This window comes from Bufo bufo, chromosome 2, assembly GCF_905171765.1.
Source record: "Bufo bufo chromosome 2, aBufBuf1.1, whole genome shotgun sequence".
NCBI classification, from domain to species: domain Eukaryota; kingdom Metazoa; phylum Chordata; class Amphibia; order Anura; family Bufonidae; genus Bufo; species Bufo bufo.
The window spans coordinates 573,958,488-574,030,576 of NC_053390.1; the positions used below are offsets into that span (position 1 = coordinate 573,958,488).

The 72,089-nt window shown below is 44.0% G+C and overlaps 1 protein-coding gene across 1 annotated transcript; it reads left to right on the forward strand.

Moving 5' to 3' along the window:
- Positions 1-16,728: 16,728 nt before the first annotated feature.
- Positions 16,729-51,507, forward strand: LOC120989841 (alcohol dehydrogenase 1-like). Its single transcript, XM_040418197.1, has 9 exons — positions 16,729-16,857; positions 18,477-18,578; positions 22,285-22,423; positions 27,614-27,701; positions 36,227-36,446; positions 37,533-37,793; positions 37,960-38,095; positions 42,760-42,898; positions 50,763-51,507. The coding sequence occupies exons 1-9, from the start codon at positions 16,840-16,842 to the stop codon at positions 50,785-50,787; spliced, it is 1,128 nt and encodes a 375-aa protein (XP_040274131.1). The 5' UTR covers positions 16,729-16,839; the 3' UTR covers positions 50,788-51,507.
- The last annotated feature ends 20,582 nt before the right edge of the window (positions 51,508-72,089 follow it).

Consider the following 72,089-nt stretch of genomic DNA (forward strand, 5'->3'; position numbering starts at 1 on the left):
CTACCAGATATAAGTGGTATGTTAAGTAGTACTATTCCTATCAGTTTAATCCCTGTTACGTCCCCTATCAGGGGACGTGTAGGGAATAGATTTTAAACAACCGCAAAGAGTTGTCAATAGTTGACACACTCATGACATAAATTGTATTCCTCTATGCGTCAATCTTGGTGTAGTGATGACTGTGCTCGTGCGCACGTTTGGGAGATTGCAGGCGATGGCGGTTTTTCAAAGCCTATGGTCGTGCTGAGGTAGTTCAGTGACAGTTAAGTGACCCAGAAAACAACGATTCTGCAGTGTGGGCCCATTGTTGGCCTAGTAGGCTTTAATGATCACCTTAGATGATCACAAAGAAAATTCATGTTTTTTCTATGCAAAATTATCCAGCCGATCACTTTGGGTCTGTTCACAATGAAGCAACGACCTTATCTCATCTGGGGTATGCCAACACTGCCATTGCCAACACACTCATTGAGGTGATCGCTTCATTGTGATACGCAAGCCCCTTCACCACAACAAGGTAACGATCACGAAGGGGAATTGACACATGTATGTGCCTTTTTTTTGTTTTTGCAGCCACAGTGCAGCACCAGAGGCCAGAAAAATTAGGCATGTACACATGCCTGAAAAATCAGGTATTGTTGCAGCCGCTGTTTTCCAGGCAGAAAGTGCACTAAAACATTTTGGCTTGAACCCTAGTTGGTGGCGGAGAAGTCACGCAAGTCATCCGGCATGCAGAGATAAAATACAGCAGCGTGTGGACCATTTTTAGCCCAAGGCATCTCATCTCATTACCAGGCCTTTTTTTGTCAAATGTATCGCCCAATGTCAGTCCCTTCGGGATCCATGCCTCATTCATCTTAATAAAGGTGAGGTAATCTAGACTTTTTTGACCTAGGCGACTTCTCTTCTCAGTGACAATACCTCCTGCTGCGCTGAAGGTCCTTTCTGACAGGACACTTGAAGCGGGGCAGGCCAGAAGTTCTATCACAAATTGGGATAGCTCAGGCCACAGGTCAAGCCTGCACACCCAGTAGTCAAGGGGTTCATCGCTCCTCAGAGTGTCGATATCTGCAGTTAAGGCGAGGTAGTCTGCTACCTGTCGGTCGAGTCGTTCTCTGAGGGTGGACCCCGAAGGGCTGTGGTGATGCGTAGGACTTAAAAAGCTCTGCATGTCCTCCATCAACAACATGTCTGTAAAGCGTCCTGTCCTTGCCGGCGTAGTCGTGGTAGGAGGAGGAATACTTTCACCTCTTCCCCTGTTACATTCCCGTTGTGCTGTGACATCACCCTTATACGCTGTGTAAAGCATACTTTTTAACTTGTTTTGGAACTGCTGCATCCTTTCCGACTTCCGGTAATTCTGTAGCATTTCAGGTACTTTCTGCTTATACCGGGGGTCTAGTAGTGTGGCCACCCAGTACAGGTCGTTCTCCTTCAGCCTTTTTATACGAGGGTCCCTCAACAGGCACGACAGCATGAAAGACCCCATTTGCACAAGGTTGGATGCCGAGCTACTCATGTCCCGTTCCTCATCCTCACTGATCTCACTGAAGGTCTGTTCTTCACCCCAGCCACGTACAACACCACGGGTACCAGATAGGTGACAAGGAGCACCCTGGGATGCCTGCTGTGGTTGGTCTTCCTCTTCCTCAAAGCCACATTTCTCCTCTGACTCCTCTTCCTCAGACTCCTCTTCCAGCATTGCCGCAGGTCCAGCAAGCGATGCTGATAAGGCTGTTTCTAGTGGTGATGGTGAACACAACTCTTCCTCTTCACGCTCATCTACGGCCTGATCCAGCACTCTTCGCAGGGCACGCTCCAGGAAGAAAACAAATGGGATGATGTTGCTGATGGTGCCTTCAGTGCGAATGACTAGGTTTCTCTCCTCCTCAAAAGGACGCATGAGCCTGTAGGCATTGCGCATGAGTGTCCAGTAACGTGGCAAAAAAATACCCAGCTCCGCAGAGGCTGTCCTAGCACCCCGGTCATACAAATAATCGTTGGTGGCTTTCTCTTGTTGGAGCAGGCGGTTGAACATTAGTAGTGTTGAATTCCAACGTGTCGGGCTGTCGCAAATCAAGCGCCTCACTGGCATGTTGTTTCGCCGCTGAATATGTGAAAAGTGCGCCATGGCCGTGTAGGAACGCCTGAAATGGCCACACACCTTCCTGGCCTGCTTGAGGATGTCCTGTAAGCCTGGGTACTTATGCACAAAGCGTTGTACGATCAGATTCAACACATGTGCCATGCACGGCACATGTGTCAACTTGCCCAAATTCAATGCCGCCAACAAATTGCTTTCGTTGTCACACACCACTTTGCCGATCTCCAGTTGGTGCGGGGTCAGCCACTGATCCACCTGTGCGTTCAGGGCGGACAGGAGTGCTGGTCCGGTGTGACTCTCTGCTTTCAGGCAAGTCAACCCCAAGACGGCGTGACCCTGTCTTATCCGGGATGTGGAATAGCCCCTGGGGAGCTGGGGGGGTGCAGTTGATGTGGAGCAAGACGCAGCAGCAGAAGAGGACTCAGCCGAGGAGGTTAGCGAAGAGGATGGAGTAGGAGGAGTAGAGGAGGTGGCAGCAGGCCTGCCTGCAAATCGTGGCGGTGTCACCAACTCCTCTGCAGAGCCACGCATTCCATGCTTGGCAGCCATCAGCAGGTTTACCCAATGCGCAGTTTACGTGATATACCTGCCCTGACTGTGATTTGCAGACCAGGCATCAGTGGTCCGATGGACCCTTGCCCCAACACTGTGTGCCAGACATGCCATGACTTCCTTTTCCACAATAGAGTACAGGTTGGGGATTGCCTTTTGTGAAAAGAAATTTCAGCTGGGTACCTTCCACTGCGGTGTCCCAATAGCTACAAATTTTTTGAAGGCCTCAGACTCCACCAGCTTGTATGGTAAAAGCTGGCAGGCTAAGAGTTCCGACAAGCGAGCTGTCAGACACCGGGCAAGGGGTGACTATGTGACATTGGCTTCTTACGCTCAAACATTTCCTTGACATGAAGAGGGCACTGGCTATTTGTTCAGTCCCACTAGCTCAACCAACATCCTACCCCCAACCCCACACCCTAACCAAGAAATAAACACACCACACCACTGCTTGGATTTAATCGGCCACAGCAGCCGTTTATTGAATACATACAAAATAAATAACATAAGTTAACCCCTGACGAGGGAGGTCCTAGAAGCCCCAATAACTCCATAAACACTGGAACACTTGCGTCTCCATCTTGCCCCCAGCCGTTGAACCCAGCTCGGAGGCAGCAACTGATGGAACGCGTAATTAGTTCCTACCAGCTCCTCAATGAGAGTCCAGCCCCTCCCGCGGGGCCCTCCCATCCTCAGGTACCACCATATTCCTCCACTTCAAGGACCTCCCCCGCCTCCACGACTGCCGCGACATATAACACAACAACGCTCTCCTCATTCCACCTCCACTAGGGTCGGGTGGGTGGGCGTTTGTCTCCCCTGGCCGCACTGACCTCACTTCCGCCTCCTTCCTCAGTCACTGCTCCGGCCACGCCCCCCGCCGTCCTGGCAACTCCCGCCTTACCTCTTACACCGTCCCCACAAACATCTTAACCCTTTCCTCACCAGTCCTTCACCGCCCGGCCTCTTCATGCGCGTCCTCCCCCACCGCTGCGCTCCAGTCCGGCCTGACTTGAAGAGGGCACTGGCTATTTGTTCAGTCCCACTAGCTCAACCAACATCCTACCCCCAACCCCACACCCTAACCAAGAAATAAACACACCACACCACTGCTTGGATTTAATCGGCCACAGCAGCCGTTTATTGAATACATACAAAATAAATAACATAAGTTAACCCCTGACGAGGGAGGTCCTAGAAGCCCCAATAACTCCATAAACACTGGAACACTTGCGTCTCCATCTTGCCCCCAGCCGTTGAACCCAGCTCGGAGGCAGCAACTGATGGAACGCGTAATTAGTTCCTACCAGCTCCTCAATGAGAGTCCAGCCCCTCCCGCGGGGCCCTCCCATCCTCAGGTACCACCATATTCCTCCACTTCAAGGACCTCCCCCGCCTCCAAGAACGCGCAGCTTGACAACCTCAACCCTGCGCGTCCCTCCACACCCGCAACGCAATTTCAACACCACTCTGGATCCCCAGAGCCCACAAATCCGTACCAACCGCATTCAGGTGCACTCCATCTGCTCTCCAAAATGCACCCTCGCCTTTCTCCAACACCTCATGCCGCACCACCACACCGCCATTCCTTGCCATAAACCGGCCAACTGCTCTGTTCACCTTAATCCGCGCCTTATTAAGGCTCTCCACTGACCTCGCACCTCTCCACACCTTCCGCGGCACAATGTCTGACCAAACTGTTACGATCCCCGGAAACAACGCCCAAATCCTGAGCAAGTCAAACTTGACGTCACGGACCAATTCCCTAAAAGGACGCTTACCCAAATCATTCCCCCCTACATGTAAAACTAACACATCCGGCGGGCGATCCAATCGCACGAAATGATGCACCTCCCGCAAAACTCCACCCCACAACATACCTCTAACCCCTAACCACCTGACCGTAGCGCACTCCGGACTAAAACCCAACTGTCGCCCACTCGGCCTTACATCTGCTCTGATCGCACCCCAGAACACATAGGAGTGCCCCAGGATCCATACCAAAGCCGCCTCCGTCCGACCTGTGAACACACAAAAAAGAACAAATTAACACCCACCTAACACCAACCGTACCACTACAATAACGCTGGCCTCACATATGATTTGAACCGCACCGACTCCCAACGCCCAATCCTCCTAATCACCTCCTCACTGGCGCCCCACCTGGCTGCCTCAGTTGCCGCGCCAATTCTGAACGAATGACCAGAATACTCCTTGACCGGCACGCCCAAAAGCTTCAAACATTTTTTAAAAACCGCCAGGAACTGAAACCTGGACAAAAAGGAGCCATCCTCATGCCTAAGGAAAGGCACCTCATTATGCGGTAGCCCCGCCCCGTAAGACCCTGCACACCGCACCGGACACATACTACAACCTGGTACCTGGAACAACGTAAAACGCTGCCCCCTGCCCTCCTGATCAGTTTTTGATCTCCGAATCCGGACATACACCCTATCCCCAGCTAACTCAACATCCTCACTCCTAAGTCCACCTGCTCTCCTCACACTGTCACACACCAACTCCCCCAAGCGAAAAGCACCGAAAAACGCCAAAGCAAATGCAGCCCTGAACAGCACTAACTCCCAATTGGAACTACAAACACAACTCAACCTCTCACCCATTTTCACCAGCAACTCGAAGGACACCGGCCTCCGATAATCCGGCACCCTGCCTGCTCCCCTACGCCACCCTTTCAACACCTGCCTAACCAAAAAACCCTTAGTCAAATCCGGCAACCCCCGCAACTTAAAGCCAAACGCTACCCCCGCAATCAAGTGGTTCACCTTTGACACCGACCACCCCTCACCCTTCAACTGTCCTAACAACATCAACAACCTCACATCACCATCCCCTACACCAGCCCCCCAGGACCCGTTCCAAGATTCCCAAGTCGCCCACGCCTTACCATACTCCCTCCAGGTACCCGGGCTCAACGAATCCCTCAACATCCCCATCACTTCTCCTCCAGGATCCCCCACAGCCACGGCGGACACTCCAGACCTTCCGGTTCCGCCTCTGGCGCAAGAAGCCGAAACCGCTCCCACTGTAAACGAGAAAGAGAATCCGCCACTGAATTAGACACACCAGCCACATGTTCTGCCACCAACCACATATTAATCGACAAACATCGCAATACCAGAAACTGTAACAGCCTAACCACCGGCGGGGAAGATGCGGACAAACTGTTGATAGCCTGAACCACCCCCAAATTGTCACAATGAAAACGCACCTTCCTGTTTTCAAATTTCTCACCCCACAACACCACCGCCATCACAATGGGAAAAAGTTCCAACAACGCCATGTTCCTCACCCAACCCCGAATTACCCACGAATCCGGCCATACCCCCGCACACCATTGTCCTTGGCAATAAGCCCCAAAACCCACTCCCCCCGACGCATCGGTGTACAACTCGAACTCCACACTATCACACAACTCCGCCATCACTAAAGACCTGCCATTGTACTGACCCAAAAACTCTGCCCACACCCTTAAATCCCCTTTCAACTCCTTGCGCAACCTGATAAAATGATACGGCGCTGACACCCCCGCCGTAGCAGCAGCCAGTCGTCTACAAAAAATTCTACCCATTGGCATAATTTGACAAGCGAAATTTAATTTACCCAACAATGACTGCAACTCCCTCAGCCTAATCTTCTCCCTGCCCAAGGCCCTATCAATCTCCAAACGCAAATCCACCAACTTATCCAGCGGAAGCCTGCACTCCATCCGCTCAGTATCTATGACAATCCCCAAAAAACACAACTCTGTCACCGGCCCAAACGTTTTCTCATGCGCTAATGGTACCCCAAAACGCGCAAAAACCGACTGCACCGTGTGCAGCAACAAAGAACACACCCGCGAATTCGCCGGCCCTAAACACAAAAAATCGTCTAAATAATGGATAACGGATGAACAACCTGAAACTTCCACCACTACCCATTCCAAAAACGAGCTGAAGGTCTCAAAATATGCACATGACAGAGAGCACCCCATCGGCAAACACCTATCCACGAAATATTCGCCATCCCAAAAACAACCCAACAAACCCATGCTCTCCACGTGTACCGGAAGCAACCGAAAGGCCGCCTCCACATCCACCTTAGCCATCAACGCCCCCTGCCCCAACCGCCTCACCCATCTTACAGCCGCATCAAAGGAGGTATATACCACCGAACAAAGTTCAGGATCTATACCATCATTGACCGACGCACCTTTTGGATAAGACAAATGATGAATGAGCCGAAACTTATTCGGCTCCTTCTTAGGCACCACACCTAACGGGGACACCCTCAAACCCAGAATCGGCGGCTCCTTGAAAGGACCCGCCATCCGCCCCAACTCCACTTCCTTCTTTAACTTTTCCGCCACAACCCCTGCGTGAACAAGCGCGGACCTGAGATTCTTAAGAACCGTAGGCCCCGCCGTAACCACTGATGGAATACGAAAGCCAAACCTAAAACCATCCCCCAACAACCCGGCTGCCACCCGATCCGGATATCTATCTAGGAACACCTGCATCTCTTCCACCCGCACCGGCGTCCGTCCCTTTTCCAGCACCATCACCCCCCCTATTCTTACCCCCTTTGAAGCAACGGTTAGCTCCATGGGCTCCCCCACACCCCGTGCACTCGTGCTTAAATTTGCACTTGGCACCAAATCTGCAACTTCCTTCGTTAAAAAGGAAGCACAACCCTTTTGCCGATGCTGCTGCCAACGCCCCGGGGGATGACCCCCCGGACTCCCCCCGAAAGGACTGCCCAGCCCTAGGAGGCGCCGTCACCCTCAACCACAACCCAATATCCTTATGATCCCACCGGATATCAGGCCTCACCGCCTTTCGCTGCCGGAACTGCTCGTCATACCGGAGCCAGCCCGCACCCCCATACACCCTATAAGCCTCCCCTATAGCGTCCTGGTAGCAAAAAAGCGCCGAACAGCATTCCGGCGCCCGTTCACCAATGACACTTGCTAATATGGCAAACGCCTGTAGCCAATTAGCAAAAGTACGTGGAATCAATCGATGCCTACGCTTATCCTCCTCCTCCTTTTTCCCATCATCCTTCTTACCCCTATCCAGGTTAAACCTTTCCAACGGGAGCAGCGAGAATATCTCCACATACTCCCCCTTCCAGATCTTTTCTCTCACTTCCTGCTTTAAATGAGCCCCCAGCGGCCCCTCAAAGCACACGTACACCTCACCCCGAGCCCTATCATCCAACCTTTGCCCCTCCTCCTCCCCCCCCGCTTGCGTCTCCACTGACACCGACCCTGCCCCTGCCGTACCAACCTGCGTCCCTGACCCTAGCCCCGGCACCACTCCCCACCCCGGCAAAGGAGACCCAGCGCCAGCACCCATACCTGACAACCAACCCGCCAATCCCCCCAAAAACTGCCCCAAACCTTTACCAAACTCACCCATGTTTTCACCCCCCCCCCCACCCGGGAAACCCTGAGCTAAAACAGATCCCCAACCAATCTCACCAGGCACCACGGGCGCTGTGACTCCCGCTGCCGTAGATCCTGACTCCCGCCGTAATGCCACTTCACCCTCAAAGCTCCTGGACGTCGACGGCTGCTCCTCCTGGACCATCTGCACGACCCTCTGCACCACGCTGGCTGGACGCCTGGACGAGACCGCAGCACCCACCACCGCAAGGGGATCTTCCTCCACGCTGCTGGAATCTTCTCTGGGCCTGCCCTGGAACTCCTCTCCCCTCAGAGCAGCCCGAGGAAGCCTGATACTATCTGACTGCCGAGTGGACCGCCCGCTTAAGGAAGGCCTGGGCCGGTCCACCGTCCCTGGTCCCGCATCCGAGTCGACTGCTGCAGGGAACGGGGGAAGGGGCGTCCCGCTCCTATCAGGGCCCCGCCGAGAATCGGGATTCCTCCCACGGCGAGAGCGGCTCGCAGGAGGCTGAGCGGCCGCTCTCCGCCGCCGAGGGTCCACAGGGGGGCTCCCTATTCGGCGCCGGGCCCGGGGGGTGATTTCAGGGCTTAGGCGTGCCGGCGGGATACTCCGCCGCAGCCGGGCAGCCCTAGCAATGGGGGTAGCCACCGGAGCAGGCGATACAATGCAGGCACCCACCTGCTCCTGTAGCCAGCCAGGCCCCCTCACCTCCGCTTCTCGCCTCAGCCTCTCCAGCATCTCCTCCACCGACATCCCTGGCGCCGACATCATGAGGCCCGTCCTGCACGTTTGTCTCCCCTGGCCGCACTGACCTCACTTCCGCCTCCTTCCTCAGTCACTGCTCCGGCCACGCCCCCCGCCGTCCTGGCAACTCCCGCCTTACCTCTTACACCGTCCCCACAAACATCTTAACCCTTTCCTCACCAGTCCTTCACCGCCCGGCCTCTTCATGCGCGTCCTCCCCCACCGCTGCGCTCCAGTCCGGCCTGACTGACACCTGACTGTGGGCAGATGAGCAGGAACTGCTGAAGGTGAGAGGCGGAGTGGCAGATGGTTGAGAGGGGGCAAGGAGGACAGCAGTGGTTGACGTGGCTGAAGATGCTGGACCGGGAGGAGGATTGCGGCTTTGAGTTTGTGTGCTGCTTGTACTCATGTGTTGATCCCATAGGCGTTTGTGATTTGAGATCATGTGCCTTCGCAATGCAGTTGTACCTAGGTGGGTGTTGGACTTCCCACGACTCAGTTTCTTTTGGCACAGGTTGCAAATGGCATCGCTGTTATCAGAGGCAGACACACAAAAAAAATGCCACACGGCTGAGCTTTGCAATGACGGCATTCTGGTGGTGGCAACAGCATGCGTTGATTGGCGTGCTGTCTGGCTGACCCCGGGTGCCGATACATGCTGTCTGACTGTGCCACTAGCTCCTTGCGACGACCTCCCCCTGCTTCCAACTCGTCTCCTCCTCCTCTCTGTCTCCCCATCTGAACTTTCCCCCTGTTCTTCTTCTCTTCGAGCGGGCACCCACGTGACATCCACGGACACATCGTCATCATCAACCGCTTCACTTGTATCTGACAACTCAGCAAAGGAAGCAGCAGCAGGTACAACATCATCATCATCACACCGTACGTCCATTTGTGTAATGCTGCCTGACTGAGACATATCCCTGTTATCTACATCCTCTGGCAATAATGGTTGTGCATCACTAATTTCTTCCAACTGATGTGTAAATAACTCCTCTGACAGATCAAGTGAAGCAGCTGTGGTGCTAGTGTTGGTGGTGGCGGCAGACGGGCGAGTGGTAACTTGAGAGGTGCCCGAAGCTGAGCTGGAGGAGGATGGTGCGTCAAGGTTCCGGGTGGAAGCTGTAGAAGATTGGGTGTCCTGTGTTAGCCAGTCAACTATGTCCTCAGAATTTTTCGAGTTCCGGGTACGTGGCCTCTGAACAATGGGCATTATTCTAGGGCCAAAGGAAGTCACAGGACCACGACCACGACGGCCCCTACGGGGTGGCCTGCCTCTGCCTGTCATTTTTTTCCGAATAGTTGTACTATGCGTGCAAGCTACTGTGACACCAGATATGAGTGGAACTGGTGGCACTGTGCACTGGCAGTAGTTGGCACGGTACACGCTGTAGGCCTGACACACATGCTTGCAGGCAACTAACTGCAATTATATTACAGTCAAAAAAGTTTTTTTTTTTTTTTTAAATGTAATCTACTGTGACACCAGATATGAGTGGCACTGGTGGCACTGTGCACTGGCAGTAGTTGGCACAGTACACGCTGTAGGCCTGACACACACGCTTGCAGGCAACTAACTGCAATTATATTGCAGTCAAAAAAGTTTATTTTTTAAAAAAATGTAATCTACTGTGCCACCAGATATGAGTGGCACTGGTGGCACTGGCAGTAGTTGGCACAGTACACGCTGTAAGCCTGACACACGCGCTTGCAGGCAACTAACTGCAATTAGGTTACAGTGAAAAAATATATATATTTTTTATGTAATCTACTGTAATACTAGATATGAGTGCTGGCACTGTGCACTGGCAGTAGTTGGCACAGTACACGCTGTAGGCCTGACACACACACTTGCAGGTAACTAACTGCAATTATATTACAGTCAAAAAAGGTGTTTTTTTTTTAAAATGTAATCTACTGTGACACCAGATATGAGTGGCACTGGTGGCACTGTGCACTGACAGTAGTTGGCACAGTACACGCTGTAGGCCTGACAGATACTCTTGCAGGCAACTAACTGCAATTAGGTTACAGTCAAAAAAAAAAAAAAATTTTTTAAATGTAATCTACTGTAATACCAGATATGAGTACTGGCACTGTGCACTGGCAGTAGTTGGCACAGTACACGCTGTAGGCCTGACACACGCGCTCGCAGGTAACTAAGGCCTCATGCACACGACCGTATTTTTTTGCGGTCCGCAAAACGGGGTTCCGTTTTCCCTTGATCCGTGACCGTTTTTTCGTCCGTGGGTCTTCCTTGATTTTTGGAGGATCCACGGACATGAAAAAAAAGTCGTTTTGGTGTCCGCCTGGCCGTGCGGAGCCAAACGGATCCATCCTGAATTACAATGCAAGTCAATGGGGACGGATCCGTTTGACGTTGACACAATATGGTGCCATTTCAAACGGATCCGTCCCAATTGACTTTCAATGTAAAGTCTGGAGTCCCTTTTATACCATCGGATCGGAGTTTTCTCCAATCCGATGGTATATTTTAACTTAAAGCGTCCCCATCACCATGGGAACGCCTCTATGTTAGAATATACTGTCGGATATGAGTTAGATCGTGAAACCTCATTTCCGACAGTATATTCTAACACAGAGGCGTTCCCATGGTGATGGGGACGCTTCTAGTTAGAATATACTACAAACTGTGTACATGACTGCCCCCTGCTGCCTAGCAGCATCCGATCTCTTACAGGGGGCCGTGATCAGCACAATTAACCCCTCAAGTGCCGCACCTGAAGGGGTTAATTGTACTATCATATCCCCCTGTAAGAGATCAGGGCTGCCAGGCAGCAGGGGGCAGCCCCCCCCCCCCCCTCCCCAGTTTGAATATCATTGATAGCCAGTGCGGCCCCCCCCCTTCCTCCCTCTATTGTAATAATTCGTTGGTGGCACAGTGTGCGCCCCCCCGCCCCCCCCCCCCTTCCTCCCTCTATTGTAATAAATCGTTGGTGGCACAGTGTGCGCCCCCCATCGGCCCCCCCTCCCTCTATAGCATTAACAACATTGGTGGCCAGTGTGCGGCCTCCCATCTCTCTCCCCCCCCCCCCCGATCATTGGTGGCAGCGGGTTACTAGCAATAGTACAATAGTAAAAGATTCATACTTACCTGGGAGCTGCGATGTTCGTGTCCGGCCGGGAGCTCCTCCTACTGGTGAGTGACAGTTCATTTAGCAATGCGCCGCACAGACCTGAGGCTGTCACTTACTAGTAGGTGGAGCTCCCGGCCGGACACGAACATCGCAGCAGCAGGTAAGTATGAATCTTCTACTATTGTACTATTGCTAAGTAACCATGGCAACCAGGACTGTAGTAGCGTCCTGGTTGCCATGGTTACCGATCGGAGCCCCAGCGATTAAACTGGGACTCCGATCGGAACTCCGCTGCCACCAATGATGGGGGGGGGGGAGATGGGAGGCCGCACACTGGCCACCAATGTTGTTAATGCTATAGAGGGAGGGGGGGCCGATGGGGGGCGCACACTGTGCCACCAACGAATTATTACAATAGAGGGAGGGAGGGGGGGGCGCACACTGTGCCACCAACAAATTATTACAATAGAGGGAGGGGGGGGCCGCACTGGCCACCAACCTATTATTACAATAGAGGGGGGGGGGGCCGCACTGGCTATCAATGATATTCAAACTGGGGAGGGGGGGGGTCTGCCCCCTGCTGCCTGGCAGCCCTGATCTCTTACAGGGGGATATGATAGTACAATTAACCCTTTCAGGTGCCGCACCTGAAGGGGTTAATTGTGCTGATCACGGCCCCCTGTAAGAGATCGGGTGCTGCCAGGCAGCAGAGGGCAGTCTTGTACACAGTTTGTAGTGTATTCTAACTAGAAGCGTCCCCATCACCATGGGAACGCTTCTGTGTTAGAATATACTGTCGGTTCTGAGTTTTCACGAAGTGAAAACTCAGCTTTGAAAAAGCTTTATGCAGACGGATCTTCGGATCCGTCTGTATAAAAACTAACCTACGGCCACGGATCACGGACACGGATGCCAATCTTGTGTGCATCCGTGTTCTTTCACGGACCCATTGACTTGAATGGGTCCGTGAACCGTTGGCCGTGAAAAAAATAGGACAGGTCATATTTTTTTCACGGCCAGGAAACACGGATCACGGATGCGGCTGCAAAACGGTGCATTTTCTGATTTTTCCACGGACCCATTGAAAGTCAATGGGTCCGAGAAAAAAAACGGAAAACGGCACAACGGCCACGGGTGCACACAACGGTCGTGTGCATGAGGCCTAACTGCAATTATATTACAGTCAAAAAATTATTATTATTTTTTTTATGTAATCTACTGTGACACCAGATATGAGTGGCACTGGTGGCACTGTACACTGGCAGTAGTTGGCACAGTACACGCTGTAGGCCTGACACACACGCTTTCAGGCAACTAACTGCAATTAGGTTACAGTGAAAAAAGTTAATTTTTAAACATTTTTTTATCTACTGTAATACCAGATATGAGTGCTGGCACTGTGCACTGGCAGTAGTTGGCACAGTACATGCTGTAGGCCTGACACACACGCTTGTAGGCAACTAACTGCAATTAGATTACAGTGAAAAATGTTTTTTTTTTTTAAATGCAAGCTACTGTGACACCAGATATGAGTGGTGGCACTGGGCAAGTGGGCACAGTATACGCTGTGGGCCTGACACACACGCTGGCAGGCAACTGCAATTAGATTACAGATTACAGAAAAAAAAGCAGACTGATGTACTAGCCCTAAAAAGGGCTTTTTGGGGTGCTGTCAGGACGCTGTCCTTACAGCAGATCAGATGAGTCTTTCAGGACTGGAGTGGACACTGAATACACTGGCCTAGCTAACGATTTCCCTATTAAATCAGCAGCAGCTGCACTGTCCCTCCTCTCACTAACACTGCAGCTTCCGAATGAATCTAAGATGGATGCTGTCCTTGCATTTTGCTAGGAGGTGGGAGGGTCTGGGAGGGAGGGTATGCTGATTGGCTGGAATGTGTCTGCTGACTGTGAGATCAAAATGTACACAAATGCCTCATTTAGCATGTAGCATGGAGGTGGTACACATGCGCTATTCAGTGCTGTCTCCTGCAGAAATGCAGGGATGAGATCATAGCATTAGCAGTGGATGTGCGATTCATTTCTTTTTTCTCCTATTATCTATTGTATAGAGATTCTGTCCCTGGATCAGCACTCCTTCCATTCGGCCAGGTGATTTTAATTAGCCTAGTATTCTGCAGCAGGGGTTAAATTAGCCTATCATGCTCTCAGTTGGAGTTCCTGTGAGCTTCAGAGGAGGTGAGCGGTGCGGTGCAGCACGGGGGCCATTGTGCTGTTTTTCTGCCTGGCTGGTTGGTGGGGCCCAGAGCTAGGTTTGGCACGGTCAAGCAGCAGGGGTGTTGTTTGGCTGCTGGGCCCCGCCGCCGGCCGGGATGGTGCCGCAGCGTCGGTGGTCGCCGGGCAGCGCCGCGCCAAATGTTAGGTTAGGACCCACTCATAGAGGCAACCTTGGCGTGGTGAGTGGGCTTATGCCTTTTGATCAAAATGTACACTAATGCCTCATTTAGCATGTAGCACAGGAGGTGGTACACATGCGCTATTCAGTGCTGTCTCCTGCAGAAATGCAGGGATGAGTTCATAGCATTAGCAGTGGATGTGCGATTCATTTCTTTTTTTCTCCCATTATCTATTGTACAGGGTCAAAGTTTGCTCAATGATGACAAATAGTGAGCGGACCGAACATCGCATATGTTCGCCCGCCGCGGCGAACGCGAACAAGCGATGTTCGCCGGCTTATAGTTTGGGACATCTCTATATATAACCTGTTTTTATTGCACTGCTGCCCTTTGCACTTCTGATTAGATGCAAACTGTATCTCGTTACCCAGTATTTATACATGTGTAATGACAATAAAGTTGAATCAAATCAATATGTCTGGTTTAATAGGGTTGATCATGCTGATAAATGCTCTTTAATATGTGTTAAGGTGTAGATTATTGTAGACATGGCCTTTATTTGGCACTATCCACTGTGTGATATTTATGCATTTTTAATACTTGTGTAGTATATCTATGTGTGTGATTTATGATGAAACCTATTCACTTATCTCTCTGGGATGACCTATAACAATTAGTATTATAGTATATGACTGCAAGAGATATATTTTGATGCACTGTTATCTATTTTCATTTGGTGTATATAATATAGTGGAAATTATTATCAGTTATCCCATTACTCTTAAGGCCTGTCAATTCTTTCTCAAATGGTGCTATGTGATGATGTGTTTATTTAGTTTAAATGATTTTTGTACATATACTAGGTATCAATTTGCCTCATTAGCAAAAGTTCTTCACTTGTAATGTCTGTCCCCACAGGTGAAGAAGCACCCACCTGCCTGCTGATTGACAGGACTGGACATCTCGTCGGCCCTAACGATCTGGAATCTGCGCCGCAAAGCAGGTGCAGAGGCTCAGCTCCTCTACTAGAGTAACAACTATACAGATGCCACTACCCGAAGAACTTTTGCTAATGAGATGAATTGATTTGTTACAATTGACAAATATTAGGGTTTGTAGTATTGGTGAGTGAACTTTATTATTATATTACTTAAATTATTATTTTATGTTATTTTTGTATAGAGCTTAATGCATAATTTTGAGCACATGTACACCCTTGTATTGTGATTTATTGAGGAGCTGCAATATTGGATACATTCAAAGTCGGCTGCACGGTTTGGTTTGACTTTACAAACATATATGATAACCTACTAGATAGCTGTAAGGTAGAAATAAGCAAATTTGCTGAAATTTGCATAGGCTCTCATTTTTCACCATCACCCTTGTAATTCAATTCGGGTATAAATCGAGTCTGTCTGAATGTAAAGTACTTTGCTTGCAAAAGTCTTTCTCTTTTTCTCTTTTTTTTTCTCTCTCCTTGATTCTCCTGAATTAAATCACTTAAAATTCAGATTCGATAGTGTCAGAAATTTTTAGAAACTTAAGGCCGAATTCAGAATTTTTATAATCCATTTGCTCACCTCTACTAAATAGGGAGCCGTTAATCTTAAAGGGATTCTGTCATGAGATTTGAGGCCTATAACCTAAACATATGGCCAGGTCCCTACTAATACCCTGAATCCGAAACAGACCTTATTAAATGTGCCTGTGGCTCTATTAGCACATAAAACAGGTTTTTATAACCTGTCATTCACCTACCTAAGGTGCCCAAGGGGACGTCGCTTCATACTGGGTGCTCGGCTGCAGCCATCTCCGTCTGGTGCCCAGCGCCGCCTTCCCAGTTGAAATCACCACCTTCCTCACCTCAGCTCCGCCTCCGCAATCGTCCGGTCCCTCAGGTTATGCCTAGTGTGCACGCGCAGAGGGACCGGACGATTGCGGTGGCAGGGCTGAGGTGAGGAAGGCGGCGCTGGGCACCAGACGGAGATGGCTGCAGCCGGGCACCCTGCATGATGAGACGTCCCCTTGGACACCTTAGGTAGGTGAATGACAGGTATTAAAAACCTGTTTTATGTGCTAATAGAGCCACAGGCACATTTTAATAAGGTCTGTTTCGGATTCAGGGTATTAGTAGGGACCTGACCATATGTTTAGGTTATAGGCCTCAAATCTCATGACAGAATCCCTTTAAGACCTTGTGTGACCTTACATGAGTTTTATTTTAACATGTTTTCTACTAGCACTGACTGTAAAAATATTTCATGTCAGTGAAAGCTACAACAAATGTTTTGAAGATACATATAATTGCACATATGATGGTTACTACATAAAAAGCAATGTGAATAAAGTTCACATATATGAGAAAGGAATATTCTTGTAAACATTAGTAAGCAGTTAGTAGATATTTGTCCTATCTACAAAAACATTCTATAACTGAGTCTATAAATGCTGCTTTCAGGGGAGGTGTCCTAGGCACGAGGAGGCAATGGGAGGAGGAATTTGGACCTTTTAGTAAATGAAAAATGTGAAAATGATTCACATTAACTGCTGGAAAGGTTTGTGGAAGGAAGTGTAATATGGCTACTGCTGGGAAAGTAAGTTGGAAGTGTTTAGATTTATAAATTATGACAAGACACTATCTGCTCACCTTTATATATCTGTTCATTTTTTTTGAATTAGTAGATGTGAGAATATTTCATGTTACATTTCTTGATGGTTTACATCTAAAATGTGTTTTTTTTTTTTTTTTTTTTTTTTTATATATATGCAACTGCTTCTCTAAGCCTACTTCCAGCTGATTGTATTAAATTAATTTGTAAAACTTAGCACTTTCCCATTAGCAGTCAGTACAGAAGACTAGGACTTTCCTAATTATGCAAGTGGAAAAAACGGACAATAGAACAGTCTATGCATTATTATTAATTGTTTTTTTAGATAACATTGTGGAATTATAACCAGAGATGGAAGCAGTCATACTGCTCTGCAGAACGCTTCAACCCCTGGCCAACAATTGTTCACTATTAGACCATTACAGCTTCTCTCTTTGTATTGGAAGTGTGTGGTAGTTTGGTTCCATGAGTTGAAACCACCACACACTTCCGATACAATCTATGAACATATCACAAGTGAGAATATGCATTGAAAAATACAGTATGTGCATTTTACAACCGATACATGTAAAATAAAAAAATAATGCGTTAGTCTGGTTTAAAAACATGTCACCATGTTACATATACAGCTCCTATGCACACCTAAGTGTCTCTTTAGTGAAAGATTATAATCCCAGTCTGAGATTTCATCCTTCAGCCGTACATTACTTCATTCCTTCAGCCTCCCTACTGTTATAAAAGGGCAGAATTTCTTTATATTCCAGCTTTATGAATCTTTTCAAAACTTAAGTAAACACTCCAGGCAAAATGTATACATTGTGTTATGCCTACTGGAAGTCCTAAAGGAACCCCGAAGAGAGAATCCCTGTGTCATGTTCCGTCTCCTATGACCCTCCTCTTGCTATAATACAGTGTACATATTGCTTACATAAATCTTTTAATTGGGTTATTTATGAAAATGAATGGGCATTGAGTTAATTTTCAAAGCTGAGCAATTCAATTTTTTTTTTCACAATTTCACATTACAAAAAGTAGAGACTGACTGAAGTATATAAATATGTACTGTAACACATTAATGTGCTGCCACCTGCTGACAACTTACCGAACAGCATTTTCTATCAACACTATTTTGCCTTTTTTTTTTTTTTTTAAATGTACTAATTACAATTTAAACTCACCACCACCTCCAGTGTATACCCCAGGAAAATTGTACTCATGCCCAGAATAATGCAGCAGACTCATAAAAATCTATAAATACATTTGTCTTATTGGTCATGAACATTTCCCGGTGTATACACCATAGATACACCACTAGAAGCCAAAACTGGGAATTACTCCAAATAGAGCTTATAGCTTTCAATTATGTTTACCGAATAAAAAATAAATAAACTAAAAAACAAAAACAAAACCTAATCTGGTGGTAGTGTTTTTTTTTTTTTTTTTTTGTTTTTTGTTTTTTTTCTACTCATTTGGTCCTGTACAAAATATGACTTATTTTACCATCCTACAATTAAACTGAAAATGGGGTGGATGGAGGGGAAGTAGATATTATCCTTGACTTCTGCAACTGAAGATGTTCAATTTTATTATTATTTCACATTCAGGTAATCAAATGTAAAGCTGCGGTGTGCTGGGCACCTAAACAACCGCTCAGCATAGAAGAGATTGAAGTTGCACCACCAAAGGCTCATGAAGTTCGCATAAAGGTGATATTTCTACTTGAAAACAACTTTATTATATTTATAAGATTTATTATAGCAAGTTACTTATAAAAGATATTCCAAATGTACAAGGTATGTGCAGAGGTTCTAATACTAAAATACTAGCAAAGTATCTTCTACTAAGAAATCTTAGTATTGTGCTGAATGCATAGGATAAGATTATAAGTCTAATAGATGGTGCCCTCTTTTTGAGGAGTGAATTATACTATATGGTTATGACTTTGCTGCCTAATCACCTGCAGCATCTATGGGGTTAATACACTCTGCCATACTTGAGTGAGGACGTGGTGGACGTTGCTCCAGAAAAGTGCCAAGTAGCTTAAAAACCACTTTTTACACATTGACCCCCTAAACACGTGTTGAGACACAATATACTATTTATTTACAGTTGGTCACCAAACCCCTGAAGACGTCAGGTCTCTGGCGAAATATGTCGGGGGGCAGACTGTAATCTAACTGTTTTAGCCAGTTAGCGTCTAGCCTAGCTTACGGCCAGGCAATGAGTATGAGCAAGTAGAGAGAGCCAGGAAGTGCACACACTGATCCAGGGTAGCAGACTGTGAATCAACAGCAGGCACCACACTATACACGGCTGATGCCGTGTGGAAACTGAGGAGTTAATCAGGTAGATCTCAGTGTAGAGCAGTGATCCAGCCAGCCACATTGCTATACTAGGCCATGTAAAGCGGCAGTGCAGACGCAGCTGAAAATTTTAACAAAGTTAGTACTAGGTAGGAATAATTGTAGGGATGTGAAATAAATGTTATATATTAAATACAAAATCACAACACGTGTCAACCTAGAGACAATCACTGGTCCTGGTGACCAACTGTAAATAAAAAGTAGCTTAAAAAGACGCAAATTATGGTACACATGTCATGCGCCATAATCGGAGACTTTTTTGCATCAGTATAGTGGCATAAAAACGATTAGTAAATGTCCTCCATTGTATCTGTGTGACCAAAAATCAGGGTGCATTTGCATTTGAAAGCTGTTGCTGTGAACCCACAACATGTGGTCAAAGGAGCTCTCAATTGAATTGAAACAGACCATTATTAGGCTGAAAAAAATCCATCAGAGAGATAACAGTTTTGGTAAAAAAAAAAAAAAAAAGGGCGAAATGGTGAGCTCAGGTGCTGAAAATGGCCTGGACATCCATGGAAGACAACTGTAGTGGATGATTGCAGAATTCATTCCATAGTGAAGAAACACCCCTTCACAACATCCACCCAAGTGAAGAACACTCTCCAGGAAGTGGCTGTATCAGTATCTAAGTATATCATAAAGAGAAGACCTCATGAGGGCAAATACAGATGTGTCACCACAAGGTGCAAACCATTAATCAGCCTCAAAAATAGAAAGGCCAGATTAGACTGCAACAAAAAACATTTTTTTTTTTTAAAGAAACCACCCCAGTTCTGGACAGATGAAATTAAATTTTGGACCGATGAAACTAAGCTCAACCTGTGATGGGAAGAAGAAAGTATGGAGAAGGCTTGGAAGGGCTTATGATCCAAAGCATACCACATCCTTTGTAAAACATGGTGGAGGCAGTGTGATGTCATGGGCATGCATGACTTCCAATGGCACTCGGTAACTAGTGTTTTTTTTTAATGATGATTGAGGACAGAAGCAGATGAAGATTTCTGAAGTGTAAAGGGATATATGTTCTGCCCAGATTCTACCAAATGCAGCAAGGTTGTTTAGATGGCCGAGTCACTCACCAGATCTCAACCTGATCGAGCATGCATTTCACTTGTTTAGGACAAAACTTAAGGCACAAAGACACACAAGCAACAACTAAAGACAGCTGCGGTAAAGGCCTGGCAAAGCATCACAAGGGAGGAAACCCAGTGTTTGGTGATGTCCATGGGTTCCAGACCAGACAGTCATTTCCTGCAACGGATTCTCTACAGAGTATTAAAAATAAACATTTTATTTATGGTAATGTTAATTTGTCCATTTACTTCTGAGCCCCTGAAGTGAGGAAGCTTTTGTAGAAAAATGGTTGCAATTCCTTAACGTTTCACAGGATATTTTGGTTCAACCCCTTGAATTAAAACTGAAAGTCTACACTTAAATTGCATCTCAGTTGTTTCATTTCAAATCCAATGTGGTGGCATCGGGAGTCATTTAGATTGTGTTCCTGTCCAAATACTGTATTTCTGGATCTAACTGTATATCATTTTAAAGCAACAATAACAAAATGAACATAGGTTAATTTTTCAGCAATGCAGAGTCATACAGTGAAGTCTGTGTACAGTTTACAACAGACCTAAATTCCTTGTCAAAACTATTTGGTCACACAATTAGTTTTTATGGAACATTGGCAATTCCCAAAGATTGTATTAGGGGACATCCATACAGGATGCATGTTGGGGTGGAACACAGACTTTACTGCAGATCTGTGGTAAAATCCAAGTGTTTCATGTGCATTTTGATGAGGACTTTGCTGTAGATTTCATCCTTTGCACTGCAACATATCCACCATGTGTGGATGTACCCTTAGGCCTCTTTCACACAGGCGTTGCGGGAAAATGTGCGGGTGCGTTGCGGGAACACCCGCGATTTTTCCGCGCGAGTGCAAAACATTGTAATGCGTTTTGCACTCGCGTGAGAAAAATCGTGCTTGTTTGGTACCCAAACCCGAACTTCTTCACAGAAGTTCGGGCTTGGGATCGGTGTTCTGTAGATTGTATTATTTTCCCTTATAACATGGTTATAAGGGAAAATAATAGCATTCTGAATACAGAATGCATAGTAAAACAGCGCTGGAGGGGTTAAAAAATAAAATAAAAAATCATTTAACTCTCCTTAATCCACTTGATCGCGTAGCCCGGCATCTCCGTCTGTCTCTTTTACTGAATAGGACCTGTGGTGAGCATTAATTATAGTTCAAGGACCTGTGATGACGTCACTCCGGTCATCACATGGTACGTCACATGATCTTTTACCATGGTAAAAGATCATGTGACGTACCATGTGATGACCGGAGTGACGTCATCACAGGTCCTTGAACTATAATTAATGCTCACCACAGGTCCTATTCAGTAAAAGAGACAGACGGAGATGCCGGGCTACGCGATCAAGTGGATTAAGGTGAGTTAAATGATTTTTTTTATTTTTTTTAACCCCTCCAGCGCTGTTTTACTATGCATTCTGTATTCAGAATGCTGTTATTTTCCCTTATAACCATGTTATAAGGGAAAATAATAATGATCGGGTCTCCATCCCGATCGTCTCCTAGCAACCGTGCGTGAAAATCGCACCGCATCCGCACTTGCTTGCGGATGCTTGCGATTTTCACGCAACCACATTGATTTCTATGGGGCCTGCGTTACGTGAAAAACGCACAAAGAGGAGCATGCTGCGATTTTCACGCAACGCAAAAGTGATGCGTGAAAATCACCGCTCGTGTGCACAGCCCCATAGAAATGAATGAGTCGGTATTCAGTGCGAGTGCAATGCGTTCACCTCCCGCATCGCATCCGCGCAGAATACTCGCTCGTGTGAAAGGGGCCTTAGGGTGCTATTGCACATTGCGCCCAAGCGACTATAACAACAGTTGGATTCCTGTTAATAGCTGTGCTGCACCTGCACTCGATGTGAAACTGCCTCTAGAACAGGATATCATGGCAATTAGTGGTAATCCACACGTGGTTAAGATGTAAAATCTAATATGTTCCTACAGATTGTGGCGACTGGAGTTTGTCGTTCAGATGATCATGTTATAAGTGGTGCTTTAGATGTGAAATTCCCTCTGATTCTGGGCCATGAAGCTGCTGGGATTGTAGAGAGTGTTGGTGAAGGAGTAACAGATCTGAAACCCGGTAAGGCTTATAATAATAATACAAATAATGGTAAAAAGTAAATTAATTGTCAAGGAAGTCTTTAAAAACGTACACCTTTGTGACAGATTTGTTTTATTGCTTCAAGTTACAGTAACTAAACTTTGACAAAAGATATCTTTCTTGAGCAGAGGGTTTGGGACCACTGTGTCAATCAACCAGTTTAATTTACACATAAGTAAATCCTAAGGGTGCTATCTTGGCAGTCCCTTTAAACCTTATACAGGCAACTGGATATTTCTGCAGGGGAGCCACTAGGCTGTTACCTCTTGGAATGGTTGACTGCTTACTAGAGATGAGCGAAGTTTTGAAGAATTTGATTCGGTAACTTCGCCGAATTAGCCAAGAAATTTGATTTGTTCCAAATTAATTAATCTCTGCAATATACATTGGAACATTGCTGTGGCAGGCCTTGGATCCTTCAGAGGGTCTGAGGCTGCCATAGCAACTGAATGGAACCCTAGATCTCAGCATGGGGAAGCCATTCGGGATACAGATAGCACAGAGCTCCCAGGAAAAGACCTCTCAGATGCCGTGATGAAACCTTCAGATGAAACCTTCTCCTTGCCTGTATTGTTTTTGCACTTTAATTCCTCCAGTAAACAAGCACACTAGTTTACTGCAGACCCTGACTCTCTGGACTTATTTTCCATTGGGGTTATTTTATCATTCCTTACGGCGAGCAGCAGTACGTGGTGACACCTTGACGATTTCCAGGGGACCTAGCATAGCCTTGATGCCACCCTAAACCTGGCCACTGCAGATGTAGGTAAGGGGTTAAAGTTACAGGCTCAAAGCTTAAAATGGTATTCTGGTTTCATAAAATTAATGATCTATCCTTAGGATAGGTCATCGATTTCAGATTGATGGAGGCCAGACTTTCTGCATCCCCATCGATCAACTGGGGGCTACAGTGCCAGTGCTAGTGGAAGAGGTGCATTCTCTTCAGTGTTTACCTGCACACTGTCTACATTATAGTGGAGGCACAGTGCAATTATAACTGTTCATCCCATTCAAGTAAACAGGAAAGGAAAGTGTACATGTAATTACACTGCACCACCACTACAATGTAGACAGAGTGCACATAAACATTGAAAAGGACATGGGAAGGTGTACAGTTGTGGCCAAAAGTTTTGAGAATTACATAAATATTGGAAATTGGAAAAGTTGCTGCTTAAGTTTTTATAATAGCAATTTGCATATCCTCCAGAATGTTATGAAGAGTGATCAGATGAATTGCATAGTCCTTCATTGCCATGAAAATTAACTTAATCCCAAAAAAACCTTTCCTCTGCATTTCATTGCTGTCATTAAAGGACCTGCTGAGATCATTTCAGTAATCGTCTTGTTAACTCAGGTGAGAATGTTGACGAGCACAAGGCTCGAGATCATTATGTCAGGCTGATTGGGTTAAAATGGCAGACTTGACATGTTAAAAGGAGGGTGATGCTTGAAGTCATTGTTCTTCCATTGTTAACCATGGTGACTTGCAAAGAAACGCGTGCAGCCATCATTGCATTGCATAAAAATGGCTTCACAGGCAAGGATATTGTGGCTACTAAGACTGCACCTCAATCAACAATTTATAGGATCATCAAGAACTTCAAGGAAAGAGGTTCAATTCTTGTTAAGAAGGCTTCAGGGCGTCCAAGAAAGTCCATCAAGCGCCAGGATCGTCTCCTAAAGAGGATTCAGCTGCGGGATCGGAGTGCCACCAGTGCAGAGCTTGCTCAGGAATGGCAGCAGGCAGGTGTGAGCGCATCTGCACGCACAGTGAGGCGAAGACTTTTGGAAGATGGCCTGGTGTCAAGAAGGGCAGCAAAGAAGCCACTTCTCTAAAAAAAAACATCAGGGACAGATTGATCTTCTGCAGAAAGTATGGTGAATGGACTGCTGAGGACTGGGGCAAAGTCATATTCTCCGATGAAGCCTCTTTCCGATTGTTTGGGACATCTGGAAAAAGGCTTGTCTGGAGAAGAAAAGGTGAGCGCTACCATCAGTCCTGTGTCATGCCAACAGTAAAGCATCCTGAGACCATTCATGTGTGGGGTTGCTTCTCATCACTATTTTGCCCAAAAACACAGCCATGAATAAAGAATGGTACCAAAACACCCTCCAACAGCAACTTCTTCCAACAATCCAACAACAGTTTGGTGAAGAACAATGCATTTTCCAGCACGATGGAGTACCGTGCCATAAGGAAAAAGTGATAACTAAGTGGCTCGGGGACCAAAACGTTGACATTTTGGGTCCATGGCCTGGAAACTCCCCAGATCTTAATCCCATTGAGAACTTGTGGTCAATCCTCAAGAGGCGGGTGGACAAACAAAAACACACTAATTCTGACAAACTCCAAGAAGTGATTATGAAAGAATGGGTTGCTATCAGTCAGGAATTGGCCCAGAAGTTGATTGAGAGCATGCCCAGTCGAGTTGCAGAGGTCCTGAAAAAGAAGGGCCAACACTGCAAATACTGACTCTTTGCATAAATGTCATGTAATTGTCGATAAAAGCTTTTGAAACTTATGAAGTGCGTGTAATTATATTTCACTACATCATAGAAACAACTGAAACAAAGATCTAAAAGCAGTTTAGCAGCAAACTTTGTGAAAACTAATATTTGTGTCATTCTCAAAACTTTTGGCCACGACTGTACATGTAATTGCACTGCAACATCACTACAATGTAGACACTGTGCAGGTAAACCATTTAAAAGGACAAAGTGCTTGCATGAGTGCAAGGGCCTGTCCAAACAGCTGATCAACGAGAGTCAGACCCCCAACGATCTGATATTGATGACCTATGCTAAGGATAGGTCATCAATATCCCAAAAGGGAATACTCATCACTGATCTCCTTTATAGTAAATGTTATGTTGCCATAGAGATCATGTATGGATCCAAATAACCAAGTTAAACAATATCTACTTTCGGTCTGTTAAGAATGGTGATAGCAGTGTGCACAGTTGCAAGAAAAGGTCAATAAACACTTTGCAATTACCTGGATTTGTTCACTGATTAGTATAAAATGTGATCTGATTATTATCGAAGTCACACTTAAGATGGATTTACACGACCGTTAATGTGAACTCTCATTCTTGATCATCTGCCCGTTATGTGGTGTCGATCACCTGATAAACAAGTGAGAACGCTCGTTAGTAGGGTGATCCTGTAGTGCGTGCAGGCATCAGTCATCATTCCTAGGCAGAAGATCGCTGTTTAGACTGATTCTGTATGGGGACCAAGCATATCTTTTATTGGGCACATTGAGTAAACATCCACAGTACAGGGAGAAAAAAAATTTGCTTCTCTAAGGGCTATATTACACCAACAGATTATTTGACAGATTTTCTAACCAATCATTGGTCAGATGGCCTTTTAGACACAGATCTTTTGTTATACACACCAACTATTGGTCTGATTGGACAGAAATTGGTCAGAAAATCTGTTGGCGTAATACATCCCTGAGATCGTATTGCCAAAAGGCGCTTTAGTTAAGAAGATAAGATTGGAAGTGTATATTTCACAGATGCTTTGCCCATTAAATACAGCCACAGAAAGCCTGGTTACTGAAGAATCTGTTCCCCTCAAGGAAAAATTGTTAATGTGGATCATGCCCCCTCCTCAAAAAAACAACAACAAAAAAACAACAACAAACCTTCAGAAGATATGTTGCACAAATGCATTAAAGGCTATGTACATCTTTGGGGGCAACTTAATTTTTTCTTTTATAAAAATGGTGTATATTTATAGATAATGACCCCCAGTATCAATAAATGGAAAAAAATCAAGAAGATTGCTTCTATCCCTTGCAGTGGCCATTGTAATAGAATCACTCCAACAACACCAAAAGCAATCTTGAAACTAAAGTGAAAGACCCCCAAAGGTAACAGCAAAAAAATCTCCAAAACACTCTACAAGCTACCAAAGGCTCTGTTTTTTTTAGGCCCACTATTACAAAAATGCTGAATAAGAATGGAAGGATGTTCATGGAAGAAAACCATACAGGAAGATTGTGCCATACAAAAAGAAAAACACAAGGCTCTGTCTGAATTTTCCCTGGAACCATTTGGATATTTCACAATGCTTCTGGGAAAATGTTCTATGGACTGATGACTCAAAAGCTTCCAAATGCACAGCACTATGTTTGGAGGAAAAAGAACACTCCAACTATGAGACAAGGTGAAGAGACATCATAGTGTAGGACGGCCAGGTCCTGGACACCTTTCAGAATTTGAGGGAACAATGAATTCTAATTTATATCAAAGCATTTTAAAGGGGGATGTAAGGGCAGCAATCCATGACCTCAAGCTATAAAGACATTTGGTGACGCAACAAGACAATGACCCAAAGTGAAAAAGTAGATCAACCAAACAATAGAGGATTTATTTTTTGGAGTGTCAAAATTTGAGTCCTCATCTTAATCCTTTTAAAATGCTGTGGCATGGACTGAAGGGGGCTGTGCACGCAAGCCATCGCTCCACAATGTTGTGCAAATCTTATTCTCAGCTATAGGAAACCTTCGATGGAGGCAACTGCTACTAAATGGGGATCCATAGGTAATTTAATGTAAGGGATCACTTTTCTTCCTGCACGGTGAATGTTTACTCAATGTGTTAAATAAAAGACATGAACAGTAAAACCTTTTTGTTTTTGATTGGTATACCATCGGTAAATAATGTTTGTCTTAATTTTGATATAATTAACAATCAAACCATATTTTGTTAATGAAGAAATCCAGGTAATTCCAAAGGGTTCACTTATATTATCTTGCAACTGTATATCAATACGGTTAATGGTCAAAATAACGGTTTTCATTTAAATCCTGATATAGATGATCTACTTGAATGTACAGTTAAAATTAATTTTGCTTACTAAACTGTAAATTTAAGAAGTTCTACGTTATCCCCTAGCCACAGAATAGGGGATAACTATTTTCTGGGGGTCAGACCTCTAGGACCCTCGCCGATCCCGAGAACGGAGGCCCTGTGCCCTCCATCTGTTGAAGTAGCAGGTTGAACATGTGTCGCTCTCAGGATCACTGGGGGTCCCAGAGGCTCGACCCCCTGCAATGAGTTATTCATCCCCTATCTTGTGAATAGGGGATAACTTCTAAACATGCCACAACCCCTTTAACAATACATTACATTAATTCTCATATCCCCTTTCTTACAGGAGACAAAGTCATCCCATTGTTTATGCCTCAGTGTAGAAAATGCAAATGTTGTGTAAGTTCCGACACAAATGTGTGCTGCAAAAATGAGTAAGTGTTTACTTAACTTGAGAACATATGAAATTTATTTTTTTAATGATTATTTTCATAATATATGTACAGTATGCCAACTTCTCTTTATGTAAGGAAGTTTTATAGATATTATGAAGGTAAGGTAGTTATGTAGTTATCGCCAGTGGCATAGCCATAGGGGTTGCAGAGGTAGCACTTGATTAAAGTTGGTGGAATCCCCTGAGCAAACAATCTGGTGGCAACCATAGCTTTATTTTTTTTAAGTAACCATACACTGCGTGCAGAATTATTAGGCAAATGAGTATTTTGACCACATCATCCTCTTTATGCATGTTGTCTTACTCCAAGCTGTATAGGCTCGAAAGCCTACTACCAATTAAGCATATTAGGTGATGTGCATCTCTGTAATGAGAAGGGGTGTGGTCTAATGACATCAACACCCTATATTAGGTGTGCATAATTATTAGGCAACTTCCTTTCCTTTGGCAAAATGGGTCAAAAGAAGGACTTGACAGGCTCAGAAAAGTCAAAAATAGTGAGATATCTTGCAGAGGGATGCAGCACTCTTAAAATTGTAAAGCTTCTGAAGCGTGATCATCGAACAATCAAGCGTTTCATTCAAAAAAGTCAACAGGGTCGCAAGAAGCGTGTGGAAAAACCAAGGCGCAAAATAACTGCCCATGAACTGAGAAAAGTCAAGCGTGCAGCTGCCAAGATGCCACTTGCCACCAGTTTGGCCATATTTCAGAGCTGCAACATCACTGGAGTGCCCAAAAGCACAAGGTGTGCAATACTCAGAGACATGGCCAAGGTAAGAAAGGCTGAAAGACGACCACCACTGAACAAGACACACAAGCTGAAACGTCAAGACTGGGCCAAGAAATATCTCAAGACTGATTTTTCTAAGGTTTTATGGACTGATGAAATGAGAGTGAGTCTTGATGGGCCAGATGGATGGGCCCGTGGCTGGATTGGTAAAGGGCAGAGAGCTCCAGTCCGACTCAGACGCCAGCAAGGTGGAGGTGGAGTACTGGTTTGGGCTGGTATCATCAAAGATGAGCTTGTGGGGCCTTTTCGGGTTGAGGATGGAGTCAAGCTCAACTCCCAGTCCTACTGCCAGTTTCTGGAAGACACCTTCTTCAAGCAGTGGTACAGGAAGAAGTCTGCATCCTTCAAGAAAAACATGATTTTCATGCAGGACAATGCTCCATCACACGCGTCCAAGTACTCCACAGCGTGGCTGGCAAGAAAGGGTATAAAAGAAGAAAATCTAATGACATGGCCTCCTTGTTCACCTGATCTGAACCCCATTGAGAACCTGTGGTCCATCATCAAATGTGAGATTTACAAGGAGGGAAAACAGTACACCTCTCTGAACAGTGTCTGGGAGGCTGTGGTTGCTGCTGCACGCAATGTTGATGGTGAACAGATCAAAACACTGACAGAATCCATGGATGGCAGCCTTTTGAGTGTCCTTGCAAAGAAAGGTGGCTATATTGGTCACTGATTTGTTTTTGTTTTTGAATGTCAGAAATGTATATTTGTGAATGTTGAGATGTTATATTGGTTTCACTGGTAAAAATAAATAATTGAAATGGGTATATATTTGTTTTTTGTTAAGTTGCCTAATAATTATGCACAGTAATAGTCACCTGCACACACAGATATCCCCCTAAAATAGCTAAAACTAAAAACTACTTCCAAAAATATTCAGCTTTGATATTAATGAGTTTTTTTGGGTTCATTGAGAACATGGTTGTTGTTCAATAATAAAATTAATCCTCAAAAATACAACTTGCCTAATAATTCTGCACTCCCTGTAGTTCACCAAAGGCCAAACTGAAAATATAGAAAACAAAGAATATGCATATAGTATTACTGATAGGAGTTTTAGGAATTCTGTGATCCAAAATGAAGTCTGCAGGCAAAACATTTACATTCCTGCACAGACTAGCCCCTAGACAAATCAGTACTATAAACCTTTTTTTTTTTTATGAACTTCTTGTCTGTGGTGGTGCAGAAGCACATCTCCCTTAAAGGGGTTGTCCCACGAAAAATATTCTAGAGTTTTCAAACAATCACCTGGATCTGAAAAGTTTTGTAATTGCATGTAATTAAAAATTTATTTTGTAGCTACTGAGTTATTCAATAAAATGTATCTGTATAGCACCTGCTTTTAGTTTTTTTTTTTCTTATTTCTTTGACCTGCTCACTGAGAAGGCCACACATGCTCAGTTTTATCCTTTAACTGCCTCCTGAGCTGTGATAGGGTGAGCATGGACACGCCCCCTTAGCTGCAGCAGGAAAGACCCTCCCCTTGAGCTGTCAGCTTGATATAAATCTAGCAGACAAATGAATGTGGAGATCTCTGGATCCATGTGAGGTGTACAAGGCTGGTTCTAGCTTTGTTGGACATAGATTGTCATGTACTATATGATGTCTGGTCATTCTTTACATTAGTCATGGGATAACTCCTTTAATAGAGAATAAGACAACCTGCTAGAGTGATAGCCCTGAGCCTAAGATGGCTGCAGCAATGCAGAAAGAAAAGGAAAAGCTAAATAGATTGACAGTGTGCTGCAGCAAGAAAGAGAGAAGATAAATGAGAGTTTATCTTGCTTAAAGTGAGCTTCACCTTTCAACCAACTTTGTATTAATCAATAGTACGGGGTGTGTACACAAGGAATTACACAATTTCTGGCAATTATTTGACTGGCATTTGTTACCAGTTTTCACCTGTTCATGCTGAACGTCTAGGCAGTTTTGGTGGGTGGAGACAAGCTCACATCAACTGCACACATAAATAAGAGGATAATCTTCTTCCTAAGGTTCTCACACTCACTCAGAAGCAGCCCCAAGACAAAGTCAGTTCAGAAAAGGGAAGATAGATGGAATCTGATAACTCTAGAACAAGGCATTTTTCTCAGATAAGATATATTACAAAGTTTCTCATAGTCACTTGTAATATTGATTTATGCAAAGTTGTCTGAAAAGTTAGGTACTGTTTAATTTAGAGAACTATGAAAAGAAATTAGTTGCTAGCTGTGCTGGGCCACTAAGAAAGCAGTGGGCCCTAAACAATTTGTAGAGAGAGCCTGCAAAGAGAGGTCCGTATTGATTTACACCAGCCAAGTAAGATAATGGAGTGCGGTTAATGACATGTGCATAACAGTAAGTCTAAGCGAGTTTGCCAGTGAAGGTGCCTTGAGAGACCTGGCAAAAAAAAGACCTGTTTGTGATATGAACTCCTATAATACTAAATCTGCGTGTGATTCATGGGAATCACACTGAGCCGATTAATTAAACCAAATTGAGGGCTAGCAGCCACAACCAACAGTATATATATAAGAGCACATTAATGGCCTGTTCTTAGTGTTTAAGTATTATGTCTATGGAAGTACTGTCGGAGCCTTATCAGTAAATATTTTGTTCATCCAAGAACTGTCTGCGACTGCTATTCCCGTGTGGGAGGAGAACAACTACACCCCATGTTATAGATGAACACTCAGCATTGGGTTGTTACACCCACACAAACTCAATTGGTCCAATGAAGTTGCAGCATGTGCAATGTCTTCTTTTACAGTTGTGTTCAAAATTATTCAACCCCCAATGCTGTAAAGGGTTTTAGGGAATTTAGTGTACATTTGTAATTGTGTTCAGAATGAAATCTTACAAGGACTTTTTAAAGAACCAAATGCAACTAAAATGACATCAATTGTTTTTGTAATACAGTATTAAATGGGTTTTTTTGTGATTTCTTCATTGACACAATTATTCAACCCCTTAAAGACTACCACTCTTAAGAACAGAGGTTCATTCAAGTGTTCTCGGTCAGGTATTGAAAACACTTGTGGATGTCAAGGAGCAGCAATCAAGCATAATAAGCACCAATTAGGCAGATTTAAAAGGACTGTGATACTCGGCTCCTTCTAGACATTTACTGGTGTGTTTACAAACATGGTGAAGTCAAGAGAATGGTCCAGGAAGACAAGAGAAGAGGTGATTTCTCTTCACAGGAAGGGCAATGGCTATAAGAAGATTGCAAAGATGTTAAACATACCAAGAGACACCATAGGAAGCATCATTTGCAAATTCAAGGCAAAGGGCACTGTTGAAACGCTACCTGGTCGTGGCAGAAAGAAGATGCTGACTTTGACTGCTGTGAGCTACCTGAAGCGCAAAGTGGAGAAAAGTCCCCGTGTGACTGCTAAGGAACTGAAAAAGGTTTTGTCAGATGTGGGTACTGAAGTTTCAGCTCAGACAATAAGGCGCACACTGCGTAATGAAGGCCTCCATGCCAGAACTCCCAGGCGCACCCCCTTGCTGTCTCCAAAGAATAAGAGTCGTCGACTGCAGTATGCCAAAAGTCATGTGGACAAACCACAAAAGTTTTGGGATAGTGTTCTGTGGACTGATGAAACAAAATTAAAACTGTGTGGGCCCATGGATCAACGCTATGTTTGGAGGAGGAAGAACAAGGCCTATGAAGAAAAGAACACCTTGCCTACTGTGAAGCATGGCGGGGGGTCAATCATGCTTTGGGGCTGTTTTGCTTCTACAGGTACAGGGAAGCTTCAGCGTGTGCAAGGTACCATGAATTCTCTTCAGTACCAGGAGATATTGGATGAAAATGTGATGCAGTCCGTCACAAACCTGAGGCTTGGGAGACGTTGGACCTTTCAACAGGACAATGATCCCAAGCATACCTCCAAGTCCACTAGAGCATGGTTGCAGATTAAAGGCTGGAACATTTTGAAGTGGCCATCGCAGTCACCAGACTTAAATCCGATTTGAGAACCTCTGGTGAGACTTAAAGAAAGCAGTTGCAGCGCACAAGCCTAAGAATGTGAGTGAACTGGAGGCTTTTGCCAATGAAGAATGGGCGAAGATACCCGTAGATCGCTGCAAGACACTTGTGTCAAGCTATGCTTCACGTTTAAAAGCTGTTATAACTGGAAAAGGATGTTGTACTAAGTACTAAGATTGAATGTCACTTGGGGGTTGAATAAAACTGATAATGATGTGAGCACAGAAAAGACATTTGTGGTTATTTCATTATAAATGTTATGTTATATTTGTCTGACTTACAAGTGCCTCTTTGATTTAATTGTAAACAAGATGACTGAAATGATCAAAATCAATGTCAAACTGGCCAAAACACTAAATTTCAGTGGGGGTTGAATAATTTTGAACACAACTGTAGGTGTCCAGCCTAACTGACCTGTTGGTGTCAGTCTGGTTAACTTTATCGCCCCTGATGACTACGCCACAGCCTCCCAACAGTATGCTGAGACAGAGCTGTTTAAGACTTTCTGGTGCCAACATGACATCCCATCATCATTACTGAGCACCAATGGATAGCTGCGATGACATTGATATGGGCTGTAGACATTGCGGCACCGCTATTGATGCCTGTAAAAGATGCTTATTTCCTCTCTGGCCTCCTTATACAACAATGCAGTTCTGGTAGAGACCCATACTTCCTTCTCAGGGTGGAGTTCTTGTAGCACACATTATAGGTGCTCTCCCTATATTTCAGCCCTGGCTCAGACTATAAATTAATTGTGATTCTTAACATACTGTAGTCTGCTTTTTTGTCTCAGGCTTAATGTGTGTATGTATATATATATATATATATATATATATATGTGTGTATGTATGTGTATGTATATATGTATGTTATATATATAATCTCAGCACCGTATCTAGAGAAAACAGGGGGGTGCAGCTGGCCCAGTTGGGATTAAGCAAACCCAATATATAAAAGTCGAAAAACGGGCAGCACTCCATAAAATAAAATTAGAAAAAAGTTTATTCACCCATGCAGGACATGCAACGTTTCGGCTCTATGCTGGAGCCTTCTTCAAGCCTCCAGCATAGAGCCGAAACATCGCATGTCCTGCATGGGTGAATAAACTTTTTTCTAATTAAATTTTATGGAGTGCTGCCCGTTTTTCGACATTAAAATTATACACACACACACACACACACACACACACACACACACACACACACACACACACACACACACACACACACACAATCACATATACACAATCCACTACCAATGATTGTCACTGCTTGAGAAAGATCCCAGGAAGCGGATCGAAACGTTGCGGGTCTGGTGAATAAAGCCTTTTCTACCTTTTTACGCCTTGGAGGTGCTGTGGAATTTTTTAGCTTATTCATTTGAGGTGGATCGCCTTCACAGCCGCTGGCACTCCGTCCATACCTCACAGACAGCTGTGCTGCCCACACCTTTCTAATATATATATATATATATATAATATATATATATATATATATATATATATATATATATATTAGAAAGGTGTGGGCAGCACAGCTGTCTGTGAGGTATGGACGGAGTGCCAGCGGCTGTGAAGGCGATCCACCTCAAATGAATAAGCTAAAAAATTCCACAGCACCTCCAAGGCGTAAAAAGGTAGAAAAGGCTTTATTCACCAGACCCGCAACGTTTCGATCCGCTTCCTGGGATCTTTCTCAAGCAGTGACAATCATTGGTAGTGCATTGTGTATGTATATATGTGTGTGTGTGTGTGTGTGTGTGTGTGTATATATATATATATATATATATATATATATATATATATATATATATATATATATACACAGCTTCACATAATTAAGCAATAATCATATCAATCACATTAATCAAAATAAATTTCACAAAATATCAGCGTAAAAACGTTATCTGTGACTTTTTACAATCTAATTTCATAATTTAATGCATAAATGACAGTGTAGTGATATGGGCACCATTGCCACATAATAAAACCATCATACAATCATGTATTCATACCTCATTGCCCTAATTGTAACTACAAACATCTGTGAATATCTTCATGATAAATAATATACAGGTGTACCTTAAAAACATATTGATGAGGCAGGTCCTAGAGCGGGCGATGGAAGCGGTCCACATGGATCTCAACATACTAGTCATTTCACTGCGCATGTCGCAGGACCTTTCAAAGCTTCCCGTTCACATGATCGCACATCTGATCACCTGATCGTGAATCCGGTCATGTGATCGGAACTCTAGCAAGGCGTCATGAGCTCCACCGTCCCGTGGAACGCACGCATCACCACAGGCGTCCTAGCAACCAATCGCACGAGATCATCTACTGGCATTTCTATCATAGGGCTATATCCAGTGGCACACAATGAAGTGCAGAGGCATCAGTCAGGTCACCGGCACTGTACAACTGGATCAGCACTGGACATGAGGGGTACATAATAGTGACATATTGGGCGGCAGTACCATAGTATTAATGTAGGGGTACAAAGTATGTATAGCGGTAGTACCGCAAGCGTCTGTTAATACACAGAGCAGTCAATATTATTCATTAACCCCCTAGTCTTACGAGGAGTACAACAAGTATGACACATGTTAATTACACATGACAACAAGTCAGAACACCACATCTGTCAGCGAGCCGCCATTCCTGGACGTCCAACATGACAGTGAAGGTTACATCCTCTAGATTGCGGGGGGGGGGGGGGGGGGGGGAAGTATTCATAATCAATACATAAAGCTACCAGTGTCACCGACCTCTCAAATACACGCTAATTCCTGATGTCCCACAGTCCGGACCCATGACTGAAGTCATACCAATCATGTGCACTAAACACTGAATAAAAGCCACAGTAATACTGTGTGTGATGAATCCCATGCGATTGATATAAAAGGTAAAGGCTATAAATACAACTCGCAGAGCCCAAATACGAGTGTAAATAAAAATTGTCATAATAAACAAAAGGCACCTAAATAACATATTACAGAATCACAGAGTATAAATGTATTCATGTAACAATTCAGTCACCATCTTAATCCAGTTGACCAACATTCCACCGCTCACTCCTCACAGAAGGGCCAATTCCTCATTGTGATTCTACAAAAAGTGAAAGACAAAGGTGAAAAACAATTAATAAAATCACCCTGTTGTTTAAACAAGGGGTACTAACAGACAGACTCCCATAAAGAAACAAAAAGCAAATCAAATAACCAAGTTTTTTAGTCTACATTTAACCCCTAAGACCTCAGGGGTGAAATGTAGACTATAAACCTTGGTTATTGTCCTGAGTGGGCTTTCTTTGATTTTGATTTGCTTTTTGTTCTATGTTAAGCAGACGTCATACAGTGGCATCCATCATCATAGAGTTCCATTGTAAAAAGATAAAAAAAAGTATACGTTTTTTAGTTTTTTTTTTTTTCTTTTTACTGGAATCTGAAGGATTGAAAAGCATAGTGTTCTGCTCTTTTGTGTCCTTTTTTTCCTAAATGTATTTTAAACGTAGGACATAAACGTGATGTGAACCCAGCCAAAATTTTAGTTAGAAGTTTATTACTTTTATTTTGTTACAGTTATTTACCTATACTTTCTAAATTGTCTAATTCTGTAAACAACCGTCCGTGTAATACTTTTTCTAGATGGAATTTAATGGGTAATTAATAGTGACAAGCACAATACAGAAGATAATAGCTCCCAGTTAACTGTTTCCTTCCATTTTTTAAACAGCATTGGGAAATTTAATGGAGTGCTATTGGACAACACCAGCAGATTTACCTGTAAGGGGAAACCTGTTCATAACTTTGTTAGTACCAGCACTTTTACCGAGTACACAGTGGTTGATGACATTGCTGTTGCTAAGATACACCAGGATGCACCGCTGGATAAGGTCTGCCTCATTGGCTGTGGATTCTCCACCGGATATGGCTCTGCTGTGAAGGCTGCTAAGGTAAGTGCTAGATTTAGTCCTTTTTATCTTCATTGTAGGTAAAGGTGCTGTCACGGACACTCCCGTGCCAGGAGATCATAGAGACTGGCAACACGTGGGTTAATCTGACTGGTTCCTTGTGGATCATTTGTGTCTGTGTTGTTTTGGTAATGACCACACCTCTTGCAGGTGTTGTTGGTTTGGTCATTTAATTTTCCCTATTCATTACTGCTTACCCCTTCTGGGGGTGCAGTTTATAGCATCAGTTTCTGGACTCTGGGCTAGCTGGTTGTTGGATCTCAGTTGAGCTCCTGGCGCTGCCTTTGCTCCACGAAAAGTTAAGTGTCGTCTTCCCTATTTGTATTTTGTTTGTTGTATTTCCCTGTTTTTTGGATCTAGGCCTGAGGGAGACTCCTGTTCATTCTTCTGGTGGAGGAATAGGTTGTCTCAAGTCCTGTCACTATACCAGGGCCCTACAGTGTGTGTTAGGGCTCTAGGTTCCTGCGTATGAAGTTTCCTACCATCGAGGTCAGTTTATACTGATAGTTAGTCAGGATTTGGATTAGGGTTGTTCTAGGAGGTGACCTTCTCCTCTACCCTAGTTTCCAAGCCTAGTTCCTGTCCCCTTTCCTCCTGTGCTCGATGTGGAGTTTCCCACAAACACCGCATCCTTGACAGGTGCCCTAGCTAATCAAAAATTGCAATGTGGTCATGAGAGCTTTAAACATAAAATAAATGATATTCACCTCCACCGATCCCTCACAGCAGCCCCTGGCCTGCAGGTAAGAGGAACTGCTAGTAAAGTAGAGCAAAGCTTATTAAACCATCTGACATTGGAGCTGATGTTTTAATGTGTGTTCCCAGCCCATATACAGCAAGTAATGTATAGTGACCAACCCCTATAACTGTGTATTTCAATGTTTTATTGCCTGCCCCTATTCATTGCATTTCCTAACATTCATTGTTACTGAAAGGTTATAGAAAATTCCCAATGTCATGGCTGACATCTCAAAGAGAGTTTTGTGAATTATTTGTTGCCTATATAATGTGTTCTATCCTTGTACCAGCAGTTACAGCAGTGGTTCTACAATTTTTTTTTTATTGTAGGTTAAACCCGGCTCTACCTGTGCAGTATTTGGTCTGGGAGGAGTGGGTTTGTCTGTGATTATTGGATGTAAAGTAGCTGGTGCTTCTAGGATTATAGCCGTTGATTTAAACAGTGACAAATTTGCAAAAGCCAAAGAATTTGGTGCCACTGATTTTGTCAACCCTAAAGATTATGACCGTCCTATCGATGAAGTGCTGACAGAGATGACTGAGGATGGAGTGGACTATGCTTTTGAGGTCATTGGAAACACTGGAGTCATGGTACGTTAAAGACTGAAACATTTGGAAATAAGTACATCATTATAAAATGTCACATTTTGGCCATCTCTCTTTGACAATTTGCGTCTTGAACCAATATTGTCTGCACTGTAACCAGATTGTCATATTTCTCAATGCTGACCTTTGTTTTATTGTGTCTTTCCATTAGACATCTGCTCTCAAATCCACTCACTTTGGCTATGGAAAAACTATGATTGTAGGTGTTGCTCCTTCAACCGCTACCATTTCCTTTGATCCAATGCTAGTTCTAACTGGACGTGTTCTGACTGGAGCTGTTTTTGGAGGTATTATATTCCATTCTGGAGCTCCTGTACTATACAATTTGTATGTAAAGACTGTGCATTTGTACTGTATTGTACAGCAGATCCTCCAAAGTGTGGAGTAATGTGTCACTAATGTTTGATTGCCAATTCAATGGACAACTGTAAAGCAGGTCATACACTAGATCATTTCTATTAATGGGTACACATCTGTCACTTTGCACAAATAATTGAACCTGACAAAATGTTCAAAACATCAGATTAAGTTTTTCACAGATATCTGCATTCACCAACAGTTATCTGAAATTCCTGGTGTATGGTCAACTAAACCTGAAATTACTAGAATGCACATGGGCTATCCCTCCTGTAAATGTTATATTCATTGTATAGACCATGAAAAATTAACTGTTTATCACTTTCATCCATTAAAGGAATATTACGGTATTGCAATTTTCAGTTGACAGAAAACAACACATTATCACTTACTAATATCTACTGTTTATCTGTAATGCCCCATTTTCCTACATTCCATTGTGGTTATGTGACGTTTTTCACTGTTTCTCGATGACATGATGTCTATATCTGAGGCTTGGTAAGGCTTGTAGGGTTCTGCCCTGCCCTGTAGATGTGATGTCAGCAATGATGCTGTGTCTTAGAGTAGGGTTTCTCCAGCAGGGCTTCCAGCAGGCTTGGATCCCGGGCTGCCATCAGAAAGTTTAGGGCTCCATCCCCTCCCCCATTTTTATTCACAATGTTTACCAATCACCATGAATAATATGACCATTATATTGTATGGATTATTATGACTACAAGCATACCAATTTTCTGTGATATTTAATTTTAAAAAAGTAAACCCATAAGGCATAAAAAAGTTGCAATTTTCTGCAAAGTTATTGTTACTAAAAAAATAGTAAAACAAAAACCGTTAAGGTTTTTGTAACATCCTTAGCATGAAATATCACAAAACAATATTTGGTATCCTTGTAATTATAATAAGGTGTACAATATAGTGAATGTATTATGTATATTAGTTGGTAGATGGTGCTATTTATTTCCTTTCATTTCAGTAATATACTATTCATTTAGTGTTATGACTATGCGGAAAATAAAATTTTAAGCATAGAAAATTCAACCATTCCAACAGAGAAGGTCAGTAGTTTTAAGGCTCATGCAGACGACCGTATGCCCTCCGAGACATACGGTCCTTGAGCGGGCCATAAGTCCCGAAGCGGCATACATCGTGTACACAGGAGCGCACAGCTTCATAGGTTACTATGATACTGTGCGCATCGGGCTGCCCGCGGGACTATTGTCCTGCACTATTATGAGTGAAGGACAATAGTCCCACGGGTGGCCCGATCCACACAGCATCATAGTAACCTATGATGCTGTGCGCTCCCATTCGCACAATGTATGCCGCTCTGGGACATATGGCCTGCTCAAGGACCGTATGTCTCGGAGGGCATACAGTCCTGTGCATGAGCCCTTATGGTAACTCTTCTTCCTGACATACAGAAGGTCAGGAGTTCAAATTCTGATGGAGGCTGGAAAACTGCATTAACAATGAACTATGTTAGAGTTACATTCACTTCTATTGTTTCATCTGATGTTAACAGTGTATATTAATGTGCACATCTATCTACCTTGCTTGAAGATGTACAAGCTCAGTTAGGCCTCTTTCACACGGGCGTTGCGGGAAAATGTGCGGGTGCGTTGCGGGAACACCCGCGATTTTTCTGCGCGAGTGCAAAACATTGTAATGCGTTTTGCACTCGCGTGAGAAAAATCACGCATGTTTGGTACCCAAACCCGAACTTCTTCACAGAAGTTCGGGCTTGGGTTAGGTGTTGTGTAGATTTTATTATTTTCCCTTATAACATGGTTATAAGGGAAAATAATAGCATTCTGAATACAGAATGCTTAGTAGGTGGTCAATTGAGGGTTAAAAAAATAATAATAATTAACTCACCTTCTCCTCTTGTTCGCGTAGTTCCTGGTCTCTTCTTTAATGATGAGCTGTGGGCTAAAGGACCTTCTGGTGACGTCAGATCACATGCTCCAATCACATGGTACATCACCGTGGTGATGGAGCATGTGATCTGACGTCACCACAGGTCCTAGCCGATAGTTAATCTTTTGAGAAGTAAAGAAGAGATGGGAACTACGTGAACAAGAGGAGAAGGCGAGTTAATTTATTTCTTTTTTTAACCTCAATTGATCACCTACTAAGCATTCTGTATTCAGAATGCTATTATTTTCCCTTATAACCATGTTATAAGGGAAAATAATACAGTGAATAGATTGTCACCTAGCAACCATGCGTGAAAATCGCACCGCATCCGCACTTGCTTGCGGATGCTTGCGATTTTCACACAACCCCATTCACTTCTATGGGGCCTGCGTTGCGTGAAAAACGCAGAATATAGAGCATGCTGCGATTTTCACGCAACGCATAAGTGATGCGTGAAAATCACCGCTCATCTGAACAGCCCAATAGAAATGAATGGGTCGGTATTCAGTGCGGGTGCAATGCGTTCAACTCACGCATCGCATTCGCGCGGAATACTCGCCCGTGTGAAAGGGGCCTTACTCTCCCCACTGTCAGATCCTCATTCATATGTCTGGCATAGTGAAATTCTGTTTACTGAACAGCAGCCCATACAAACTGCATTCTCGCTGCTTATCAGTGAAGTACTTTACCAGAGCCTAGACTGTAACACAACAATGTGCATGGAAGCTGAAAAAAAAACTGCTTTGTGAGCAAAGAAGTACTACTGAGGATTATATTTACAGCTGTCAGAGGGGGAAGGAGACTAACTAGGGAACTAACGGGGGACTAAACTGGTGGAGTTTTAGAATAGAACATAGAGTTTTGAGAGTTGTAGACAGAAAACAGAGACATGGGCCATATAATGTAGTTTAGCAGTTACCCACAAAAAAACTGATTAGCAGGGGGCTTAGGGGGACACAGGGAAGATAATAAAAATGTGAGCACGTCAATAGAAATTCTAATAAAACTATCTTCTTTATTTAGTCCATTTTAAAATGCAGATCCAAGCCATACAAAAGTGTACGCATTTCAGCAAACTACCTTAATTTGCCTTAAAAGGGGTTTTCTGGGATTTTTTAACTGATGACCTATATGATCGGTGGGTGTCCAACATCTGGGACCCCCACTGATCAGCTGTTTGAGAAGCCACTGGTGCTCGCAGTAGCACTGAAAGCTTTCTCTCTGTTCACCAAGCACAAGGCCATACATTGTAAAGCAATTCAGCCCCATTCACTTCAATTGAGCTTAGCTTCATATAAGCCATGTTACCACCGAACATGACTTCACATGGCCTAGACAAAGCTGTGAGAAGGCCATGCTACTACTGCAAGCGCAGTTGCCTTCTTAAACCGCTGGTCGACTAGTGTGTCCTGGGTGTCAATCAAATACTCTCATCCTAGCAGAGCAAAGAGTACTAGATTAACTGGGTGAGAGGCCTAAATCAGGATTTGGAGGGTTCTGTCTCTCCTTGGGGTTCTTACTCTCTCTGCAGTACTCTCTGTTCCACACTGATGAGGGGCAATCACCCCAAAACAGATGTCTGCAGATGAGGTGATGGCTTTTTTATTATCGAGGTCATGTCTCAAGGACTTGCTAAAGGGTCGAACATTGACTTACAGGATAACTGCCTTACATCTGGTGGCATTAGCGGCAAAGCTTGTTAAGAGCTAATTTGCATCCCGTTCTTCCCAGTATTCCAGAGGAGCATGTATGGCCTATAAGCTTTGTCATATCGATTAAGGCGCTCTCCTCAAGCAGAGATGGTACCCCCCAAATCCTGACTAAGGCTGGGTTCACACTTGAGCGTTTTACAGCGCGTTCAAACGCGCTGTAAAACGCTCAACGCATGAAAACCAATGCTTCCCTATGGCCCTGGTTCTCACTTGAGCGTTTTACAGCGCGTTTGAACGCGCTGAAAAACGCCCTACGCTCAAACAAGTTCTTGAGCTTCTTTGGGGCGTTTTGACGCGCGTTTGTGGCCATAGGACACTGCAGTCAATCACACAAACGCGCGTCAAACGCGCGTTTACTATTGCAAAAAACGCACATAAAAACGCGCGACAAAAACGCGCGTTAAGTGCGCATATCAAATACGCTCAGGTCTGAACCCAGCCTTAGGCCTTTCACCCACTTAAGCCAGTACTCTCTGCTCTGCACTGATAAGGGTTAATCGCCCTGAAACGGCTGTCTGCAGATGAGGTGCTGGCTTATTTATTATCCAAGTCGTGTCTCAAGGCGTAGCTAAAAGATTGAAACTGACTTGTAGGTTAGCTGCCTTACATCTAGTGGCATTAGAGGTAGAGCTTGTTAAGAACTCATTTGCATGCCTTTCTATCCTGGATCACTACTGTAACACTAGTCATATAATGAACACGTTTAGTTTAAAATAGTGTCAACTATTTTATGTGTGGATTTATTTGATAATCTCTTTAATTACTATAATCTATCAAATTGATATAATATTAAAACAGCAATGTAATGGAAAAGTAACGGGAAACAGGAAAGTAAAAATATTGGTTCATTTATGAATAGATATACTCCACTTTTGTGGCATATATCTGGCGCAGATTCTGTTGCACACCGGTCTTAATAAATGACCCTCATTATATTTAATGATAACTTCTGTTATTTGTGGCAGGATGGAACAGTAGAGATGATGTACCAAAACTTGTGTCTGATTATATGAATAAGAAGTTTAACTTTGATGGGCTGATAACACACACATTACCATTTCTGAAGATCAATGAAGGATTTGAACTTCTGCGTAAAGGAGAGAGGTAGGCTTTATGTCTTAAAATAATTCTAAATTATGAAGGTATATTTATCCACCCTACCCCTGACTAGTCTGTAACAAGTAATAAAGCATGTTCTGGATTGCAAGTGTCCCTTAGGCTGGTTTCACACGGGCGTTGCGGGAAAATGTGCGGGTGCGTTGCAGGAACACGCGCGATTCTTTCGCGCGAGTAGTGCAAAACATTGTAATGCGTTTTGCACTCGCGTGAGAAAAATCGTGCATGTTTGGTACCCGAACTTCTTCACAGAAGTTCGGGCTTGGGATCGGTGTTCTGTAGATTGTATTATTTCCCCTTATAACATGGTTATAAGGGAAAATAATAGCATTCTGAATACAGAATGCATAGTAAAATAGGGCTGGAGGGGTTAAAAAAATTTAAAAAAATTTAACTCTCCTTACTCCACTTGCTCGCGCAGCCGGCATCTCCTTCTTTGCTGATTGTAGGAACAGGACCTGTGGTGACGTCACTCCGGTCATCACATGGTCCATCACATGATCCATCACCATGGTAAAAGATCATGTGATGGATCATGTGATGACCGGAGTGACGTCACCACAGGTCCTGTTCCTGCACACAGCTAAGATGACAGAAGAGAAGCCGGGCTGCGCGATCAAGTGGATTAAGGTGAGTTAAATAATTTTTTATTTTTTTTAACCCCTCCAGCGCTATTTTACTATGCATTCTGTATTCAAAATGCTATTATTTTCCCTTATAACCATGTTATAAGGGGAAATAATAATGATCGGGTCTCCATCCCGATGGTCTCCTAGCAACTGTGCGTGAAAATCGCACCGCATCCGCACTTGCTTGCGGATGCTTGCGATTTTCACGCAACCCCATACACTTCTATGGGGCCTGCGTTGCGTGAAAAACGCAGAATAACCATATTACTTACCGGTAATTTCCTTTTCATGAATCCTCCATGACGGCATACCATGAGAGATGACCCGCCTCCAACCAGGTAGGGACAGGAAGTATAAAATAGACCCTCCTCCAGCATCTCCTCAGTGTCTTCTGGACCGACAGCCTAGAGAATCTATTCTTCCAATATAACGTGTATGTATGTATGTATGTATGTATATGTATATGTATGTATATGTGTATATATATATATATATATATATATATATATATATATATATATATATATATATAATTTTTTTTTTATTTTTTTTTTTACACCCACACCCAAGATTTACTTCTTAATTCCAGGTTTTTTTATTATCATTATTATTATTATTATTATTATTATTATTAATAATAATATTATTATTTTTTTTATTTTTTATTTTTTTGGGAGGGAAAATCCCTGCCCTCATGGAGGATTCACGAAAAGGAAATTTTTTTCTCCCTTTCATCCTCCATGATGGCATACCATGAGATATATCAGATCAAATTATTCTAGGGAGGGACAATGGCTTCTAAAACTCTCCTACCAAAGGAAAGCTCCTGCTTTGACCATGTGTCCACTCTATAATGTTTTATAAAGGTATGAGGGTTGGACCATGTTGCTGCCCTACAGATCTGTTCTATTGATACATTAGCTCTTTCTGCCCATGAAGTAGAAATTGATCTTGTGGAGTGAGCTTTGAAATTATTGGGTGGCGAAGCCCCCATAGCATTGTAAGTTTCTAGTATCGCCGACTTAATCCATCTGGCTAAAGAGTCTTTTGTGGCTCTATGGCCTTTAAATTTTCCCTGAAACTGTACAAACAGATAATCCGATTTCCTGAAAGCCTTTGTGGCCTCCAAATAGACTGAGATGGCCCTGCACACATCTAGTTTGTGAAATCTTTCTTCACCTTCAGTTTTTGGATTGGGACAGAAGGAAGGAATCACAATCTCCTCTTGCCTATGAAAATTTGTGACCACCTTAGGAAGGAAGGAAGCCTCCAACCTAAACACCATTCTGTCTGGAAATACCAAGAGAAATGGCTCTACTATCTTCAGAGCCTGAATCTCACAAATTCTGCGAGCTGATGTGATGGCCACTAAAAACAAAGACTTCATTGTGATGTATTTTAACGACACATCCAACAGTGGCTCAAAGGGTGTTATTATTAACCCTGAAAGGACCAAATTAAGATCCCAAGGAGAGACATAAGGTCTAAAAAAGGGTCTCAATCTATCTGCCCCTTTTAAAAACCTAATAATCCAAGTGTGGTCCGCGATTTTAGTATCAAAGACCGAGCTTAGTGCTGATACATGTACCCTTAAGGTATTAGGACGCAATCCTTTATCAAAACCGGATTGTAGGAACCCTAATACCGTCTGAATGGAAAAAAACTGGCAGGAATTTTTAGATTGAGAACACCAAGCACAAAATTTTGACCAAACTCTGGAATAAATTTTAGAGGTCACCACCTTCCTGCTAGCTGCCATTGTATTTATTATATCATCTGAAAGACCTTTTGGATTTTAAGGTTAGCCTTTCAGATTCCAGGCAGCCAGGTGTAGTTTTTCTACCCGAGGGTGACAAATTGGACCCTGAACTAGAAGGTTCTCTGTCCAGGGGAGGATCCACGGACTCACTAATGACAGGGTTTTCAGAAGAGGGAACCATGATTTTTTCGGCCATAGTGGGGCTATCAGAATTACATCAGCCCTTTCTTGCCTGATCTTCCTCAAAACTCTGGGAATTAATGCTAGGGGAGGAAATGCATATGCTAGGCGAAAATCCCACTTTTGTGCTAGCGCATCTACCCCTATATTTCCGTCGAATGGATTTAAAGAGAAGAACTTCTCGAGTTAAAAATTTTGTGCTGTGGCGAATAGGTTCACCTGCGGAATCCCCCACATTGAGGTTATACGGGAAAATACCTTTTTCTCCAGACTCCACTCTGTGGATTTTAGATGAACCAGACTTAAGAAGTCTGCTTTTACATTTAAGGATCCCTTGAGATGTACCGCTGAAAGGGAATTTACGTGATTTTCCGCCCATGAAAAAATGTTTTCCGCTAATTGGCCCAGACTCTCGCTCCTTGTTCCTCCCTGATGATTCAGGTAGGCTACTACCGTAGTATTGTCGGATCTTACTTGTATATCCTTCCCTATTGTCTCCTGAGACAGAGCTTTTAATGCTTCCCAAGCCGCCCAGAGTTCTCTCTGGTTTGAAGATTGACTCCTCTGATCCACAGACCATCGTCCTTGGCAGGTATGGGGAGAGCAGTAAGCTCCCCACCCCCACAGACTTGCGTTGGTGGTGATTGTCTGAATCTGATCGGGAAACCACTGTACTCCTTCTCTTAGATGATCCGGGTTTAACCACCACTGGAGGGAGATTTTTACCCAAGGAGGAATAGGAATTATTAGATCTAAGGCCTCTTGCCTTCTGTCCCAACCTCCGAGAATCCACTGCTGCAAGGTGCGAGTGTGGAATTGGGCCCATTTCACTGCAGGGATGCACGATGTTAGGGAGCCTAACAGTCTCATGCTTTCCCTTACAGAACAACTTTCCATCTCAGAGAACCTCAATACTCTTTTTATTTCTGATACCTTCTCGGCTGGAAGAAATGTCTTTTGAAGTATGGAGTCCAGACATACTCCTAAAAAAACTAGTCTTTGTGAAGGAGAGAGTTTTGACTTCTCCCCGTTTACAATCCACCCTAATTGGGACAGGATCTGACAAGTTTTTGATATTTTTAACTCTAGGTCCTTTCTTGAGTTCCCTACAAAAGAAGGTCGTCTAAGTAGGGTATTATTAAGATATTCCTCCTTCTTAGATGTGCCATGACCTCTGTCATCACTTTCGTGAAAACTCTCGGCGCGGAGGTGATCCCGAAAGGGAGAACCTGAAACTGAAAATGACAGTCTTTTCCCTAGGAATACTGCAAACCGCAGGTACTTCTGGGCCTCTTTGCATATAGGTATATGGTAATATGCGTCTCTTAGATCTATGGACGCAAAAAAATCGCCTTTTTTCAACAAGTTTATGGTTGACCTTAGGGTTTCCATTTTGAACTTTTCGTATCTTATAAATTTGTTCAATTTTTTTAGGTTTAGGATCAACCGGAACTTCCCGCTGGGTTTTTTCACCTAAAACACTGTTGAGTAGTAACCCTTTTGATGATGATGATGATGTATAGTCTTGTGTACACGCAGTCTTACCCTTCGGGCCTCGATGCGCTTGTTGAGAATAGGGTACTGGAATAATGGCTCTTTGGGACAACAGATTTTGGACACCCTCTTCGAGAGATTCCTGAAGGAGGGATGTCCTCTGAATAGGCGTTACCCTGAAAAGGTTTTCTGGGGGAAGAAGACGGAATTAAATATCTAAACCTTCCGCTATGATGTTTAACACCCATGAATTCTGGGTGATATCTTCCCAGTTTTCTAGAAAAAATTTTTGTCTTCCCCCCCCACTTGGATCTTGGCGTCATTGTTTAGAAGCTTCCGTATTTTTGGGGGCGAACATGAAACCTCTGTTCCTTCCCATACTCAGATTTTTTCCTTTCGACCACTGTCCTCCTCTATCTGTTCTTTTAGACTGAAAGGGTCCCCTTTTCTTTGCTTTAGAAAACGGAAATTTTCTTTTATTTGTTTCCTTCGGAAAGGATTTTTTCGAATCCGCGGCTTTCTCTAATATGGATTCAAAGTCCTGCCCAAACATTAAATTGCCATGAAAAGGTAAATTACATAATTTTACTTTAGATGCCACATCCCCATTCCAGGATTTTAACCATGGGGCCCTTCTAGCTACTACTGCTAGACTAGAAGTTCTGGCGGCTATCCTAACTGACTCCGCAGTTGCATCCGATAAAAAGTCTACTGCTTTTTAATAAAAGTGGGAAAGAATCCTCTAGAGTATCATAGGGACTCCCTTCCTTAAGTAGGACCTCCAACTGCTGTAACCACTTTTTTAAAGACCTTGAAACTTAAGTTGCAGCTAAATAGGGTTTAAACACGGCCGAAGCAGCCTCCCAGGCTTTTTTTTTAAAGTGGAATCTACTTTCTTATCCATAGGATCTTTTAGTGATCCCATATCTTCAAAGGGAAGCGAATTGGATCCCTTAACTAATTTTGAAAGGGAAACGTCTACTTTAGGGCAACAGGTTAACAGGGTTTCATCCTCCTCATTAAAGGGAAACCTACGCCTCATGATTCTGGAAATAAAGATTTTTTTTATCAGGAGATTTCCATTCTCTTTTAATCATATTTAACATATTTGTATGGACTGGAAAGACCCGTTTTTTTCTGTGCCCGAGTCCCCCATACATTTCGTCCTGAACAGACCTACAAATTTTTTCATCTGACAGGTTCATCGTTGTCCTAACTGCTTTTATCAACTCGTTTGTATCTTCTGAAGAAAATAAAAACTTTCTGAATTCTGTGTCTGAGCCTGAAGAACCGATGGAATCATCCCTATCTGAATCTGAGTCCTGACCTGAGTTTGAGGAACCCGATTCGTAATTTTTACCCCGCGACTTCGTTTTATGTACAGTCGGTTTAGGGTTAGATGTGGACTGTTCCGCAAACAATGACCGCATCTCCTCTCTAATCACATCTCTTAGTTCATCTCTAATAGATGGAACTAAATCTCTGGCCATGCTCACCATGCAAGTTTTACAGAGCTTTTTAGACCCCTCTGTTAATTTTGTCAGACAACTAACACATTTTTTGGTGTTAAGAGAGGATTTGGTCTATTTAACCCCCTCTTTTTCACTCTATCATACACACATGAAGAGAGGGAGAGAGGGGAAGGGATAGAGAGAGAGAGGGGGGATAATAAGGGAGGAAGACATTAATAAGGTAACAAAATGTCCTAGTCTTCCCTCCCCTTGGAAGAGACTTACTGCGGCAGCACCCCCAGGAGTCTCCATCTGTCCTGTCACTATGTCCGACATTTTGCTGCTCTGCATCCCCACTTTTCAATCTCTCCTTACCTTCAGACCTCAGATCAGTGGACGACCTCTGTCTTGATCTGTCGCGCCGAATTAGCCTCCGTCCCCAAACCGGAAGTACCTTGTAGAACGCATCGCACATCCGGTGACGTCATCACTAGGCGCCAGAGGAAGCGCTGTGATGAGGAGCGTCTTTGCTGAGACCGGAGGAACTAAGTAAGTGTCCAGTCAGCACATGGCCCCTCCAAGCCGGCGCAAGCAAGGAGGTAAGGAGCAGGATATTTACTTACATTTCCAGCACCAATACAACTCCAATATAGGAGGTTGGTGCTGCCTGCCCCCTCATGTGCAGAAAAAAGGCATTCCTTGATTTTTCCCACCACTGCCTGCCTACACAGAGGTGGACCCATAGCAAATGCTATGAGTGTTGACCCATCTCCCACCTGGAGGGACAGGAAGACACTGAGGAGATGCTGGAGGAGGGTCTATTTTATACTTCCTGTCCCTACCTGGTTGGAGGCGGGTCATCTCTCATGGTATGCCGTCATGGAGGATGAAAGGGAAAATAGAGCATGCTGCGATTTTCACGCAACGCACAAGTGATGCGGGAAAATCACTGCTTATGTGAACAGCACCATAGAAATGAATGGGTCGGGATTCAGTGCGGGTGCAATGCGTTAAACTCACGCATCGCATCCGCGCGGAATACTCTCCCGTGTGAAAGGGGCCTTAAAGAAGCACTCCAGTTAACTAATTAGAAAATTTCTAACAGCAGAATGTTTCAATGTTTCAACTCAATATAAATCCATATGCAGTAAAATCCCCATAAATGCATTGTACGCTTGACTATGAAGTAACATAGTACATAAGGCCGAAAAAAGACATTTGTCCATTCAGTTCGGCCTGTTATCCTGCAAGTTGATCCAGAGGAAGGCAAAAAACCCTGTGAGGTAGAAACCAATTCTCTCCACTTTAGGGGAATAAAAAATTCCTTCCCGACTCCAATCATGCAATTAGAACAACTCCCTGGATCAACGACCCCTCTCTAGTAGCTATAGCCTGTAATATTATTACACTCCAGAAATACATCCAGGCCCCTCTTGAATTCCTTTATTGTACTCGCCATCACCACCTCCTCAGGCAGAGAGTTCCATGGTCTCACTGCTCTTACCGTAAAGAATCCTTTTCTATGTTTGTGTACAAACCTTCTTTCCTCCAGACGCAGAGGATGTCCCCTCGTCACAGTCACAGTCCTGGGGATAAATAGCTGATGGGATAGATCTCTGTACTGACCCCTGATATATTTATACATATTAATTAGATCTCCCCTCAGTCGTCTTTTTTCTAAAGTGAATAACCCTAATTTTGATAATCTTTCAGGGTACTGTAGTTGCCCCATTCCAGTTATTACTTTAGTTGCCCTCCTCTGGACCCTCTCCAGCTCTGCTATGTCTGCCTTGTTTACAGGAGCCCAGAACTGTACACAGTACTCCATGTGTGGTCTGACTAGCGATTTGTAAAGTGGTAGGACTATGTTCATATCACGGGAATCTATGCCCCTTCTGATGCAACCCATTATCTTGTTGGCCTTGGCAGCAGCTGCCTGACACTGTTTTTTGCTGCTTAGTTTGCTGTTTATTAAAATTCCTAGATCCTTTTCCTTGTCAGTGTTACCGAGTGTTTTACCATTTAGTATGTACGGGTGACTTGCATTATTCTTTCCCATGTGCATAACTTTACATTTGTCAGTGTTAAACCTCATCTACCACTTATCTGCCCAAGCCTCCGATCTATCCAGATCCCTCTGTAGTAGTATACTGTCCTCTTCAGTGTTAATTACTTTACACAGTTTAGTGTCATCTGCGAAAATTGATACTTTACTATGCAAGTGATTTTAGAAACATAGAGTACTGACTGCTATAAAGAGTTATTGAGAAATAATGGATAAAGATAACTTAAAAATGTATATACTATAGAAGTCTGTAACAAATGTATTTTCTTTTTAGTATCCGTACAGTGTTGACTGTTTGAAGAGCCTGATCCCAGTCATTATCTAACAAAGAAATCTCTAATTTTGTCTTCTTGCAAGATGCAACCTTTATTTATCACAATAAATTTTTATTACCTTCTATTATATGACTGAAAAATCTAATATTACAGAATATGGTGGGTGTATACTGTATTTTCAATATATCATGTTATTTGGATACACATTAGTAAAATATGCTTAAAGGGGTTGTCTAGGATTTATTTTCTTTTTTTTATTTCAACTCCTGTCTGCTATACCTGTGGAGAAAACTATACTCACCTACTACCCACTGCTCTGTTCCATCTCCCTTCACTGGTCTTCCAGTCCCTGTCTGCCCACTTCCAGATTGACGGGCTACCATGTGCCGCTGCAGTCAATGATTGGCCTCAGGGATGACATGTCTTCAGGTGTTATGTCACTGCTGTATCACGTGCCGCTTGGGGTAGTCATTGACTGGAACAGCCCACGTGACCTCATCTATCCAGAAGTTTACAGACAGAGACTAGAAGACCAGTGAAGGGAGTTATAATTGAGCAGCCCCTTTTTCTCACAACTTCAGTGTTGAAAAGCTTAAGTCGCAAATTATTGCGAACACATGGCATGCTCCATAATTTGAGACAGTTATGCCACTATAGTGGTGTAACTAGGTTGATAAACGTCTGTCTATATATTAATTTTGTGCAACAAAATAAAGAACAGGCAAAAACCCTGTTGGAAAATTACTTTTGTGTCACCATCTCTGACTGCATTTGAGACAATTTTTCTTCTGCTACAGAGCTAATTCCCACAGTACACATACTATAATATCTCTAGAGAGAGTTGTAGATTTTTTTTTTTCGTCGTCTCTTTCATTTACTCCCTGAGGAGCTGTGTATGACACATTGGGTGCATCACATACAGGCGATAGCAAAACACAATACTTATTAGGCTGGGTTCACACGGGCGAGTTTTCCGCCCGGTGCAATGCGTGAGGAACGCATTGCACCCGCACTGAATCCAGACCCATTCATTTCTATGGGGCTGTGCACATGAGCGGTGATTTTCACGCATCACTCTTGCGTTGCGTGAAAATCGCAGCATGCTCTATACTGTGCGTTTTTCATGCGTGAAAATCGCAAGCATCCGCAAGCAAGCGATTTTCACGCATGGTTGCTAAGATGAAAGTCTATTCACTGTATTATTTTCCCTTATAACATGGTTATAAGGGAAAATAATAGCATTCTTTAATACAGAATGCTTAGTAGAAGGTCAATTAAGGGTTAAAAAAATAAAATAAAAATGAACTCGCCTCCTCCTTTTGATCGCGTAGTTGCCGATCTCTTCTTACTACTTTAATCATGAGCTGCCGGCTAAAGGACCTATGGTGACGTCACGAGGTGAGTTAATTTATTTTTATTTTTTTAACCCTCAATTGACCTTCTACTAAGCATTCTGTATTAAAGAATGCTATTTTCCCTTATAACCATGTTATAAGGGAAAATAATAACATCTACACAACACTGAACTTCAGTGAAAAAGTCTGGTCTGGGTACCACAGTCAGTTATTTATCACGCGCGTGCCAAACGCATTGCACCCGCGCGATAAAAACTGAATAACGGAACGCAATCGCAGTCAAAACTGACTGCAATTGCGTACCTACTCGTGCGGGTTTGCCGCAATGCACCCGGGACGCATCCGGAGCCAAAACGTGACGCCTGTGTGAACCCAGCCTTAGACTTTATGGATTTTATTAAAGCTGTGGCGCAACCAAAAGAACAAGTGGACACTCATGTGGGATTTAAACTTGTCACAGCTTTATTGACTAATAACACACAACTCTGAAAACAATATGCCTGCCACAGCGGGCCGCTGCTGGCACGATATTATAACCCAACTTCCAAGAGTCTCCAACTGAGAGATGAACCTGTGGGGTACCAGGTCTCTGTATTAACTCCCCAAATTCCATAAGTTCTGGCCTCACAACCCCGCCAAAATAAAGCTGTGACAAAAAAGTACAATCTCGAAATAATATCCGTAAATTATTTTTTATTCGTAATTATTTATACATTTTATTTATTATTATTTTTTTTATAATTAACAAAATGAGATTTTGCAAACCTAAAACAACGGAATAAAAAACATGGGGAGGGTGGGAGGGCTAGTCACCTTGAAAGCTGACATGTACTTTGTGCTGAAGAACTAATACTGAAAGTAGGAGCTAACCCCTCCCTCCCTTGGAGTGGTGACCAATAAGGAGAGGGAAATCAAAACTAGATTTTACTGGAATATGTGACCCAGACTGGAAAAAGTACCACGCTAATATTGTCTGTCCAGAAAAAGTACCACGCTAATATTGTCTGTCCAGAATACTATGCGTCTATTTCTCATCTCTCCACAAACCTCGACTGCTGCAACTAGTGGATAGAGCTCCAGACATGTCAGATTACGGAGCAATGATGACCCTTCCCATGACTGTGGCCATGCTGTAGCAAACCATTTACCCTAAAAATAGCCCCCCATGCCTGTGCTGCCCGCTGCATCTGTAAAGAGTTCTTACTGGGTGTTTGGAATCTCAGGCTCCTGCCAGCAAGAGGCACCATTAAATTCTGACAGAAAGGAGTGCCACACTGAAAAGTCCTGCTTGATAGATTTTGTAATCCTAAAATGCTCTGCCCATGAGAAGCACCCTGCTGGCAAATGTGAGATGCCCTAGTAGAGACTGAACCTGTCTAAGGGTAGCCTTTTTGGAAGACAGGAATTGAGACAGGAGGCCTTTTAAGTCAGAGGTAAACGGAATACCATCCTATCTGCATCGATTTTGATGCCTAATAATGTAAGGACAGTTAGTGGACCCTCAGTTTTTTCCTCAGCAATAGGGACCCCAAAATAATTAAGCATGGAACAGAAAGTATTTAATAAATGTAACGTTACCTATGTACCTGCCGGGCCTATGAAAAGGAAATCGTCTAAATAATGCAGTAAAGATGGGCATCCTGACTCCTCAGAGACCACCCACTGTAAGAAAGAGCTAAATATTTCAAAATGGCAACAGAATATGGAGCATCCCATTGGTAAGCTCATATCATAGTAGTAGTGTCCCGGGAAAAAACAGCCTAGGAGGTGGAAGCATTCATGGTGAACCGGCAGGAGACGAAACGCCGACTCGATGTCTGATTTCGCCATCAATGCTCCTTGACCAGCTTGCCTCAACAGGTCTAGCACCCAATCGAAGGAAGCGTAATGAACCTTTGATTCATCCTTATCTATGCCATCGTTGACTGATTTCCCTTTTGGGATAAGGCAAAAAATTTTGGGGTCTTTTTTTGGGACAATGCCCAATGGGGATACCCTGAGGTTATGAAAGGGGGGATCTAAGAAAGGTCCTGCCATTCTGCCCTGATCAATTTCCCATTGCAATTTTTTAGTGACCACCTCTGGGTGATCTTTGGCTGATTTCAGATTGTCAGCAAAAGATGGGTCATCGCAGTGAGTAAAGGGGATCCAAAACCCAGATGTAAAACTGTCACGCAAAATAGCTACTTCCCTGGTTTTGGGATAGTGGGCGAGCCACGGTTCCATCCTTAGGGTCTTCACTGGTGTCCTCCCTACAAGAGGGGACAGAAGCCGAGGATTTTGACAATAACTTTGCTTTCTTAAAGCATCGCACCGCTGGGTGGGCTCCACTGCAGTGGGAACATTCGTGTCTAAAACAGCAGTAAAATCTGCAGTGGCTTTCATTGAACAGCCAGCAGATCTGACAACTGTTCGGATTGGCTGTGTGGGCTGATGCTCCACTGTGTGCACCGGCCCTCCCTGGAAAGGTGTGAGATGCAGGACGACTAGGAGTCATCACCAGGAGCCACAGGTTGATGTCTTGGCTATCCCAAGTTAACTTATGTCGCCCTACCATGCGCTTGCGGAACTGCTCATCATATCTAGCCCAGCATGAACCACCATCCCATATCTACCTCCCAGATCATGTCCACATAAGCAAACAATGGGGGGCCTAGTTCCGGGAAATGCTTACAAAGGGTGCTGGCAAAAATAGAGAAGCCCTGAAGCCAACTGTATGGGGAATTAGCCTAGACATGTCTACCTCCGGGTCACCTGGACGTTTAAATGGTTTTTCTACAGATTCTCTGTCCGGCGGGACTAAAGAATAAACACATACATACTGTCGGGCCCAGATTTTTTCTTTTACTTCGTCATCCAGGTGCCAGCTCAGTGGCGACACCAAACAAGCGGGGGCCCCCAAAATAGCGGAAGAGCGACTCACGCTGTCTGCCAACTGCTCTGGCACCTGGGTAGCAAAAGAAGAGTTGGAATTACCAGAAGTGGGGGGGGGGGGGGGGGAAGCCGGGTTTAAATTATGTTGTACCTTAGTTGGAGGGGGAAGAAAGCTTTTCTAAGATAAGTGTAAGAATGTGTCTAATATCCTGAGTACTATCTGTAACTGCCCCTCCCCCCGATTCCCAGTTGCACTCACCTAGTGGACGTTCTGGACCGCAACCTGCTGGTGGGCGAACACCGGCTGAACCGTAATTGCGATAAGGAGGGGCGTCTGGGGATAGGGAGGCAGATGAACGAGGTCCTCTGTGATATTCCTCGCAGTGGAGGCGAGGTTCTGGGGATGGTTACGGCGAATGAGAGGATAGCCGCTGTGAGGCAGAACGGTAAGCTGGTGAAGCGTTGCTGCGGAGGCTGGACACAGGTGAGTACCGTTGAGGCAGAGGCCTAGGAGATCTGGAGCGGTGGGGAGCAGGGATGCGACAGCAGTAGCCATATGCAATAGATCCTCTGGCTGATGGTGTAGCCGCAAGGCTCACAGACTCAGAGGGCCTATTGAAAACTTTGCTGAGATGCACATGTGATGGGCTAACATGGAGATCAGTATGCATAGGGGACAGGTGACATGTGTGACGTCTGTCCGCCCCACTTCTGCCGCCTCAGGCCTAATTCTGGCAGTACTGGGGTTAATGGGGACAGGGCTGTGCAGGAGGGCATGTGGTGAGGGAGGGGGGGGGGGGGGGAAGTACCTGGATGAAGCCCTGGGCTAGTCAGTGTATGGCCCTGTAATCCTAAATGCTGGGCCCTGGAGGAGAGCTCTGGAAGCAAGAGAGGAGGGGAGAGAGCGGGCTGTGATAGAGGATGGTTGCTGAGCGGAGCAGGATCTGTCTGCTGGGCTTAGTCAGTGTGAGAAATGCCTGCAGCTGCTCCAGAACTCTCACCATCCAGTGGGAACTGGTGCAGGTGGTGGTGGTGGGGTGATTCTGGACCTGATATGAAGGGGAGGAAGTGCTCTGATGTCTGCCTGGAGGACGTTAATCTCTTCTCACAGGCTTCTTGCCTCTTAACTTCTGGGTCCTATGAACAGGGCTGGGGCTCAGGCGTTGAGGTGGACAAGAATGTCTGCTCCTTGCTTGGGATAAAAGGCGGATTTCTTCCAGCAATTGTTCCACGCTGCTGGCTTATCACCTTGAAAGACTAAAGCTGACATGCACTTTGTGCTGAAGAACTAATACTGAAGGTAGGAGCTAACCCCTCCCTCCCAAGGGATTATCTTTTGTCTGTTCTAGTTACATCATGAATACAGCACTGTTAATAATTATATATCCATAAATTACTGACCCTAAATAAAACAGGTTTCATAAAAATAAACAAAAACAAAGTAAACATATAAACCTCAAATAATTAAAGGATTAAAATATATATTCTATACTTTATTACTGTAAACACAATAAAAACTACAGACATTCGCAGTAAGGCTTGAAGCTAAGTTGTATACACCTCCACTTACTCCACATGCCCATATCGCCATCTTACTGTCCATGTTGCAAGCAAAACCATAAGGGAGAAGGATGGTCACATGCAAGGGAATGAGGGGAGGGCGCGCCCTGATTGGGTCAGAGGCTAACATACAGCCTGGATAATCCAATCAGGGGGTCAGCAGACAGGAAGATGCCAGGCCAAAACAAGCAGAACGTCATTCTGCATTGTATTTGGAAGGATTCTATGTTGTGGCTCTGTCTGCCAAACGGCAATCCACTGTTACATTCTGATAGCGACAGTATAAGAACATTATAGGGCAAGAACAGGAGACATTTTTGAGGATTTGGGGTAAATTAAGGGGGTAATCAGAAAGCGAGTAAGGTAGTAAGAAGTGGTCACTTTCAGGTGTATTTGCTGGCAGGCTACTGTCAGCTCAGCTTCTGGCAACTAGCTCTAAATTACAGATTCCTTCATTACTTTCTTGCAAGCACTGAAGAATTGGCATTATAGTTGATGTATTATTATTATATAGCCATTACCTTGGCCGTGTCACTGAACACTTACATTGCTGTAAGATAAGGGTCGGATAGGGTTCAGCAGCAGCATACGCATTTCACATCAGTAACGGAAATTGTAACAATGTTAGAGAAGGTACAGTATAAACTGCATCACAGTGTCTATGAAAGATGTTTCTCCTTACTACAAAATTATTGCATTGTCATGTATGAGAGCATGTAGTTCAAACATGTTTCACTTCAAAACTGGCATTATTACCATTGTAAATTTTCAATATCAGTGTGCAATGTGTTTGTGGTAGGGGAGGGAGTCAGGTCTAATTGCACCTCTGTCTTTAAATTACAGATAAAACACTTGCAAGTTTTTCTAGTACCGCAAACAGGGGTGCACCTAGCCTTTCTGCTGCTTGAGGCAAAAATTTAAACCGCAGCCTCATTCCAAATTCTCGATTTAACCCCTTTCCTCCAGCTCTACTATTAAGGACATACAGTGCTTTGAGAAAGTATTCATACTAGGGATCGACCGATATAGATTTTTTAGAACCGATACCGATAACCTTTGAACTTTCATGCCGATAGCCGATAACTTATACCGATATTCTGTGCATTTTCATTTTTGAAAACAAAAATATAAAATTTCTGTTACGGCGTTCACCACATAGGAGATTTTTTTATTTTAATAGTTTGGACTTTTCGGTCGTGGCAATATGTGATATGTTTATTTATTTATTGTTTATATATTTTATTGTTTTATATATTTTATATGTCAAATTGAGAAAGGGGGTGATTTATAAGTCATATTCACCCTAATAGAGCTCTATCAGGGTGAATAGGGGGGAAATAGTTATTAAATAAAAAGTAAAAAAAAAAAAACACCAAAATATTAAATGTTGGTGTTTTTTGTAATTTTTTTTTTTTACTTTTTATTTAATAACTATTTCCCCCCTATTCACCCTGATAGAGCTCTATTAGGGTGAATAGGACTTCACACTCTCCTTGCTGCCCTGTGCATAGTACACGCAGCAGCAGGGAGATGGGAGATTACCATGGCAGCCAGGGCTTCAGTAGCGTTCTGGCTGCCATGGTAACCAATCAGAGCCCGAGGATTACACTGCTGGGGCTCCGATCAGAAGCTGCCACTGCCACCAATGAAGAGGAGGGGAGGAGACCCTGTGGCCACTGCCACCAATGATTTTAATACTGGAGGGGTTGGGGTAGAGCGCACTGTGCCACTAATGTTTTTAATACTGGGGAGGGCGCACTGCGCCACCAATGATAATTAAAGTTTAATACAGGAGGCGGGTGTGTCGGCGCAAATTCACAAAGCCGGCACCCTGCCTCTGACAGGGAGCTGCGATCAGTGGCTGCAGTTAACCTCTCAGGTGCGGCACCTGAGGGGTTAACTGCCGCTGATCGCAGCTTCCTGTCATATAGGCTGGGCACTGCCTCCTGTATTTGTATTAGACGTTAATTATCATTGGTGGCGCAGTGCGCCTGCCTCTCCTCCTCCCATTTCTCCTGATTGTCAGCGCGGCACGGAGGTAGGGAGAGAGTGACTCTTTCTCCCCTGTGCTGCTGAGGGAACATAAGTGTGCTGGATGCATTATCGGCATATTGGCAAGGTTAGATGCCGATACCGATAATTGAAAAAAATCAAGAATATCTGCCGATAATATCGGTAACTCCGATAATCGGTCGATCCCTAATTCATACCCTTTTTTCACGTTACACCCACTAACCAAAATGTATTTTATTGGGATTTTATTTGATAGACCAACACAAAGTAGTGTGTGAAGAGAAAAGAAAATGATACATGATTTTGATCATTTTTAATGAATAAAAATGAAAAGTGTGGTGTGCATTTGTATTCAGGCCCATGTACTCTGATGACCCTACAGCTATTCTGTGAAGGCCCCTGAGGTTTATTAGTGAACTTTATTGATCAAACAGCATAATGAAAATCAAGGAACACAGCAGACAGGTCAAGGATTAAGTTGTGGAGAAGTGTAAAGCAGGGTAAGGTTACAAAAAAATATCCCAAGCTCTGAATATCTCATGGAGCACTGTTCAATCCATCATCCAAACATAGATGTCCCGTTTGCAGTTTGCCTCAAGCCCTGTAGAGGACTCAGCAAACATGTTGAAGAAGGTCTTCTGGTCAAATCGGAGTCAAACTTTTTGGCCTAAATGCAAAATGCTATGTTTGGAGGAAAACTAACACTGCACATCTCCCTGAGCACACCATCCAGTGAAACATAGTGGTGGAGCTAAATAGAGGGCAATTCTGGAGGAAAACCTGGTAGAGGCTGAAAAAGACTTGAGACTGGGGCAGAGGTTCACCTTCCAGCAGGACAACCCTAAACATACAGTCAGAACTACAAGAGAATGGTTTAGATCAAAGCATATTTATGAGTTAGAATGGCCCAGTCAAAGTCCAGACCTAAATCACATTGAGAATCTGTGGCGAGACTTGGGACAGATGCTGTCCATCCAATCTGACTAAGCTTGAGCTATTTTGCAAAGATGAATGGGCAAAAATTTCAGCCTCTGGGTGTGCAAAGCTGGTAAAGACATACCTCAAAAGACTTGCAGCTGTAATTGCAGCAAAAGGTGGTCCTACAATGTATTGACTATGGGGGGCTAAATACAAATGCACTCCACATTTTTCTGATTTTTATTTATTAAAAAAATTCAAAACCATGTATGATATTCTTTTCACTTTACACACACTTGCTACTTTTTGTTGGTCTATCACATAAAATACCTTTAAGTTTGTGGGTATAACATGAAAAACATTCAGCAATAATAAACATACAGGGTAATATGGCACCACATACCTCTTACATCCAGTGACATCTCCTCTGATGTAAATGATCTCTTTCCTCATCTTCTCCATTCGAACCAACCAGTTATGTTGATTTCTTTCAGCCATGTCTTGTCTATGCAGAGTTTGACACAAAGAAATCTTAGTTTTCTACTTTTACATCATCCTCCCCACCTTCTAAACACCCCATCCTGCCACCCTCAACACTATGCCCACTAAGCTCCCAAATACTGCAGTATACTGGAGAAACAGATAATCCTCCTGAAAATACTGGTACCACACAGATAGTGTCCCCTTCAATAATTAGTGCCCTCAGAAATAACTGCGCCCAGAAGTTTCCCTGATCAGGTCTGACACTAATAGTGGCACTAATAATGGTGTAAACAGTGCACCCCAAAAATAAATGTGCTAAGTTGATACTGTGCCAGGGTGCCCCTACAGTAATAGTTCACTGAAAAGTCACACCAATAATAATAATTCTTTGCCACAGTGCACTTAGTGTTAACAGTAGTTAACCAGTAGTTATAAGGATGTCCTGTCCTGTATGTTGCCCAGCTCAGAGGATCGATGATGATGTAATTGCGCCAACTGTGCCAACCTCTGACAGGCCACAGGCATTAAGCCTGAAGCCTAGAGGGAAAGGCAGGGATGGGAGACATGGCTCCCATGCACCTCCATAGCATTTACCTATATCACCTTCCTAAGGATGGCAATACAGTTGCATATGAAGAGATAAGGGTTTACACAATGCAAGCAGGCCCGTCGCTAACAGACAGGCAAAACAAGCAATTGCTTTGGGCCCCGAGCTGGCCCGGGGCCCCAAGCAGAGCCGGTGCTTGTTTTGCTTCCTTTAAGGCTGCAGCCGCCTGAGCGCTCTATAGAGAGCCTCAGGCGGCTGCAGCACTCCTGGTTACCTCCCGAGTTCCTCCTCTGCTGACTGCTGCTCTGTAGCGTGGCCGAGCTCTCCTCCTCTACCTCCTGGCTGTCACTCAGTCCGGCAGGAACAGGGGATTCAGTTTCCTGTTCCCGGCCGGACTGACAGGAAGTGTACACTGAGTGCTCACTTCCTTTTAGTCCGGCCACGGCCGGGAACAGGAAACTGAATCTCCTGACCTGTACCACGCGGTTCCTGGCCGCACTGAGTGACAGCCAGGACTGGAGGTAGAGAGCGAGGAGCTCGGCCACGCTACAGGGTCCAGGGAAGGAGCCGGAGGACTGAATTAACTTAGGAACTTATCTAAGGTAGGGTAGGGAGTAAAAAAAAAAAAAACAGGGAGGGGGAGAGTAAGTAGGACACAGGGAGGTGGAGGGGGAAGTAAGAAGGACAGGGGGAGGGGGGACTAAGAAGGACATGGGGTAGTGGAATAAGAAGGGAGGGGGGAGTCCACCATGGGCCAAGAAAGGCTCACAGGTCTGGCACTTACATCAATTGAGCGTGATGTTCGCCAGTCTTTGGACATGGAGGACATTGTGATTGCCTTTGCAGAAAACAAGGTTCGCAAACAGCAGTTTTAGATCATTTGCACATGTTTGTAAGAACTGAAAAATGTTAATGTGTTTGTTTTAAGTATGTTGGATTTAGTTATTGTGCACTTTTTTAATGTATATTGGATTGTATGGTACAGTGGTGTTTTTTTGCAAATGTTCATTTGTTGAAAATGTTCAAATTTCATGCACATTAAATGCAACAGCAGTATTTGCACTGTAAACCTCCTTTTTTATTTATATAAAGTGTGGGTGAACTTAAACTGTATGGCTATACTGTGGTTCCTGTAGGCTTTGCGTGCGTAAGGTGGGGAGGGCGTGGAGGGGGGGGGCCTCCATGTCTATTTTGCTTGGGGCCCCCAAATTCCTTCAAACGGCCCTGAATGAAAGTACTCATTGCACATGGCCATGCCACCACCGCCCACTTGTCGCTAAGCAGCACTGCCTCATCTGGCCTCATTGGCGGTGTGCTCCTGGTTTGACTTAACGAATACATATGATAGCCTACTAGATAGCTTAAAAGTAGAAATGAGCAAATTTCTCAAAATTAGATTTGGGTCTGATTTTGGGTACAAAACAATTCTGCCCAAATGTAAAGTACTATGACTACCTGGTAAATTTTGTCTCTCTCTCTCTCTCTCTCTCTCTCTCTCTCTCTCTCTCTCTCTCTCTCTCTCTCTCTCTGTCTCCTTAATTCGCCTGATTGAATTACTTAAACATTTTATTTGAATATTTTGAAAAAATTGGGTTGAATTCTATATTTTTAGAATTGATTCTCGCATCTCTACTTAATAGAGAGACGTTAATCATAAGAAGTTTCATACAATAGCTTTCTTCCCAGCTTTAGTTTACCATGTTTTCTACTAGCATTGACTGTAAAAATACCTCATGTGTCACGGTCACGTTCACGCACACACAGGGGGGAAGGATAGTGACCACTGCGCTCCACCCTCACCCCTAGCCCTGCCTACTTGCCTCACAAGTCCTGATGATAGGGGACAACTGGACGGCAGTCCCTAGCTTATAATACGTGCTGGGAGGACAGACAAGACAAACAACGGATAGTGAACGGACCGAGTCGATACCAAGAGAGCTACGAAGTACAAAGGGAGAAAGCAGCGAATAGTCAGGAGAAGCCGAGGTCAAATACCAGGAGAGTACATAAGTACCAGAGGAATGAACAAGAACAGGTCAAGCCAAGAGGTCACGTCTGAAACTAAGGAGCAAACAGTAGCGGGTCAAAAACGGGCACTGGTCAAAATCCAAATAGCACTGGGTACACAGAAACAACTAGCCTTGGACAATAAATCACAGGCAGCCTGTGGCTAGCAGGTTGCCTGTTTATATAGTGAAGAGCAGAGGTCATGTGACGTGGCCAGCGCCACATGACCTCCCCCCTGTGTGTAGCCGAGTGGCCAGCTCGGCGCTCAGCCCCCTTGAGTGTAGCTATGGGAACGGGGGACGCCAGCCGCACAGAGAGGAAGCATGCGGCTGGGCGCGCTCCGCCCCCCGTTACCCCGGCAACCAGGACGCTACAGAAGAGCACAGCGAGCGTGACTGCCGCCGTGTAATCTCAGGACGCCGGCGGCACAGAAGGGGAGAAGCACGCCGCCGGCGCCCTGTGACATCATGTCAGTAAAAAAGCTACAAAGATTGTTTTGTAGATAATATATATGCTGCAGCAGTTGGTGTGGGCCCACTGTACAAACTAATCCGTTTGACTGTCGGCTAAGTCTAAGGCCATTATCCTGGCAGTGACACATTAATCACCCTGCACAGAGGTCTGGACTTTCCTGTGGGGGAGTCACCAGGCCGCTACCTCCTAAGATAGTCCCAGTGTGGTTGGTGGCTGACCCACGGACGTCAGTGACACCAGTGCGCAGCACCAAGTAGTCAGGCAATAAGTGTAGTCTAAATATGGGCCAAGGTCAGGGCAGGCAGAGTGCAAGCTTAACCAGACGACCGTTCTGAGGTCGAGGTTAGGAGCGATAAGAGGAATTGGCGAATGTAAGAGAGATGGTGTGGAGTCAGTAATTTGTCAGGCAGGAGTACAGTACATGGGTAGTCAGACAAAATATAACACCTTCGCTGGTATAATAGACACCCAGAAACCTAAAGTTCAGGCACCAGGGGATTCCAGCAAGAAGCAAGGCATGGAAGTTGCAGCTTTCAGAAGATACGCCATGTGCTGGTTGTCAAAACTGCTGTTGGCAGTGTTCTCCTTGCTTGAGCTGTCAGTTTAGGTCAGTGATGGGCAAACCGCAGCTCTCCAGCTGTTGTAAAACTACAAATCCCATCATGCCCTGCTGTAGGCTGACTGGGCATACTGGGAGTTTTAGTTTTACAACAGCTGGAAAGCCACAGTTTGCCCATCCCTGGTTTAGGTAGACGGCCATGTCTTGGTAGGTTTGCAGTTGTGCTATATCCCTTCCTTTTTTTGGATGATGGATTGAACAGTGCTCCGTGAGATGTTCAGAGATATTATATATTTTTTTTATAACCTAACCCTGCTTTACAATTATCTACACCTTTTTACCTGACCTATCTGGTGTGTTTCATGGTTTTCATGATATTGTTTCAACTGAATCCAGAGGGAAAAAATGAGCAGCATAGTTTGCAGGTGTCTGAGAGCAGCACCTATATAAGCAGACGAAACACATGAGTTTTGGAGTGTTCGCATGTTTGATTTCAAGTGTGTGTTTGTATTAAGTGTGTAATTTAAGATTAAGTGAGGGAGTATCTATGAGAGCCTGCTAAATTATTTGTGTGCATTGCTGAGTGTCTGTGTCTGACTTTATTGCACTTTATAGGAAGTCAGAGCAGTGTAGTATAGGTTAGATAATGTACCTTGCTTTTGCTGCCAGGTTTATTGCATAGCAGCTCAGAGTATACTGTGCAGTAAATTTTTTTTGCATTTAGCACATATTGGTTTGTTCAATAGTTTAGTCTCCAATGTGTTTCACAGGTGAGTAATCAGCGTGGTTGTCTAATCTCAGTCCTTTGAATCCAGAGGAAAAAAAATCAGCACTCTGGTTTGAAGTTGTCTGAGAGTAGCACATATATAAACAGACAAAAAAACATTAGTTTGGGAGCGGGGGTGTGTTTCATTTCATGTGTGTGTTTGTATTAGGCTACTTTCACACTAGCGTTTTTGCTGGTTCAGGGTTCAGCAAAAATGCTTCCGTTACTGATAGTACAACCATCTGCATCCGTTATGAACAGATCCGGTTGTATTATCTTTAACATACCCAAGACAGATCCGTCATGAACTCCATTGAAAGTCAATGGGGGACGGATCCGTTTTCTCTTGTGCCAGATTGCGTCAGAGAAAACGGATCTGTCCCCATTGACTTGCATTGTGGGTCATGACGGATCCCTCTGGCTCCGCATCCCAGGACGGAAAGCAAACCGTAGCATGCTGTGGTTTTCTCTCCGGTATGAGAACGAAACAGAATGCATTTTGGAGCGTTCCGTTCTGTTCAGTTACGTTTTGTCCCCATTGACAATGAATGGGGACAAAACGGAAGCATTTTTTCCAGTATTGAGACCCTATGACGGATCTCAATACCGGAAAATATTAACGCTAGTGTGAAAGAAGTCTTATATATATATATATAAGACTATATTAAATCAGTTGTTTTGCATTGCATTGTATTATTGTATCTTTTTTCCTATTGCTCTTTTGTAATCCCCATTAACAAGTACAGTATGTGTTCCATTATTGACAATGCAATCCATTACACATTTTGTCAAATGTATGCAGTCTTGAAACAACCGTTTGAGGGTACATATGTTTGTTAAAAATGAGAGCAAATTGCGCATTTGAAATCGTACATCCTATATCTAAACAGGCGGATTTTGACACTGAGATGTGTTGACAATTGGAGGTGTTTGTTGCTCACTGAGCAGGCACTCTACGGGGTAAATGCAGATGAGGGTGGTAGTTTGGAGGATCAGGAAAATGAGGTAGCTAGCTGGATAATAGTTAGGAAGCGAGGTAGATGGAAGAGTACCAGGGAGGCTAACCCTGATCTAACACACCCCAACAAGTTTACAAGGGTGGCAGATGAGGGTGATGTCAGCTGCAGCAAGACACTTCCTTTGCCAGTCAGGAGAATGTCAGCTCCAGTAAGCAGGGGGCAAGGATAGCAGGGCAGGCCAGACAGGTGCTGGTATCATTAGGGGTATAACAAAACAATAACAAAGACAGGTGCACTCTGCAGTCTCACTAAATCCTCAAACTGATTTTAAAATTGAGAGATTAGTCAACATGTCCTACGGTGTAGAACATGTCTAAGCCCGGGCACCACGCCAAGGTTTCTCAAGTAGCCCGGGACCTAACACTCTCCTACCTGAGCCGTATGGGCAATACCAGGAGCATAAGGCTGACTCACAAACAGCTCACCAGTTACCTCCAGCATGTAGCCATGCTTGCAATGGGAGGAGGGAGGAGTCTGCGAGTCCCACTCAAGACTGGCTGATATGTCCCAGGCCTCACAGGTGCACTAAATGTGGCCTGTAGATGGAAAACAGGCACATTTAAATTGGAGTTTATACACCTCCAGGAATCTATATATACAAACTAAGAAGACAGGTTGGCATTAGCAGGAGGTGCTCAAACCCACATGCAGTTGTGCATTTATATAGGGGAGCAAATCCTGCACTTGTGGCCCGTTGCTAATGGCAATCCCCAGCAAAATGCATACGGTGGAGGATGCATGTGGGTTTGAGCACCTCCTGCTAATGCCAACCTGTCTTCTTAGTTTGTATATATAGATTCCTGGAGGTGTATAAACTCCAATTTAAATGTGCCTGTTTTCCATCTACAGGCCACATTTAGGTGCACCTGTGAGGCCTGGGACATATCAGCCAGTCTTGAGTGGGACTCGCAGACTCCTCCCTCCTCCCATTGCAAGCATGGCTACATGCTGGAGGTAACTGGTGAGCTGTTTGTGAGTCGGCCTTATGCTCCTGTAATTTGCCCACTGGCTCCTGGTATTGCCCATACGGCTCAGGTAGGAGAGTGTTAGGTCCCGGGCTACTTGAGAAACCTTGGCGTGGTGCCCGGGCTTAGACATGTTCTACACTGTAGGGCATGTTGACTAATCTCTCAATTTTAAAATCAGTTTAAGGGTTTAGTGAGACTGCAGAGTGCACCTGTCTTTGTTATTGTTTTGTTATACTGTTATATTAATTATGACATCCGCACTTGTTACCTTGTGTAGGATGTCTATTGTGGTACTTGTGGTTCGCCGCGGGCATCCTCCACCGTATGCATTTTGCTGGGGATTGTCATTAGCAACGGGCCACAAGTGCAGGATTTGCTCCCCTATATATATGCACAACTGCATGTGGGTTTGAGCACCTCCTGCTAATGCCAACCTGTCTTCTTAGTTTGTATCATTAGGGGTACATATAAGACGAGCTGTCAAAAAGACTGGAATTATCAAACAGTGTATTGTCTTCCTGGCGTTTCAGTTTGATATATTGTGGATTGGATTGATAGATTACTGGGAGGGGCTGGCGAAGGCCCAGCCGCCATGGTCCACATTGGAGCAATGACAAAGTTAAAGGTAGGTGGAGGGTCCTTTAAAATAATTTCAGGGATTTAGGTTGCAAGCTCAGGGCAAGGACCTCAAAGGTAGAATTTTCTGAAATACTACTTGTAGCACGAGCCACAACAGAAAGGCAGTGGGAGATTAGGGAGATTAACTAGTGGCTCAAAAACTGATGTAGAAAAGAGAGCTTTCAGTTCCTGGAGAATTGGGCCAACTTCTTGTCTACAGGTTCTATCATAGGGATGGGCTGCACCTCAATGGGAAATGTTAAGCTGTTTTGGGGAGAAGAGGGCTAGAAGGTTGGAAGAGTGTTTAAACTAGGGACTGGAGGGAAGGGTAATTACATTATAGGAGTGGAAGATAGTGCTGATAGAGACCTGGGGAAAAGTAATGGGAATGGTGGAAGAATGGAGGGAGGGACTAGAACAGTTAACAAGGTAAGGTGTAAGATAAAAAAATATATACAAAGACCTCTTAATTGTACTGTAATGCTAGAAGCCTGGCTAATAAAAGTGGAATTAGTAATGTCTGAGGAGGACTATGACATAGTGGGAGTAAATGAGACATGTCTGGATGATAGCTATGACTGGGCAGTTAACGTGCAGGGTTACAGTCTAGAAAAGATTGTTAAAACCGGAGGGTGGGGGGGGTTGCCTTTATGTAAGGTCCTGTCTAAGGCTACTTTCACACTTGCGTTCGGAGCGGTTCCGTCTGGTGTCTGCACAGACGGATCCGCTCCTAAAATGCAAACGATGGTATCTGTTCAGAACGGATCCGTCTGCATTATATTTCAGAAAAAAATCTAAGTGTAAAAGTTGGTCTGACGGATCCATCCAGACTTTGCATTGAAAGTCAATGGGGGACGGATCCGTTTGAAATTGCACCATATTGTGTCAACTTCAAACGGATCCGTCCCCATTGACTTACATTGTAAGTCTGGACGGATCCGTTTGCCTCCGCACGGCCAGGCGGACACCCGAACGCTGCAAGCTGCGTTCGGGTGTCCGCCTGCTGAGCGGAACGGAGGACAAGCGGAGTCCTACTGAAGCATTCTGAGTGGATCCGCATCCACTCAGAATGCATTGGGGCAGTACGGATGCGTTCGGGGTCGCTTGTGAGAGCCTTCAAACGGAACTCACAAGCGGAACCCCGAATGCAAGTGTGAAAGTAGCCTAAAGCCCACACTCCGGGAAGATATACATGAGGGAAATGAACATGTGGAGTCACTGTAGGTAGAAAGAAATGGAGACAAAAACAATAATAAAATACTGATAAGAGTTTGCTATAAGCTAATATATTAAATAGAAAAACAGACCATAAATGACCCTATTACAGAAGAGGGTAAGTACCCACCCAAGTGTTTGGGACAAAGTACCGGGCCAGCTAATCAAATGACTCGGTACAAGCTCCCGAGTATATCCAGCAACAACAGAAAAATGGAGCTCACACAGTAACATTATAAAAATATATACATTTTTATTGTAACATGATTAAAAAATATAGCCATTAAAAAGGGGAAGAAAAGTGACAGAAAAAAACACCATCCTGGCGCTGCACACATACAAAAAAAAGGTAATAAACTTATCTCAATAAAGTATAGTTACAGCACGTTTAAACAGTGATAAATAAGTTGTTCATATGAGAGATGAGTCTCGGTGATAGTAACCACACTGCCTAAGGTGTTAAAGATACTGGCACAAGAAAATACAAAAGCTGGGGTGAATATTAAGTTAGAATTAGGTAAAAAAGTAGCCCGGAACCAGCAAGACCAGAAAAGAGACTCACCTCAAATAGGTAGTGTGCAGAGAACAACCAGAATGGCGCTACCCCGACGCACGTTTCGGCGTGCCTTCATCCCGGGGACCCCTGGACATATGGACTCAAAAGTATTTAAAGTGAAAGTCATTTATTGCCTGCATCTATTGATATTGCATTTAAAGTGAAAGTCATTTATTTCTGCATTTTGTCAGTATTGCATTTAAAGTGAAAGTAATTTATTTCTGCATTTGTCAATAATGCATTTAAAGTGAAAGGTCCTTTAATATTCGTATTGATTGTTATAGCATTTAAAGTAAAATATCTGAGCCTAGTATTACCATGTCACTGTTAGAGGATACAAAGATAGAGTAGAAGTTGAAGAGCAAGTGAACCTGTCTGAGGTAGAAGAGTATGATGCAGCATTAGTCTTACCGCAAACAAATAAAGCCCAAACAGATGAACTAAGACGTTCATCACGTGCCAGAAAACCGACCTCAAAGATGCTGGAAAATTTGGAGCAAGAAGCAGCATTAAAATAGAAAAGGTTCGCCATGATGTATGATAGGTGGAAATCATACTTTAAAGACATTCGTAGAAAGCTAAAGCAAGAAAGTATAAAAAGGAACTTGAGTGATATGGTAGAGACAGTAGAAGAATCTGAATCCGAGCTTATGGCAGCATACAGTATGTCAACCTATGGTCGTTTAAGACACCTTCCCAGGATATTGTACTGCAGTCACTAAAGATTTACTAAAGCTCATGATAGAACTTTCATCTACAGCTAATTATGATGAAGTTAAAGCAAGTAGTAGAATGAATGAGCTTTTTATGAGAGACTAAGCTAGGTCCTTAGGGGGAACCACAATCTCTGGTGTGACTTCATTCGCTAGCAGAAGTGGCACCCATATATCAGAGTCCTCAAATACTTCAGCCAAAAGAAAGGAATTAGCTGAACAACTTGCTGTCAAGAGAGCATAAATTGAAATGGAAGCTACCATCAAGGCACAGCGCTGTCAAATGGAAGCACAGCGCCATCAAATGGAAGCTGAAATGGATGCACAACGCCATCAGATGTAAGCTGAAATGGAGGCACAGCGCCATCAAATGGAAGCTTAAATGGAAGCATAGCACCAACAGATAAAAAGTCTGGAAAGGCAGAATGATGTTAAGGTCATAGAAGCTAGACTCAGAGTACATGAGGAGCATATGAGTCAGAATAGTCATAGGTTCAAATCTGTACCAAGCGAAGAAAAAGACTCCTATTTTCCTTCATACGCCCAAGAGAATGAAAGGAAATCTCCAGCATGTAGTGAAGAAATAAGTTATTATCCTTCCATCCCTGCTTAGAAAGACAAAGAGAGGCCTAGTCCAGTGTAAGGAAAAAGGTGTGTGGATTTACCCTCTAACTCTACCGGAAAAGAAGAAGAAAGGGACTCACCTAATTCAGAACTAAGTGAGAAAATAGAACCGGATGATTCAACTCCTAGATGCCACGGTAATGCTAGAAGCCTGGCTAATAAAAGTGGAATTAGTAATGTCTGAGGAGGACTATGACATAGTGGGAGTAAATGAGACATGTCTGGATGATAGCTATGACTGGGCAGTTAACGTGCAGGGTTACAGTCTAGAAAAGATTGTTAAAACCGGAGGGGGGGGGGGGTTGCCTTTATGTAAGGTCCTGTCTAAGGCTACTTTCACACTTGCGTTCGGAGCGGTTCCGTCTGGTGACTGCACAGACGGATCCGCTCCTAAAATGCAAACGATGGTATCCGTTCAGAACGGATCCGTCTGCATTATATTTCAGAAAAAATCTAAGTGTGAAAGTTGGTCTGACGGATCCGTCCAGACTTTGCATTGAAAGTCAATGGGGGACGGATCCGTTTGAAATTGCACCATATTGTGTCAACTTCAAACGGATCCGTCCCTATTGACTTACATTACATTGTAAGTCTGGACGGATCCGTTTGCCTCCGCAACCATTGTCCCAGCAAGACCACAGAGAACAGTCCTAGCTAGACTTCCCATTCCAGAACCTACTGTATTTTCAGGAGACGTACTGAAGTTCATAGAGTGGAAGTCAAGTTTTAAAATGATCATTGAGCATCATTGCTTCAGTCCAGTCTACAAGTTATTCTACCTTCAGAGATATGTTGGTGGGGAAGCAAAGAAAGTTCTTGAAGGTAACTTAACCACCTCCGGACCGCCTAACGCAGGATCGCGTTCCGGAGGTGGCAGCCCTGCGCAGAGTCACGCATATATGCGTCATCTCGCGAGACGCGAGATTTCCCTAGAATGCCAGGGCAGTATAACTACCCCACAAGTGACCCCATTTTGGAAAGAAGAGACCCCAAGGTATTCGCTGATGGGCATAGTGAGTTCATGGAAGTTTTTATTTTTTGTCACAAGTTAGTGGAATATGAGACTTTGTATGAAAAAAAAAAATCATCATTTTCCACTAACTTGTGACAAAAAATAAAAAATTCTAGGAACTTGCCATGCCCCTCACGAAATACCTTGGGGTGTCTTCTTTCCAAAATGGGGTCACTTGTGGGGTAGTTATACTGCCCTGGTATCTAGGGGCCCAAATGTGTGGTAAGGAGTTTGAAATCAAATTCTGTAAAAAATGACCTGTGAAATCCGAAAGGTGCTCTTTGGAATATATGCCCCTTTGCCCACCTAGGCTGCAAAAAAGTGTCACACATCTGGTATTGCCGTACTCAGGAGAAGGTGGGGAATGTGTTTTGGGGTGTCATTTTACATATACCCATGCTGGGTGAGAGAAATATCTTGGCAAAAGACAACTTTTCCCATTTTTTTATACAAAGTTGGCATTTGACCAAGATATTTATCTCACCCAGCATGGGTATATGTAAAAAGACACCCCAAAACACATTCCTCAACTTCTCCTGAATACAGAGATACCAGATGTGTGACACTTTTTTGCAGCCTAGGTGGGCAAAGGGGCCCATATTCCAAAGAGCACCTTTCGGATTTCACAGGTCATTTTTTACAGAATTTGAAACTCCTTACCACACATTTGGGCCCCTAGAATGCCAGGGCAGTATAACTACCCCACAAGTGACCCCATTTTGGAAAGAAGAGACCCCAAGGTATTTCGTGATGGGCATAGTGAGTTCATAGAAGTTTTTATTTTTTGTCACAAGTTAGTGGAATATGAGACTTTGTAAGAAAAAAAAAAAAAAAAAAATCATCATTTTCCGCTAACTTGTGACAAAAAATAAAAAGTTCTATGAACTCACTATGCCCATCAGCGAATACCTTAGGGTGTGTACTTTCCGAAATGGGGTCATTTGTGGGGTGTTTGTACTGTCTGGCCATTGAAGAACCTCAGGAAACATGACAGGTGCTCAGAAAGTCAGAGCTGCTTCAAAAAGCGGAAATTCACATTTTTGTA

Coding starts and splice junctions, on each gene's coding strand:
- LOC120989841 (XM_040418197.1), top strand. Junction 18,579..22,284: donor CTCATGAAGTTCGCATAAAG/GTGATATTTCTA, acceptor ATGTTCCTACAG/ATTGTGGCGACTGGAGTTTG. Junction 27,702..36,226: donor AATGTGTGCTGCAAAAATGA/GTAAGTGTTTAC, acceptor TTTTTTAAACAG/CATTGGGAAATTTAATGGAG.